At 51.1% G+C, this 71,028-nt stretch overlaps 2 protein-coding genes across 2 annotated transcripts in view; both read left to right on the plus strand.

The window, feature by feature from the left end:
• The first annotated feature begins 24,047 nt into the window (after positions 1–24,047).
• On the plus strand, positions 24,048–57,043 carry TH (tyrosine hydroxylase). Its single transcript, XM_029061522.2, has 13 exons — positions 24,048–24,185; positions 28,313–28,525; positions 36,914–37,088; positions 39,710–39,798; positions 42,300–42,367; positions 43,433–43,486; positions 43,825–43,970; positions 45,838–45,973; positions 47,068–47,137; positions 48,456–48,512; positions 50,969–51,064; positions 53,269–53,402; positions 56,781–57,043. Exons 1-13 carry the CDS (start codon positions 24,093–24,095, stop codon positions 56,938–56,940), a joined length of 1,491 nt encoding a protein of 496 aa, XP_028917355.1. The 5' UTR covers positions 24,048–24,092; the 3' UTR covers positions 56,941–57,043.
• Positions 57,044–69,385: 12,342 nt separating this feature from the next.
• Positions 69,386–71,028, plus strand: part of INS (insulin) — a 3,495-nt gene continuing 1,852 nt past the window's right edge. The window contains exon 1 of the mRNA XM_029059530.2: positions 69,386–69,572. Within this exon, the coding sequence (XP_028915363.1) occupies positions 69,386–69,572 (187 nt within the window). The remainder of the gene's footprint in view (positions 69,573–71,028) is intronic.

Genomic DNA, 71,028 nt, shown 5'->3' on the forward strand with positions numbered 1-71,028 from the left:
TGTGGCAAGAGAACACAATGTCACCAGCTGTGACGAAGAGCCCCCGGGGGTGGGGGGCGGGGGAGCCGAGCACAGGGATCCCAGGGGTCCTGGAAGGGCTCAGGGAGGGGCAGAGCATCAAGATCTGACTCTGAGGCCCGTGCTCTCTCCACTAGGCCAAGCCTACTGTAATAATAATCATAATCATAATCATAATAATGGGATTTGTTAAGCGCTTACTATGTGCCAAGCACTGCTCTAAGCCCTGGGGTAGATACATGCTCATCAGGTCGTCCCACGTGGGGCTCACACTTTTAATCCCCATTTTTGCAGATGAGGTCGCTGAGACACAGAGCAGTTAAGTGACTTGCCCGAGGTCACACAGCAGACAATAATAATATAATAATGTTGGTATTTGTTAAGCGCTTACTATGTGCCAAGCACTCTTCTAAGCCCTGGGGGAGATACAAGGTCATCAGGTTGTCCCACGTAGGGTTCACAGTCTTCATCCCCATTTTACAGATGAGGTAACTGAGGCACAGAGAAGTTAGGTGACTTGCCCAAAGTCACACAGCTGACAGGCAGCAGAGTGGGGATTCGAACCCATGACCTCTGACTCCCAAGCCCAGGCTCTTTCCACTAAGCCATGCTGCTTCTAATAATAATGATGGCATTCGTTAAGCTCTTTCTGTGGGCCAAACACTGTTGGTAGCTCTGGGGTAGATACAAGGTCATCAGATTGTCCCATGTGGGGCTCTCGGTCTTCATCCCCATTTTACAGATGAGGGAACTGAGGCACAGAGAAGTCAAGTGACTTGCCCAGAGTCACACATCTGATCAGCAGCGGAGCCAGGATTAGAACCCACGACCTCTGTCTCCCAAGCCCGCTCTTTCCACTAAGGCACACTGCTTCTCCATGATGTGCAGAACCCAGGACCGAGCATCTACTGTGTGCAGAGCACTGTGCTGGGCATCTGCTGGGTGCAGAGTGCTGTGTAGAGGAAGTGGAATTGGCTTTCCTTTTTTTTTAAAAAAAAAAAAGTATTTAAGTGCTCACTATGTGCCAGACACTGTACTAAGCACTGGGGTGGAGACAAAGCTAATCAGATTGGACACAGTCCCTGTCCCATGTGGGGCTCACAGTCTTAATCCTCATTTTAATAATAATAGTCATAATAATAATTGTGGTTCTTGTTAAGCACTTACTATGTGCCAGTTACTTTACTAAGCACCGGAGTGGTTACAGGCAAATGGGGTTAGACACAGTCCCTGTCCCACAAGAGGCTCACAGTCTCCATCCCCATTTTCCAGATGAGGTCACTGAGGCCCAGAGAAGTGAAGTCTCCTGCCCAAGGCCACACAGCCGACAAGCGGCAGAACCGGGATTAGAACCCTCGACCTTCTGACTTCCAGACCCTGCCTTCTCCACTACGTCATGTGGATGAGGTAGCTGAAGCACAGAGAAGTAAAATGACTTGCCCAAGATCTCAAAGCAGACAAGCGGAGGAGAGGAGATAATAATAATGTTGGTATCTGTTATGCGCTTACTATGTGCAGAGCACTGTTCTAAGCGCTGGGGGAGATACAGGGGAATCAGGTTGTCCCACGTGAGGCTCACAGTCTTCATCCCCATTTGACAGATGAGGTCACTGAGGCCCAGAGAAGTGAAGTGACTTGCCCACAGTCACACCACTGACAAGTGGCAGAGCCAGGATTCAGAACCCAGGCCCTCTGACTCCCAGGCCTGACTTTTTCCACTAGTCCTCCCTGCTTTTCTTACCAGCTTTCCTCTCGCGGATCCCCGTCTTCCCCCCAACCGGTGTCTGGGATGGACACGGACTGGACAGAAGAGCCCGGTGCTGGTCTCCCCGGTGCCGACCGGCGGAAATAATGTCCCATCCCAATCCGGGCCTTCCCCCGTCGGGGGCCCGCATCACCACCCGAGCCTCCGGGTCCCTGCTCGGGACGCTTATCGACGGGTGAAGGGCCGAAGGCCGGCGGGGGGAAGGGAGAAGGCCGATGTGCATTGACCACACGTTGCTGCCCGATAAGTTCCGAGATGGAGCCAGCACCCCCTTCCCCGGTGTCCCCCGCCTCCTCCTGCCCACGTCAGACCAGGCTCTGCGTGCGTGCGAGTGTGTGCCTCTCTGTGTGCCTGGGGTAGTGAAGAACAATAATAATTCACAATCACTGTGGTATTTGTTAAGTGCTTGCTACGTGCCAGGCCCTGAGAAGCAGCGTGGCCCAGTGGAAAGAGCCCGGGCTTGGGAGTCAGAGGTCATGGGTTTGAATCCTGGCTCTGGAACTTAGCTGTGGGACTGGGGGAAGTCACTTCACTTCTCTGGGCCTCAGTTCCCTCATCTGGAAAATGGGGATGAAGACTGTGAGCCTCATGTGGGACAACCTGATGACCCTGTATCTCCCCCAGCGCTTAGAACAGTGCTCTGCACATAGTAAGCACTTAACAAATACCAATATTATTATTATTTCCTGCTGAGTGATCTTGGGCAAGTCACGTCACTTCTCTGGGCCTCCGTTACCTCATCTGGAAAATGGGGAGTGAGTTGGTGAGCCCCATGTGGGATAGGGACTGTATTCATTCATTCATTCATTCATTCATTCATTCATTCAATAGTATTTATTGAGTGCCCACTATGTGCAGAGCACTGTACTAAGCGCTTTGAATGGACAATTCAGCAACAGATAGAGACAATCCCTGCCCAACGAGGGGCTCACAGTCTAATCGGGGGAGACAGACAGCAGAGCAAAACCGAACGAAACAAAAACAAGACATTAACATGATAAATAGAATCAAGGGGATGGATACCTCATTAACAAAATAAATAAGGTAACAAAAAATATAAGCAAACGAGCACAGTGCTGAAGGGAGGGGAAGGGGGTGGAGCAGAGGGAAAGGGGGTTTAGCTGAGGGGGACACATCCTGATTACCTTGTATCTACCCCAGTGCTTAGAACAGGGCTTGACACTCATTCATTCATTCAATCATATTTACTGAGCACTTACTGTGTTCAGAGCACTGTATTAAGTGCTTGGAAAGTCCAATTCAGCAACAGATAGAAACAATTCCTGACGACACCGGGCTCACAGTCTAGAAGGGGAGAGTCAGTCATCAAAACAAGTAAACGGGGTAAGCACTTAAATATCATTATTTTTTTTTAATCTTATTACAAAGTACTGGGATGGACACAAGTAAACCGGGTTGGACATTAACAGCGATAATTATGGTACTTGTTAAGCACTTACTAGGTACCAACCACTGTTCTAAGCGCTGGGGTAGATACGAGGTAATCAGTTTGGGCACAGTCCCCCTCCCATGTGGGACACACAGTCTCCAACCCCATTTTCCAGATGAGGGAACAGAGGCCCAGAGAAGTGAAGTGACTTGCCCAAAGTCACACAGTTGATAAGTGGCAGAGGCAGAATTAGAACCCATGACCTCTGACTCCCAAGCCCATGTTATTTCCATTAAGCCACGCTGTTTCTCATCCACCCCAGCACTTAGTACAGTGCCTAGTACAGAGTAAGTGCTTAACAAATACTGCAATTATTGTTATAATAATTTAAATAATACTGATAGTAGTGGTTAAGCACTTATTATGTGCCAGGCACTGTACTAAGCGCTGGTGTGGATGCAAGCAAATCAGGTTGCGAAGGAGGGAGGGGGAGAAAGGAAAATATGGTAAGCAATGTGGGGGAGAAGGAAACTCTGGGGAAGGAGAGGAAAATGAAGCAAAGGTATAAAATGAACCCTTATTGAGTGCAAAGCACTGTAATAAATACCTAGGGGAGTATAATAGAGTTTGCAGACATGATCCCTGCCCTCGAGAAGCTTACCATCTACTATGTGCACAGCACTGTACGGACCGCTTGGGAGAAGCCAATAGAGTTAGTAGACATGTGCCTTCTAGGAGCTTACAAAAAAGGAAAGAGGGAAGGGAGGAGAGGGGGAAAGGGAATGAAGTCACTTACTTCTCTGTGCCTCAGTTTCCACATCTTTAAATGCGGATTAAACACCTGTTCTCCCCACGAATGTGAGCCTCATGAAGGACAGGGACTGTGTCCAATCTGATTAATTTGTATCTACCTCAGCCTTTAGCACTGTGCTCTACGCAAGTAGTTCGGTTTTAATCCCGACCCCGCCACTTGTCTGCTGTGTGCCCTTGTGTAAGTCATTTCTCTGGGCCTCAGTTCTCTCACCTGTAAAATGGACTGTGTGCCCTATGTGGGACAAAGACTGTATCCAACCTGATTATCTCGTTCATTCATTCTTTCATTCATTCATTCTTTCAATCGTATTTATTGAGCACTTACTGTGTGCAGAGCACTATACTAAGTGCTTGGGAGAGTCCAATAGAACAATAAACGGACACATTCCCTGCCCACAACGAGCTTACAGTCTAGAGATTGTAATTCTTGGGAAGCAGCACGGCGTAGAGGGTAGAGCACATGCCTGGGAGTCGGAAGATTATGGATTCTAATCCCGGCTCTGCTACTTGTCTGCTGTGTGACCTTGGGTGAGTCACTTCACTTCTCTGGGCCTCAGTTACCTCATCTGAAAAAATGGGGATTTAGACTGTGAGCCCCACGTGGGACAGGGGACTGGGTCCATCCAACCTGATTTGCGTGCATCCATCGCAGTGTTTAGTATGGTGCCTGGCACATAGTAAGCGCTTAACAACTACCATCATTATTATTAACATTATTATTATTAGAGGAAGGGAGACAGTCTACCTCATGGCTTAGTACAATGCCTGGCACATAGGAAGCGCTTAACAATACCACTAAAAAAAAGTGCTTAACAAATAACATTAAAAAAAATTGGGAAGGGGGAGTAGGGGAGAGACTGAGGAGTAGAGAGAGCCAGGTTTGGGGGTTCCTCTGACTCCCCCAGTTCTGCCTTGTCCCTTTCCCCAGAGCTCCGGCCCCGGCTCTTGCCAACCCCAGCCTGGCAAGGATTCATTCATGCCATCGTATTTATCGGGTGCTTACCGTGTTCATAGCACTGCATTAAGCGCTTATTGTACAATAGAACAAGAGACACATTCCCTGCCCATAACGATCCTCTCCTCCCCATCTCCCTTCCTACCCCTCCCCTTTTCTTCTCTCCTTCTCTCTCCCTTCTTCTCTCCTCCCCTCTTTCCTCCTTCCCTTCCCTTCTCTCCGCTCCTCTCCTCTCCCTTATTTCCCCTCCCCTTCTCTCCCCTCTTCCCTCTTTCCTCCTTCCTCTCCTCCTTTCCTCTCGGCTTCTCCCCTCTCCCTTTTCCCCTCTTCCCTCTTTCCTCCTTCCTCTCCTCCCCTCCTTCCCTCTCGGCTTCTCCCCTCTCCCTTTTCCCTTCTTCCCCCTTTCCTTCGCTCCTCTCCCCTCCTCCTCTTCTCCCCACCTGTCCTTCTGTCCCTCTTCTTCTCTCCTTTTCCCTCTTTCCTCGTTCCCTTCTCCCTTCCCCTTTCTCCCTTCTCCCCGCCTCTCATCCTTCTTCCCTCCTTCCCTCTTTCCTCCTTCCTGTCTCTCCTTTCCCCTCCTCCCCTCTCTGTTCCTTCTCTGCCCCTTCTTCCCTCCTCTCCTCTTCCCTCTTTCCTTCTCTTCTCCTCCCTTCTTCCTACCTCTCCTCATCCTTCTTCCCGCCTTCCCTCCACCCCTTCTCTCTTCTCTCCTCCTCCCCTCTCTGCTCCTTCTCTCCCCCTTCTTTCCTCCTCTCCTCCTCCCTCTCTCCTCCTTTCCTTCTCTTCCCTCTTTTCTCCTTCCCTCTCTGCTCCTCCCCTGCCTTCTCCCTTCTTTTCCCCCTTTCCTCTCCTCCTCCACCCTTCTCCTCTCTTCTCCCTCCCCTTTCCCCCATCTTTCCCCCCTCTCCCCACCCCTCCACCTCCTCCTCCCATTCTCCCTTGTTCCCTTTTTCACTCCTCCTACCTCCCCTCTTTCCTCCTTCTCCTCTCCTCCACCCCTTCCGCCCCCTCCTTCCCTCCCTCCCCCGCCTCCCAGAAGAAACCCAGGAGCGGATAATCCCGGAGTAAATATCACGGGCCGCAGCTGGGTCAGTGGGAGAGCGCGTTGCAAATGTCAGTGGTCGGTTTAGCGGCTTTCACGGCCTGGAGCGAGGATGCGGTTACCATGAATCACTTAGCCCCCCCTCTTTCTTTCATCATTCACCTCTGCACCCCACGACCCACTCCCCACCCCTAGGGTGGTGACATCCAGCTGTCCACAGCGGCCGGAGAGCCGGGAGGGACAATCAATTGAATTTATTAATAATAAAAATGATAATAATAATTGTGGTGTTTGTTAAGCTCTTACTATGTAGCGGGCAGTGTACTAAACGCTGGGGTGGATACAAGCAAACCGGGTTGGACACAGTCCCCGTCCCACGTGGCGCTCATAGTCTCACGCCCCATTTTGCAGGTTGAGGGAACTGAGGTCCAGAGAAGTGAAGTGACTTGCCCAAGGTCACACAGCAGACAAATTGAGGAGCTGGGATTAGAACCCACGTCCAGGCCCGCGCTCTATCCACTATGCCATACTGCTTCCCCATTAAGCGCATACTGTGTACAGAGTGCTGTACTAAGCGCTTGGGAGAGTACACTATAACAGAGTTGTAATGTCCTGCCCACAAGGATCAACAATAGTATAAATTTATAAATTACTAATATTCAATCAACCATATTTATTGAGCTCTTATTTATTGTGCAGAGCACTGTACTAAGCGCTTATATGAATATATATATATAAGTACTGTGGGACTGAGGTTGGGGTGAAAAAAAGGGAACAATTAAAATGCAAGGGGTGACGCAGAAGGGAGAGGGAGTAGGGAAAATGAGGGCTTAGTTGGGGAAGGCCTCTTGGAGGAGATGGGGTTTTAAAAATTATTATTGCTATTATTATTATTGTCCTCAATAATAGTAATTCTTGTTAAGCACTGGCTATGTTCATTTATTCAATCATATTTATGAGTGTTTATGGTGTACTCACAATGTACTAAACGCTTGGGAGAGTACAATATAGCAATAAGCAGATACATTCCCTGCCCACAATGAGCTTACAGTCTAGAGGGGGAGACAGGAATTAATATATGGAAATAAAGTATGTGCTAAGCACTAGTCTAAGCGCTGGGTAGATCCGAGTTAATCAGGTTGGACCCAATCTCTGTCCCACCATGGGGCTCATTCCCCATTTTACAGATGAGGTCACTGAGGTACAGAAGTTAATTCATTCATTCAAAAGTATTTATTGAGTGCTTACTATGTGCAGAGCACTGTACTAAGCACTTGGACCGTACAATTCGGCAACAGAAAGAGACAATCCCTGCCCAGTGACGGGCTCACAGTCTAAATGGAGTGAAGTGAAGTGACTTTCCCAAGGTCACACAGCAGACAAGTTGAGGAGCTGGGATTAGAACCCATAACCTTCGGACTCCCAGGCCTACTCTCCCTATTGAGCGCTTACTGTGTGCAGAGTGCTCTACTAAGCACTTGGGAGAGTAAATTATAACAGAGTTGTTGACACGTTCCCAAGTAGAAGGTAAAGCAGGTATTGAATCCCCAGTTGACAGATGAGGGAACTGTGACACAGAGAAGTGAAGTGATTTGCCCAAGGTCACACAGCAGATAAGTGGCGGAGCCGAGATTAGAACCCTAACCCTAGAGAAGCAGCGTGGCTCACTGGAAAGAGCACGGGCTTTGGAGTGAGAGGTCATGGGTTCGAACCCTGGCTCTGCCACTTGCCAGCTGTGTGACTTTGGGCAAGTCACTTAACTTCTCGGTGCCTCAGTTCCCTCATCTGTAAAATGGGGATTAAGACTGTGAGCCCCACGTGGGACAACCTGATTCCCCTGTGTCTACCCCAGCGCTTAGAACAGTGCTCGGCACATAGTAAGCGCTTAACAGATACCAACATTATTATTATCATTATTATAACCCAGGTCCTCTGACTCTCAGGCCTGGGCTCTTTCCACAAGACAAACATGGCTTTTAATAAGGCTTTGAAGACCTCTAGACTGTAAGCTCATTGCATGTCTACCATCTCCATTGTATTGTACTCTCCCTAGTGCTTAGTACAGTGCTCTGTTCATGATAAGTGCTCAATAAATACTATTGATTAATGATTAATGATTTGAAGGGGGGAGAGTGTTGGCCTTTCAGATGTGAAAGGTGGGGAAAAGAGAGGGACAAGAGCCTGAAGGAATGACTGGGAGGAGGGGGGCTGGGATCCTCCTCCCCCTCTTCCATGGAAGCTGAGGTAGATCAAGATAATCAGGCTGGATACAGTCTAGGCCCTATGCGGGATCACCGTTTAAATCCCATTTTACAGATGAGGTACCTGAGGCCCAGTGAAGTGAAATGACTCGCCCAAGGTCACACAGCAGACGAGTGATGGAGCCAGGATGAGACAGCCCGATCCTCCTGATTCCAGGTCCAGGTGCTAACCATGAGGCCATGCAGCTTCTCTCCTCTTCTTCAGGGGAGGTGGAGGAAATGGGGTGGGGGGCAATTCTCTGAACCCCCAGTGACCCAAATCAGATCACCCAACACCCCTGACTCTCTCTCTCCTCCTTGACTCTCCCCCATGACCCAAGATGGACCATCCAACACCTCTGTCTCTTCCCTCTCCATTCCGAAGCAGCGTGGCTTTGTGGAAAGAGCCCGGGCTTGGGAGTCAGAGGTCGTGGGTTCATTCATTTAATAGTAATAATAATAATAATAATGTTGGTATTTGTTAAGCGCTTAGTATGTGCAGAGCACTGTTCTAAGCGCTGGGGTAGACACAGGGGAATCAGGTTGTCCCACGTGGGCTCACAGTCTTAATCCCCATTTTATAGATGAGGTAACTGAGGCACAGAGAAGTTAAGTGACGCCCACAGTCACACAGCTGACAAGTGGCAGATCTGGGATTCGAACCCATGCTCTCTGACTCCAAAGCCCGTGCTCTTTCCACTGAGCCATGCTGCTTCTCAAATAGTATTTACTATAGTATAGTATTTATACTATAGTATAGTATTTATAAATAAATTGTGGTATTTGTTAAGCACTTACTATGTGCAAAGCACTGTTCTAAGCGCTGGGAGACACAAGGTGATCAGGTTGTCCCACGTGGGGCTCACAGTTTTAATACCCATTTGACAGATGAGGTAACTGAGGCACAGAGAAGTTAAGTGACTTGCCCAAGGTCACATAGCTGACTAGTGGCGGAGCCGAGATTAGAACCCGTGACCTCTGACTCCCAAGCCCACGCTCTTTCCACTGAGCCAAGCTACTTCTCAAAATGTTGGCATTTGTTAAGCGCTAACTCTGTGCAGAGCACTGTTCTAAGTGCTGGGGAAGATACAGGGTAATCAGGTTGTCCCGTGTGAGGCTCACAGTCTTAATCTCCATTTTACAGGTGAGATAAATAAATAGTATTTATTGAGCGCTTACTAGATGCAGAGCACTGGACTAAGCGCTTGGAATGTACAATTCGGCAACAGATGGAGACCATCCCTGCCCAATGATGGGCTCACAGTCTAATTGGGGGAGACGGACAAAAACAAGGCAACATAATCATGATAAATAGAATCAAGGGGGTGCACACCTCATTAACAAATAAATAGGGTAATAAAAATATAAACAAATGAGCCCAGTGCTGAGGGGAGGGGAAGAGAGGGGGGAGGAGCAGAGGGAAAGGGGGCTTTAGCTGAGGGGAGGTGAAAGGGGGTAAAGGGGGGGGTTCTAATCCCAGCTCCACCACTTGTCAGCTGGGTGACTTTGGGCAAGTCATTCACTTCTCTGGGCCTCAGTTACCTCATCTGTAAAATGGGGATGAAGACCGTGAACCCCACGTGGGACAACCTGAGTACCTCGCATCTACCCCAGAGCTTAGAACAGGTTTGGCACATAGTAAGCGCTTAACAAATGTCATGATCGTTATTATTATCCCTGACTCCCTTTCAGTGACGCAGCATGGACCGTTCAACACCCTTGACTCTACCCCTCCATCCATGACTCTCCCTTCTCCATCCCTGACTCTCCCCCAGTGCCCCAGCACGGACCATCCAACACCCCTGACTCTCCCCGCTCCATCCCTGTTCTCTCCCCCAGGGAGCCAGCACGGAAGACTCAAGAGAGATGGTGGCTTCTCCTTCCCATCTGAGGAAGCCTCGTCTCAGCCCTCGTCAATCCAGGTCATGGAGCAGGAAGTGGCGACTCATCCCAGGCCCTTCCCTCCCACCCCTGGAAGTTGGGAGCGCTGAGGAGAGCAGATGGAAAAGGAGGAAGGATAGAAATGGCCGTGATCACCTCGGCCCTGTCACAACACGGCTGCGGCCAACTCTCTCTTGCTGCTGACTCCCCACTGCCCTTGTAACATTCATTCAATCGTATTTATTGAACGCTTACTGTGTGCAGAGCACTGTACTCAGCGCTTGGGAGAGGACAGTACAACAATAAACGGAAATATTCCCTGCCCACAACGAGCTTGCAATCTAGAGGAGGAGACAGACATTAAAAGAAGTGAATAAACGACAGATGTCTACAATAAGTGGCGGGGGGGTGGGAGGGGTGATAAAGGGAGCAAGTCAGAGCGACGCAGAAGGGAGCGGGAGAAGAGGAAAGGAGGGCGCAGTCAGGGAAGGCCCCTTGGAGGAGATGGGCCTTCGGTGAGGCTTTGAAGAGGGGGAAAGTCACTGTCTGGCAGATTTAAGGAGGGAGGAAGTTTCAGGTCGGAGGCAGAACATGGGTGTGGGGTGTGTAGAAGATGGGCGAGATGAAGGGACGGTGAGAAGGTTGGCATTAGAGGAGGAAAGCGTGCGGGCTGGGTTGTCGTAGGAGAATAGCAAGGTGCGGTAGGAGGGGGCGAGGGGATTAAGTGCTTTGAAGCCAATGGTGACGAGTTTTCATGTGATGCGGAGGTGGATGGGCAACCGCTGGAGTTTCTAGAGGAGCGGGGTGACACGTCCCGAACGTTTTTGTAGAAATATGATCCGGGCAGCAGAGTGAAGTATGGACTGGAGTGCCGGCTGTTCCTCCAGTTTTGGAATGCCCAACCCACTCCCACCAAGGCTCTCCCCATCTTCAAAGCCTGCTGGAATTCCCACCTCCTCCAGGAGGCCTTCCCGGTTAATGTCTGTTTCTCCCTCTAGACTGTAAGCTTGTTGTGGGCAGGGAATGTGTTTGTATATTGTTCTCTCCCAAGCACTTAGGGCAGTGCTCTGCACACGGTAAGCTCAATAAATACGATTGAATGAATGATTGAATAATGAAAACAGTGTAGACGAGTGGAAAGGGCCCGGACTTGGAAGTCCGAGGTTATGGGTTCTAATACCGACTCTGCCACTTGTCAGCTGTGGGACTTTGGGCAAATCACTTAACTTCTCAGTACCTCAGTTACCTCAACTGTAAAATGGGGATTAAGAATGTGAGCCCCACATGGGACAACCTGATTACCTTGTATCTATCCCAGTGCTTAGACCAGTGCTTGGCACATAGTAAACGCTTCACAGATACCATCATTATTATTATTACTATTATTAATAATAATGTTGGTATTTGTTAAGCGCTTACTATGTGCAGAGCACTGTTCTAAGCGCTGGGGTAGACACAAGGGAATCAGATTGGCCCACGTGGGGCTCACAGTCTTAATCCCCATTTTAATAATAATGTTAAATAATGTTGGTATTTGTTAAGCGCTTACTATGTGCCGAGCACTGTTCTAAGCGCTGGGGTAGATACAGGGTAATCAGGTTGTCCCACGTGAGGCTCACAGTTAATCCTCATTTTCAGATGAGGTTACTGAGGCACAGAGAAGTGAAGTGACTCGCCCACAGTCACGCAGCTGACAAGTGGCAGAGCTGGGATTCGAACTCATGACCTCTGACTCCCAAGACCGGGCTCTTTCCACTGAGCCACGCTGCATGAGGTAACTGAGGCACAGAGAAGTTAAGTGACTTGCCCACAGTCCCACAGCTGACAAGTGGCGGAGCCGGGATTCGAACCCCTGACCTTCTGACTCCTAGGCCCGTGCTCCATCCACTGTGCCTTGCTGCTTCTTGATAGAGGAAAGGGGGGCCTGGGCACGATATCGTCTTGGGAAGTCCCCTCCCAGCCAAGTCCAGCATTTCCTCACAGTCCAAACTTTTGTGCTTGTCCTTGCACTTTGAGATAAGGACGACATTCCTGGAGCTGGGCCGTTCTGCCCCTGGTGCAGGGATGAGGTTCTTCTTTATCAGGGGCATTTCTCCTCCCGGGAATATGAATCGAGGGACCCACAGTTCTGGGGTTAGCACCAGGAGATATGTGGGGTGTCCACTGGGAACTCGCCTGCTAGGCTGGTTAAGTACAAGGCCTAATGTTGGTATTTGTTAAGCACTTATTATGTGCAGAGCACTGTTCTAAGCGCTGGGGTAGATACAGTGTAATCAGGTTGTCCCCCGTGGGGCTCATGGTCTTCATCCCCATTTTACAGATGAGGTCACTGAGGCCCAGAGAAGTGAAGTGACTTGCCCACAGTCACACAGCTGACAAGTGGCAGAGCCAGGATTCAAACCCACAACTTCTGACTCCCAAGCGCGTGCTCTTTCCACCGAGCCACGGCCTAGTGTGTAGAGCAGCGGCTTGGAAGTCAGAAGGACCTGGGCTCTAATCCTGACTCCTCCACTCGTCTGCTATGTGACACTGGGCACGTCACTTCACTTCTCTGGGCCTCAGTTTCCTCATCTGGAAAATGGGGATTGAGATTGTAGTCAGTGTGGGAAAGGGACCATATCCAACCCAATTATCTTGTATCTACCCCAGCAGTTAGTACAGTGCCTGGCACATGGCAAGTGCTTAACAAATACCATTATCATTATTATTAGGTGCCATTAAGAGCCCTCCTCATTATTCTTCCGTGGTAACCCCCTTATTCAGCTCTATTTACTGATGCTTACTGTGTGCAGAGCACTGAACTAAGTGTTTGGGAGAGTAAAATATAACACTAAACAGACACATTCCCTGCCCACAGTGCGTTTACAGTCTAGGGGGGACAGACATTAATAGAAATAAATAAATGACTCATAGTTCTAATCCCCGCCATTTGCCTGCTGTCACTTTGCTTCTCTTTGCCTCACTTCCCTCATCTGCAAAATGGGGATTCAATACCTGTTCTCCCTCCTACTCAGACTGTGAGCCCATCTGGGACCCGATTATTTTGATTCTACCCCAGCGCTTAGTACAGTGCTTGGCACAGATTAAGTTCTTTGGAAATACTAGGAATTAGCAATATTATTATCGCCTGTCTTATCTCTAATGGCTCTTCCCTCATGCTGATCCCCCAGCCTTGGATGCCCCTCCCGACTCTAACCGCTGCTCTCCCCATCTTCAAAGCCTGCGGAAATCCCCACCTCTTCCAGGAAGCCTTTCCAGATTGATCCATAATTTTGGGTCTTGTCATCCTATCAGGGCCCTTTATCACCAGTGTCTTTGTCTGCTTATGAACCCAGCGAATTGTTTATCGGTTGCCTTGGGTTCATATCATTTATATCTGCGTGGGTGTAGGTTTTTTTAATCTATTGAACGTTTGATAATTTGTGTCTGCTTGTCTTTCTCGTTAGAATGTGTACTCTTGAGTACAGGAACCTCATCTTTTACTGGATTATATGATTCTGAGTGCCTGGTACAATGCTCTGCACAGAATAGATGATGCTCAGTCTAGTGTTCTGCATAAACTAGGGGCTCTGTCCAATGCTATGCACAGAGTATTAACAATAATAATTATCGTCAGAAGGTCATGGGTTCTAATGCGGCTCTACCACTTGTCTGCTCTGTGATCTTGGGCCATTCACTTTAACTTCTCTATGCCTCAGTTTCCTCACCTGTAAAATGAGGATTAAGACTGTGAGCCCCATGTGGGACAGAGACTGTATCCAACCCGATTATCTGGTATCTAACCCAGTGCTTAGAACAGTGCCTGGCACATAGTAAGTCCTTAACAAATACCATAATTATTATTATTATGATTAAGCATTTACTATGTGGGAGGTGCTGAACTAAGCGCTAGGGTAGATACAAGCAAATTGGGTTGGACGTAGTCCCTGTCCCACATGGGGCTCACAGTCTTAATCCTCATTTTACAGATGAGGTCCTTGAGGCCCAGAGATGTGAGGTGACTCACCCAAGATCACACAGCAGATTTGGGGCAGAGCGGGGATTAGAGCTCACTGTGAGCAGGGGATGTGTCTGTTGCATAACAGTAATAATAATAATGGCATTTATTAAGCATTTACTATGTGCCAAACACTGTTCTAAGCACTGGGGTAGATACAAGGTAATCAGGTGGTCCCACGTGGGGCTCACAGCCTTAATCCCCATTTTTCAGATGAGGTAACTGAGGCACAAAGAAGTTAAATGACTTGTCCAAAGTCACACAGCTGACAAGTGGCAGAGGTGGGATTAGAACCCACAACCTCTGACCCCCAAGCCCTCTTTCCACTGAGCCAAGCTGCTTCTCTCCCAAGCAGTTAGTACAGTGTTTTGCACACAGTAAGCACTCAATAAATAGGATTGAATGAACGCATGAATCCACATCCTCTGACTCCCAGAGACCAGTAATCTTTCCACTAGACCACGCTGGGGTGATGCAGCCGACCTTGTTTTGGGCGGGGGGGGGACAGAAAGACGTCCTCCCCTGCCCCCCAGTCTGGGTTGTGGCTATCTGGATGGAAGAATGGCTCTTTGGAAATCAGAGAAGGGTGGGCTGCAGTGAACAGGGCCCTGTGACCCGGGAGACGGAGGGACCCCCGCCCCCCGATGTCTGCCGGCTCTGCCGCCTGGGTTTCCAAGGACCAAATTACAGTTAAGTACCTCCCCATCGATCGCCAAGGAGGCCGGCATTCGGATTCCACGTCGACCGCCCCCGCGTCAATATTCGTTGCGCGCCATCTCGGCTTCTTCGCGCCTGCCATGCTAAACCCCTCGTTAGTGCTCACGGAGGAGACGGCGTCTCCTCTCCGGCCGGGGGTGGGAGTGGGGGAAGGGGAGGTCATACCCGGACGGGGAGAGGGGCGCAGATTGGATCTGGCCCACTCGGACTGGCTCATGTCTTCCTTCCTTCCTTCCCCGGCCCGAGACCCACAGGCCGCCTCCCTCCACGTGATCCCGAGACTAGCCCCCGTGCTCCCTGCCCCAGGCCCTGAACAAATATCATAATTATTATTATTATCAAGTGCTTACTATGTGTGAGTCGCTGATCTAAGCAGTGGGGTGGATACAAGCAAATTGGGTTGGACACAGTCCCTGTCCCACATGGGCCTCACAGTCTCAATCCCTGTTACAGATGAGGTAGCTGAGGCCCAGAGAAGTGAACTGACTTCTCACAAGCAGGCAAGTGGAGACCGGAGGTGGGACGGGGGGTGAGTGGGAGTGGGACAAGGGTCTCTCGCCTAAGAGGTTGTTGGGGACGGATGGAAGAGCAGAAGAGGGAAAGCAGAGAGGTGGAGGACCTTGGGGGATGGTGATGGGAAAGTGGAGGAGAGAGAATAAAGAGGTGGAGGACTTGTGGGGGCCATGATAGGAGAGCAGAAGAGGGAGAGCAGAGAGGCAGAGGACTTTGGGGGACAGTGATGGGAGAGCAGAGGAGGGAGAGCAGAGAGGTGGGGGACCTTGGGGGTGGTGATGGGAAAGCAGAGATGGAGGACCTTGGGAGACAGTGATGGTCCCAGGATTGCGATGAGAGGGCAGATGGAGAGGCATCCAGGACATTGCCAATATTGTCACCGTCATCACCGTCACCATCATGTTCACCATTGCCCTCATTGGCGCCGTCACCATCTTCACCGTCATCATGGTCATCGTCCCCAGAGCCAACATTATCCTCATTAGCCCATCTTTGCCATATCAGCGACAAGGCTACCTTCAGCGTGGCTTAGTGGAAAGAGCCTGGGCTTGGGAGTCAGAGGTCATGAGTTCGAATCCCAGCTCTGCCACTTGTCAGTTGTGTGACTGTGGGCAAGTCACTTCACTTCTCTGGCCCTCAGTTACTTCATCTGTAAAATGAGGATTAACTGTGAGCCTCACGTGGGACAACCTGATTACCCTGTATCTACCCCAGCACTTAGAACGGCGCTCTGCACATAGTAAGCGCTTAACAAATACCAACATTATTATTATTATTATGGGCAAGCAGAGGAGGGAGAGCAGGGAGGCGGAGGATGTTGGGGGACAGTGGTGGGAGACAGAGGAGGAAGAGCAGGGAGGTGGAGGGTTTTGGGGGACAGCGGTGGGAGAGCAGAGGAGGGAGAGCAGAGAGGCGGGTGACCTTGGGGATCAATGATGGGAGAGCAGGGGAGGGACAGCATGAGGAGGAGGACCTTGGGGAACAGTGATGGTCCCAGGATTGTGATGAGGGGGCAGATAGAGAGGCATCCAGGACATTGCCAATATTGTCACCGTCATCACCGTCACCATCATGTTCACCTTTGCTCTCATTGACGCCATCACCATCTTCACCGTCATCATGGTCATCATCACCAGAGCCAACATTATCCTCATTAACCCACCTTTGCCATATCAGCGACAAGGCTGCCTTCATCATCATCACCCCATCTTGCTCCTCCTCCTCAATCAATCCTATTTATTGAAGGAGAAGCAGCGTGGCCTAGCGGATAGAGCACAGACCTGGGAGTCAGAAGGTCGGGGATTCTAATCCCGGCTCTGCCCCTTGTCTGCTGTGTGACCTCGGGCAAGTCGTTTCACTTCTCTGAGCCTCAGTTGCCTCATCTATAAAATGGGGATGGAGACAGCGAGCCCGACGCGGGACAGGGACTGCGTCCAACTCGATTTGCTTGTATCCACTCCAGTGCTAGTACAGTGCCGGCTACATAGTAAGCGCTTAACAAATACCACAATTATTGTTGTTGTTATTATTATTTTATTCAGCTCAAGGGACCGATAGCCAGCTGATCTTTAGCCCTGGACCTCACCTTCAACGAGCTGCCACTCTATCAGGAGGAGGGAATAGGGCCCTATGTATGGGATCAATGTGGAAATTCCCAGATTCAATGTCCTGGGGACACAGAGGTAGGAATGGGGTGGAGTCCTTTGTCAATCAGGGAAGGCTGTCTGGAGGAAGCATCTTCTGAGCTATATTTTTGGCCAAAGGGGTAGGGGCAGATTATCCCGGGTGAGGAGAGGGTCTTGTCGAAAGGGTGAGAGTGGGGAAAGGGAGGGACAGAGACAGAGGCCAGGGTAGTGGTGGAAAGAGCCTCTAATGATAATAAAATAATAATAGTATTCATAATAACAATAATGATGGTATTTGTTAAGCACTTACAGTGTGCGAGGCACTGTACTAAACTCCACAAAGGATATAAGCAAATTGAGTTGGACACAGTCCCTGTCTCGCGTAGGGCTCACAGTCTCCCTCTCCATTTTCCAGTTGAGGAAACTGAGGCCCGGAGAAGCGAAGTGACTTGCCCAAGGCCACACAGCAGACAAGTGGCGGAGCCAGAATTAGAACCCACGACCTTCAGACTCCCTGGCCTGTGCTTTAGCCACTACACCATGCTGCTTCCCTAAGCACTGTAGTAAGTACTTGGGAAAGCAAGCTCACTGTGGGCAAGGAATGTGTCCGTTTATTGTTATATCGTACTCTCCCAAGTGCTTAGTACAGGGCTCAGCACATAGTAAACGCTCAATAAATACAATCGAAAGACTGACTGAATGAATGAATGAACAGAAACGGTGGATACATACCCATCCCACAATGAAACAGTGCTTGGGGCAGGACTGGGGCCCAGGGGCAAATGTGGGGTGCAGGTAGGTGCATGGGGGCCGGGGGAGGGGGTCCCCTGGAAGAAAAGCCACCGGGAGTCCCGAGAAGCAGAGTGGAGAGGCGGATTTTAACGCTATTTTCCTGTTGCGGCCCTGCAGTGATGGGGGCTGATGCCGAGCTGGGTGCTGGCGCTTATTATGGGTTATTAAGTTCTTTTGTGGCTCTGAGCGATGCCGAAAAGGTCCAGGAAGAGAGGAAAGAACACTCCGGAGAGAGTCGGCTCAACGCGCCTCTAATTGCTGTGACTTGGAAGGGATAATTATTCCGGATTGAGGAGGGGACGGGAGGCGGGTGGGTGGGGGGGTGGGAGAGGGAAGAGGAGACAAAGAGACACTTTCAAGAGAAGCAGCATGGCTCAGTGGAAAGAGCCCGGGCTTGGAAGTCAGAGGTCATGGGTTCTAATCCTGGCTCCGCCGCTTGCCAGCTGTGTGACTTTGGGCAAATCACTTAACTTCTCCGTGCCTCAGTTACCTCATCTGTAAAATGGGGATTAAAACTGTGAGCCCCACATGGCACGGCCTGATCACCTCGCATCCCCCAGTGCTTAGAACAGTGCTTTGCACATAGTAAGCGCTTAACACATACCACCACCTCCCATGTAAAGAGACATGAGGAGGCGCACGAGGAGACAGGCCCACAGGATGAGCCAGAGAAATACACATTCATTCATTCAATCATTCGATCGTATTTATTGAGCGCTGTGTGCAGAGCACTGTACTAAGTCCTTGGAAAGTACGATTCGGCAACAGATAGAGACAATCCCTACCCACCACCTGGTTCAGCGTCTAGAAGGGGGAGATAGACAACAAAACAAAACAAAACAAGTTGACAGGCAGAAGGAAGAGACATGGTAGGCTTCAGAATATACTGATGATGGTGGGGAAGATCCCGGAGGTGAAGATAAGGATGAGGATGACATCGGTGAGGATGTCGGGGGTGAGGAATCCACCCTTTTCTTTCCATCCAAACTACTACTATGTTGATCCAATCATTTGTCATCTCCCGCCTGGATTACTGCATCAGCCTCCTCGCTGATCCCCCAGCCTCCTGTCTCTCCCCACTTCCGTCCATACTTCACTCTCCGGCCCGGCTCATTTTTCTACAAAAATATTCAGTCCACGCTTTCCCATTCCCCGAGAACTTGCAGGGCTTGCCCATCCACTTTTGTATCAAACAGAAATCCCTCGCCATCGGTTTTAAGGCCCTCAATCACTTTACCTACCTTGGAGAAGCAGGATGGCCTAGTGGCAAGAGCACTGGCTTGGGAGTCAGAGGTCGTGGGTTCTAATCCTGCCTCCGCCCCTTATCTGCTGTGTGACCTTGGGCAAGTCACAACTTCTCTGTACCTCAGGTACCTCATCTGAACAATGGGGATTGAGACCGTGAGCCCTACCTGGGACAACCTGATTACCTTGTATTCACTCTAGCTCTTACAACAGTGCTTGGCACATAGTAAATGCTTAATAAATGCCATTATTATTATTATTATTACCTCACCTCATGGATTTCCTACTCCAGCCCAGCCCACACACTTTGATCCTCTAACGCCAATCTACTCACTGTCCCTCGATCTTGGCTATCTCACTAAATTCCTTATTTATGGACAGGGATCTTGTCTACCAGCTTTTGTCTTGTCTTATGCCGTCGAATCGTTTCCAACCCATAGCGATACCATGGACACATCTCTCCCAGAACGTCCCGCTCTCCATCCGCAATCATTCTGGTAGTGGATCCATAGAGTTTCCTTGGTAAAAATATGGAATACTTGATAAAAAGACTGCTTTCCGTGCAGTAAACTCGAGTCTCCGCCCTCGACTCTCTTCCGTGCCTCTGCTGCCCAGCTTGGGTGAGTTTTAATGTGTAGCAGATGGTCTGCCACTCGCTAGTCACTGGCCAAGCTAGGAATGGACTGGACAGGCCTCTGCTTCACTCTCCCTCCCATAGCCAAGACTGGGAGAGGACTGGAAACTCTCCAGGTGCCACCCTGAGAGGGGACTACCAACTTTACTGTATTGTATTTTTCCAAGCGCTCAGCACAGTGCTGTGCACATGGGAAGTGTTCTGTAAATACCATCTATTGATAGATTGATGGTGGTGAGGGCGACGTGGGTGAGGATGCCGATGGTGAGGATGATGGTGGTGAGGGTGATGATGGTGAGGGTGAAGATGGTAATCCAGGGTTTAGAACAGTGTCTGGCACAAAGTAAGCACTTAATGAATACCATAATTACAATAATTAGAAGCGTGGTGTGAAGGTGATGATGGTGAAGAGGATGTTGGTGAGGCTGATGAGGGGGAGGATGATAGTGGAGAGCGGGATGATTCCCCCCTTCTAGACTGTGAGGCCGTTGTTGGGCAGGAATTGTCTCTATTTGTTGCTGAGTTGTACTTTCCAAGTGCTTAGTCCAGTGCTCTGCACACAGTAACCCCTCAATATATACGAATGAATGAATGAACGATGATGGATGTTGGTGAGGGGGATGGTGGTGAGAAGGATGATGGTGAGGGGGATGATGGTGAGAAGGATGATGGTGAGGGGGATGATGGTGAGAGGAATGATGGTGAGGGGGATGGCGTTATGACTGAGAATGCTCTTGATGAGGAAGATGGTGGCGAGTGTGAGAATGATGATGAGGAAGGTGATGAGGATGATAATGGTGAGAAGGATGATGGCGGGGGGGATGATGGCGAGAGGGATGATGGTACGACTGAGAATGAGGATGATAAGGAGGAGAATGGTGGTGAGGGTGAGGATGATGAGGAGGGGGGTGACGAGGATGATGATGATGGTGAGGGGGATGATGGTATGAGTGAAAATGTGGATGATGAGGAAGATGGTGGCGAGGGTGAGGATGATGAGGAGGAGGTTGGTGTGGATGATGATGGTGAGGGTGAAGGCTGATGGCCCTTCCCTCTCCTCCTGCTCTAACAGACCCTGTTCCCTTCCCCTGCCTGGGGCCCGGCCTCCGGCCCTCCGGCTCCGGGGGGCTTCTCCCTGGCCCACCCCTCAGCAGAGCAGCCCTCCTCGCCGCCCCCCGCCCCCCGAGCACGTGGGCGCCCCGCAGCATCCGCCTCACGGAGGGAAATGAAGCCAGGGAAAATATTTGTGCCCAGGGAAGCGTGGAAGGCCTTTGGCAAAGGTTAAACGGCCCCCAGCGGAGCCGCGGCGCTCGGCTTTCCGAGCTGCTATTTAGGAGACGTCATTGGAAGGAGAGGCGGCCGTGGATGATGGAACCATCTCCCCCCACCCCCGGCCCGACCCCCCTGCCTTTCCAGACCCCAGAGCAGCCCCCCAAAACCTCCAATCCTCCCCGCTCCCTACCCCACTATGCCCGACCAGGGTTTGATGGGCCCAGCCCCAGGAAGATCACTGTACTAGGCACCTGCTGTGTGCAGAGCGCTGCGCTGGATGCCTACTGTGTGCAAAGCGCTTGGGAGAGGATGACACGACAGCATAACAGACAACACTCTGTGTCCACGAGTTTAGTGAGATTGTCTCTCTAGGATTTTTGAGGGCAGGGATTATGTTTTCGTCCTCTACTGTCCTCTCCCCAGCGCTCAGTCTAGTGCTTTGCACTCAGTAGACTGTCAGCTCCCGGAGGGGTCCTGACTACTAACTCTGTGGTCTCCTCCTAAGTGGTCAGTACAGTGCTCAGTACAGTGCTGTGCACCCAGTAGATTGTAAACTCCTGGAGAGCAAGGACTGGGTCTACTAACTCCCAAGCGCTCAGTACAGTGCTCTGCATACAGTAGACTGGAAGCTCCTTGAGGGCAGGATCCTGTCTGCTAACTCTATTGTAGCGGCTAGAGCCCGGGCTTGGGAGTCAAAAAGTCGTGGGTTCTAATCCCGAAGTGCTTAATACAGTGCTCTGCACACAGTAAGCGCTCAGTAAATACGATTGAATGAATGCTGGGTGACACTTCACTTCTCTGTGCTTCAGTTACCTCATTTGTAAAATGGGGATTGAAACTGTGAGCCCTCTGTGGTACAGGGACTGTGTCCAACCCGATTTGCTTGTACCCACCCCAGTGCGTAGTACAGTGCCTGCCACATAGTAAGCGCTTAACAAATATCATAGTTATTATTATTATAATCCTGGCTCTGCCACTTGCTTGCTTGCTGTGTGGCCTTGGGCTACTCACTTCACTTCTCTGGATCCCAGCTGTAAAATAGGGATTGAGCCTGGGAGCCCATGTGGGACAGGGACTGTGTTCAATTCGATTTGCTTGTATCGACCTCAGCGCTTAGTACAGTGCCTGGCACCCAGGAAGTGCTTAACGAATACCACAATTATTATTAATAATATTATTATCGTCCTCACCCAAGCGCCGTATAATGTTCTACACAGAGTAAGGCCTCAATAAATACCAACGACTGATTAATTGAGACACCCCCCAGCACACCCACACCCCCGAGACCCACCCCGACATACACGCCCACAAGCATCGTGGCTTAGTTCATTCGTTCAGTCGTATTTATTGAGCACTTAAAGTGTGCAGAGCACTGGACTAAGCGCTTGAAGAGTTCAATTCAGCAACAGAGACAATCCCTGCCCAACGACGGGCTCACAGCCTAGAAGGGGGGAAACAGACAGCACATAATTGATAAATAGAATAATAAATATATACATATATACACATGCTCTTAGTGGAAAGAGCACGGGCTTGGGAATCAGAGGGCGTGGGTTCTAATCCCAGTTCCGCCACTTATCAGCTGTGTGACTGTGGGTAAGTCGCTTCATTTCTCTGTGCCTCAGTTCCCTCATCTGCAAAATGGGGATGAAGAGTGTGAGCCAAACGTGGGACAACCTGATTATCTTGTATTCATTCATTCATTCGCTCATTCAGTCGTATTTATTGAGCCCTTACTGTGTGCTGAACCTTGTACTAAGCACTTGGAGAATACAATTCGGCAACAGATAGAAACAATCGCTATCCAACAACCAGCTCTCCATCGAGAAGACCTATCCCAGCGGTTAGAAAATGCTTAGCACCTACTAAGCTCTTAACAAATACTATCATCATTATTATGGTTATTATACACACAGCACACAGTGGCCCACCCCCACACCCAAGCAACATGGCTTAGCGGAAAGAGCCTGGGTTTGGGACCCAGAGGTCGTGGGTTCCAATCCCGCTTCTGTCACTTGTCAGCTGTGTGACTTTGGGTAAGTCACTTAATAATAATAATAATAATAATGATGTTGGTATTTGTTTAGCACTTACTATGTGCAGACCACTGTTCTAAGCGCTGGGGTAGATATAAGGTAATCACGTTGTCCCACATGAGGCTCACAGTCTTAATCCCCATTTTACAGATGAGGTAACTGAGGCACAGAGAAGTTAAGTGACTTGACAGGTGGCGGATCTGGGATTCGAACCCATGACCTCTGACTCCCAAGCCCGTGCTCTTTCCACTGAGCCATGCTGCTTCTCTTCACCTCAGTTCCCTCATCTATAAAATGGGGATGAAGTCTGTGAGCCCTACGTGGGACAGCCCTGCTGGTCTTGTAGTTCTTAGAACAGTGCTTGGCACATAGTAAGGGCTTAACAAATGCCATCATCATTATTATTATTACCCAGATCCACACAAACTCAAGGCCTCCCCCTCTACGTCCACTTCGGTCCCCACCAACACATGTCCACAGTCATCCACAGTTATGGGAAGCAGCGTGGCTCAGTGGAAGGAGCCCGGGCTTGGGAGTCAGAGGTCACGGGTTTGAATCCCAGCTCTGCCGCTTCTCAGCCGGGTGACTGGGGGCAAGTCACTTTACCTCTCTGTGCCTCAGTTCCCTCATCTGGCAAATGGGGATGAAGACTGTGAGCCTCGCGTGGGACAGCCTCATTACCTGTGTCTACCCCAGCTCTTAGAACAGTGGTCTGCATGTAGTAAGCGCTTAACAAATACCAACATTATTATTATTGTTATATTATCCCCCCGATCTTGCATCCCCTCGTGCCCACGGACCCCTGAGACCCCTCCTCACCCCTACCCCCCCCCCCCCCACCCACACAAACACACGTCCACACACTCCCTCTCTCAGCCGGGGGCGGGTTGGAGAGGCAGAGACGAGAGGCCCGGACAATAATCGGTCGCTGCCCGGTTTTCTCCAGGCCAGGTTGTCTGTAATCTCGGCGAGCAATTAGATTTAATAGGACAGAAGCACTTTCGCCCCCCTACCCCCGCTTCGCCCCCGCCCCGGGCCCTGGGGGGAGGGAGGAGGAGGGGGGATCTGGGATGGGGGCGGCTTTGACGTCACCCCGGGCCTATAAGAGGATCCCGGCCGGAGAGGAGGAGGAGGAGGACTGAGCTGACACCGTCTACATGATGCCCACCTCGAAGACCCCCTCCTCTTCCTCCAAAGGGTTCCGCCGGGCCGTGTCCGAACTCGACTCCAAACAAGCCGAGGCCGTCATGGTAAGGGGGACCCCCCACCCAGAGCCCCCCAACCCGAACTTCTCAACTCACAGGCTGTGTTCTTCAGCCCCCCGAGAGCTCAGCAGAGAGCTCTCACCCCCCCCAAAAAACCTCGACCTTGGGACCCCCAGAGGCCTGGGTGTCAAACGCGAGCACCTGCCCTGGGACGCTGGGGAGGTTTTCCCGAGCGCTCAGTACAGCGCTCTGCACACAGTAAGCGCTCAGTAAATACGATTGAATGAATAATGAATCCGGGTGTGTGTGTGCTTTTGCTGGGGTGGAGCCCTCGGTGTGTTGTGAGTGTGTTGGGCGTGGCTGAATGTGCGCAGTGCTGGGGCGGGGGGGACGGACTGTACTGGATGGTTGGGCTCTGTATTGTACGCTTGTGAGCTGGGGCAGGTCTCTAGAGTGTATGGGGGGGGCACTCTCGCTCTGGGGTGTGACACATTGAAGGATCGAGCTTGGGTTGGTTTGGAGCTGGGCGTCTGAATGTGTGTGTGTAGTGCCTCACACTGTGCGTGTTGTGTGTCTGCAAGTGTGTCGCAGGTTGGCTGGGTGGGGTTGGTCAGGGTGTGTGGGTTTTCTGGGTGACTGTGTGTGCGCACTTTGGGGTGTGGGGAGTGTGTGTGATTGTTGTGTGTTTTCTGTATATTCATTCATTCATTCAATAGTATTTATTGAGCGCTTACTATGTGCAGAGCACCGTACTAAGCGCTTGGAAATCGGTGACAGATACAGTCCCTGCCCTTGGACGGGCTTACAGTCTAATCGGGGGAGACGGACAGACGAGAACAGTATATGTGTGTGTGTGTGTGTGTGTGATTTTGTGTCGGGATGTGTGGGGGGGTCTAGGTCGGGCAGGGCCCAGAGTGGAGCGGGGTTGAGTCACGGCTACAACACCTTCAGCAGCCCCCCGCCCACTCACCTACCCACCCACTCACCCACCCACCCTCTCCGGCCTCGAACGGCCCGGGGAGGGGGCGAGGGGCGAGGGGCGAGGGGCAAGGGGAGCGACTGGCCCTGCGAGGGAAGCCACCTGTGGCCCCTCAGCCCACCCAGCCCCGGGCGGCCGGCCGAGGCCCCTCCCTTGCCCTTCCCTCCCTTACCCCCCACCCCGGGGTCCCCGGGGTCCCCGGGTAGGGAGGGACGGGGTTCAGGGGCGACTGGTCCTGGGACGTGGAAGGCTCCTGGAGGCGCACATGGGCGAGGGTGGGGGGGCCTCCAAGGGCTGGGTAGAGCCCCATCACCCCATCACCCCATCCCTGTCAGCCCCCGAGGGCCTCTTGACCGCACAGGCTCCCTCAGGGAAAAGTGGAGGCGCCCAGCACAGCGCTCTGCACATAGAGGGTGCCCAGCACAACGCCCTGCGTATAGTGGGACAGAGCTCCCTGCGCATAGGGAGCATCCAACATAACGCCCTCCCCATAGCGGGCTCCCAGCGCAGCTCCCTGCACACAGGGGCGCCCATCACAGTTCCCTGCACCCAGCGGGCTCCCATCACAGCTCCCTGCACCCAGCGGGCGTCCATCACAGCTCCCTGCACCCAACGGGCGCCCACCACAACGCCCTGCCCACAGCGGACGCCCGGTACAGCGCTCTGCACCCTTTCGAATCTCCTGTCTCCCCGAATTGAACTTTCTGCAATTAATGATAATAACAATAATACTAATGGTATTTGTTAAAGGCTTACTATGTTCCAGGAACTGAACTGAGCGCTGGGGTAGATGCAAGCAAATCAGGTTGGTCACAGTCCCTGTCTCACGTGGAGCCCTCAGTCATTCATTCATTCAATCGAATTTGTTGAGCGCTTACTGGGTGCAGAGCACCGTACTAAGCGCTTGGGAAAGTACAGTAGAGCAATAAAGAGAGACAATCCCTGTCCGCAACGAGCTCACAGCCTGTGAAACCCAGACTGTGAAACCCAGGTGGAACAAACCTGATGACATTTGCATCCACCCCAGCGCTTAGAACAACAGCGCTTGACACATTGTAAGCGCTTAATAAATACCACAATAATCATAAAGTCTACAGCCTCGATTCCCATTGTGCAGATGAGGTAACTGAGGCCCCGAGGGGTGAAGTGACTCACGCAGCAGACAAGTGGCGGAGCCGGGATTAGAACCCACAGCCTTCTGACTCCCAGGACCAAACTCTAGCCATTAGGCCATGCTGCTTCTCACAGGGTTGTCCACCCCGTGTCCTCCCCCTCCGCCCGCTGTAGCCGAAGGCCTGAGGTTGTTTTTGGAGGGCTGGGGGGAGGAGAGGGAGGGCGGGGGGTGGGGGAGACGGGTCCCTTTCTGAGCGCCCCCTCCCCTCCCGGCCCCGACCCTTCCCGGCTGTAGGATCGTTAGTCTGGAAGCCTCGGGGCTACGAGCCGGACAGCCAAGACTCCGCGTTTCGGTGCAGCAGAGATAGTCGCTTTATTAGATCTCGTCCCTCCCGGAGGGCACCGTTTCTCCTAATTCTGCTCGTTTGTCCGCTGCTTCCCTCCTGCCCAGCTCCTCTGGGCATAAGCGGGGTGGGGGGGAATGGGCAGGGAGGAGGAGGGAGGAAATAAGAAGAGACGAGAAAAGGAAGGGAGACGAAAAGGGCAGAGGAGGGGAGGGGGTGAAGAAGAAAGGGCAGAGAGGGAGACAGGGGAGAAGGGCAGAAAAAAGAAGGGAAGAGAAAAGGGAGACGAAAAGGGGAGAGAAGGGGAGAGAGGGAGAGGGGGGAGAAGGGCGGAAAAAAGAAAGGAAGAGAAGAGGGAGGGAGACGAAAAGGGGAGCGAAGGGAAGGGGTGAAGAAGAAGGGGGAAAGACGGAGACGGAGGGGAAGGGCGGAAAAAAGAAGGGAAGAGAAAACGGAGGAAGAGGAAAAGGGGAGAGAAAGGGAGAGGAGAGAAAAGGATAGGGATGAAGAAGAGAGAAGGAGACGGGGGAGAAGGACGGAAATATGAAGGGAAGAGAAAAGGTAGGGAGACGAAAAGGCGAGAGAAGGGGAGGGGGTGAAGAAGAAGGGGGAGAGACGGGGGAGAAGGACGGAAAAAGAAGGGAAGAGAAAAGGGAGGGAGGGGAAAGGGGGAGAGAAGGGGAGAAAGGGAGAGGGGAGAAAAGGCTGAAGGGTGAAGAAGAGGGAGAGGGGAGAGAAGGGTGAGGGATGAAGAAGGGGGAGAGAGAGACGGGGAAGAAGGGCGGAAATAAGAAAGGAAGAGAAAAGGGAGGGAGACGAGAAGGGGAGAGAGGGAGAGGGGAGAGAAGGGTGAAGGGGTGAAAAAGAATGGGAGAGAAGAAGAGGGGAGAGAAGGGTCAGAAAGGTGGAGAGGTGAGGAATAAGTGGGGAGGGAAGGGGGAAAAGGGTGAGGGGGTGAAGAAGACGGGGAGGGAAGGGAGAGAGAAAGAGGGGGAACAGAGGGTGAAAAGAGTGGAGGGGCGAGGAAGAAGGGGAGGGGGAAGGGGCGGGAATGGAGGTGGATGAAGAAGGGGAGAGAAGGGTGGAAGGATGAAGAACAGAGGGGAGAAGGGGAGAGAAAGGTGGTGGGGTGAAGAAGAGGAGGGGAGAAGGGGAGAAAAGAGTGGAAGGGTGAAGAAGGGGAAAGAAAAGGAGGGAAAAGAGGGAGAAAAGGGTGGAAGGGTGAAGAAGAAGGGGAGGGGAAAGGGGAGAGAAGGGAGGTGGATGAAGGGTGGGTTCGAATCCCAGCTCTGCCACTTGTCAGCTGTGTGACTGTGGGCAAGTCACTTAACTTCTCTATGCCTCAGTTACTTCATCTGTATAATGGGCATTAAGACTGTGAGCCCCTCGTGGGACAACCTGATTCCCCTGTGTCTACCCCAGCGCTTAGAACAGTGCTCTGCACATAGTAAGCGCTTAACAAAAATACCAACAATTCGGCAACAGATAGAGGCAATCCCTATCCAACAACAGGCTCACAGTCTGCTTTGTGACCTTGGGTGAGTCATTTCTCTTCACTGGTCCTCAATTCCTTCCTCTGTAAAGAGGGATGGAGACTGAGTCCCATGTGAGCCAGGGACTGTGTCCAACCTGATGAGCTTGGATCTACCCCAGTGTTTAGAACAGTGCCAGGCACACAATAAGCACTTAACAGATGCCACAGTTATTATTATTATTACTATTATCGTTACTAACAGTCTCCACGGTTCATCGGACGTCGCCGGAGCCTGATCGAAGATGCGAGGAAGGAGAGGGAGGCGGCAGAGGCTGCGGCGGCGGCATCGGAGGCCGGAGATGGGTCGGAGACAATCGTCTTCGAGGAGAGGGATGGCAAGGCCGTGGCCAACCTCTTCTTCTCGCTCAAGGGGACCAAGACGGCATCTTTGTCCCGTGTCATGAAGGTGTTCGAGGTGGGGGCTCATGCTGCAATGTCTGTGTGTGTTCCTGGGGACTGTGGTTGTGTATGCCCAAGTCTCTGTGGACGAGTGGATGCTCATGGGTATTCGTGTGTGTGCATATAATAATAATGGCATCGATAATAATAAGAATAATAATGGTATTTATTAAGCGCTTACTATATGCCAAACACTGTTCAAAGCTCTGGGGTAGATACAGGGTGATCAGGTTGTCCCCAGTGGGGCCCACAGTCTTCATCCCCATTTTCCAGATGAGGTAACTGAGGCACAGAGACGTTAAGAGACTTGCCCAAGGTCACTCAGCAGTCAAGTGGCAGGGCTGGGATTAGAAGCCATGACCTTCTGACTCCCAGGCCCAGGCTCTAGCCACTACACCGTGCTGCTGCTTTTGTTTGTTTTGTTCAATTTGTTAAGGGCTTACTATTTTCCAGACACTGTACTAAACGCTGGGGGGGCTCCAAGCAAATCGAGTTGGACACAGTCCCTGCCCCACGTGGGGCTCACAGTCCCAATCCCCATTTGACAGATGAGGGAACTGAGGCCCGGAGAAGTGAAGTGACTTGCTCAAGGTCACACGGCAGACAAGTGGTGGGGAGGGGACTAGAACCCGTGTCCTTCTGACTCCCAGGCCCGGGCTCGGTCCACTACGCCCTACCGCTTCTGCCTGGGTGGGTGTGCCCAAGGGATGGTGGACAGATGGGTGATCATGGGTATGCTATTGATACCTGTTTAATTGTTTTGATGTCTGTCTCCCCCCTTCTAGACTATGAGCCCGTTGTGGGCAGGGATTGTCTCTATTGCTGAATTGTACTTTCCAAGCGCTTAGTACAGTGCTCTGCACACAGTAAGCGCTCAATAAATACAATTAAATGGATGAATGAATGAATTTGGGTGTGTGTGCATATGTGCTTGTGTGCAGGAGTATGAATGCATGTATACATCGGTGTTGGGGGTGGGGGGAGGCTGATGAGTGTGAGTACGTGTGCCAAAGTGTCTGCGGACAGGTGGAAGCTTGTGGGTATTCGTGTGTGTGCATTCATTCAATTCAATAGTATTTATTGAGCGCTTACTATGTGCAGAACACTGGACTAAGCGCTTGGAATGTACAAATCGGTAACAGATAGAGACAGTCCCTGCCCTTTGACGGGCTTACAGTCTAATCGGGGGAGACGGGCAGACAAGAACAATGGCAATAAATAGAATCGAGGGGAAGAACATCTCATTAAAACAATAGCAAATAAATAGAATCGAGGTGATGTACATCTCATTAACAAAATAAATAGGGTAATGAAGATATATATAGTTGAGCGGACGAGTACAGTGCTGAGGGGATGGGATGGGAGAGGGGGAGGAGCAGAGGGAAAGTGTGCATATGTGCCTGTGAATGTTTGTATACATCAGGGTTCGTGTATGTGCATGTGTGTGCTCAGGGGGTGTGAGTGTGTTCCTTAGGGTCTGTGATCGGGTGGGTGCTCATGGATATGAGTGGGTGCATGTGGGTGTCATTGCGTAGTGGGTAGAGCCCCGACCTGGGAATCAGAAGGTCATGGATTCTAATCCCGACCCTGTCACTTGTCTGCTGTGTGACCTTGGCCGAGTCACTTCACTTCTCGGTGCCTCAGTTCCCTCATCTGTCAAGTGAGGATGAAGCCTGTGAGCCCCACATTCGACAGGGACGGCGACCAACTCGATTTGCTTGTATCCACCCCCAGGCCTAGTACAGTGCCTAGCACCTGGTAGGTGATTAACAAATACCATTATCATTATTATTATTCAGAGCCTCATACCGGTCACCGGCTGGGCGCAGAGAGTTGTTCTGGGAGCATAACTGTGTGCAGAGCGCTGTGGGAGGTCCTTGGGAACAAACAGAAGCAGCAGATGCAGAACCTGCCTGAGGGGAACTAGAGACGAATGAGGCCAGACGTCAATTAGCAAAACAGAAGCTTCCAGAGATTGCACACTCACCGTGTTAATCACCGTCTGATCTGGACAGGATGAGGAGTCAGAGCAGACCAGCTTCTCTTCCAACACTTTTTCACTTTAATAATATTTTTGAAATGCTTCCTAAATGTCCAAGGCAGCTGTAAGCGCTAGGGTAGGGTCAAGTTAAACAGGTCGCATACAGTCCCTGTCCCACGTGGGCCTCGCAGTCTAAGTAGGAGGGAGAGCGGGTGTCCCCGTTTTACAGTTGAGGAAACTGAGGCATAGAGCAGTGAAGTGACTCTCCCAAGGTCACGCAGCGTGCCATCGGCAGAGTCGGGATTAGAACCCAGGTCCGAGAAGCAGCATGGTGTAGTGGATAGAGCACGGGCCTGGGGGTCAGAAGGTCAGGGGTTCTAATCCCGGCTCCACCAGTTGTCTGCTCTGTGACCTTGGGCAAGTCATTTCCCTTTTTTGTGCCTCATCTGGAAAATGGGGATTGAGACGGTGAACCCCACATGGGACAGGGACTGTGTCCAACCTGATTTGTTTGTATCCACCCCAGCGCCTAATACAGTGCCTGGCACATAGTAAGCGCTTAACAACTATTATATTTTGACTCCCAGGCCCAGGCTCTCTCAACTAATCAGGCAGTCAATCGTATTTATTGAGCACTTACTGTGTGCAGAACACTGTACTAAGCGCTTGGGAGAGTAGGATAGAACACTATAACAGACACAGTCCCGACCACAACGACTTTACAGTCTAAAGGGGGAGACAGAAATGAATCGAAATAAATAAATGACAACATGGATGTAAGTGGTGTGGGACTGGGAGGAGGGAGATGAATAAAGGGAGCGAGCCAGGGCGACGTAGAAGGGAATGGGAGAAGAGGAATTCGTGGGCAGGAAATGTGTCTGTTTATTGTTATACTGTAGTCTCCCAAGCGCTTAGTAAAAGGGAGCGAGCCAGGGCGACGTAGAAGGGAATGGGAGAAGAGGAATTCGTGGGCAGGAAATGTGTCTGTTTATTGTTATACTGTAGTCTCCCAAGCGCTTAGTACAGGGCTTTGTACATAGTAAGCGCTCAATTAATACGGATGAATGAACGAATGTAAGGCCACGGAGCTTCTCCAGCTCAATCAGTAAAATGGGGGTCTCAGCTAGCAAGGGGCCCTCTGCTCCCGTTCACGGTCCCGACGACGCCTGGGATGCTGAGCGCCCCGAATAATTAATTATCATTATATTTGAGCTATTTGTTAAGCACTTACTGTGTCCAAGCACTATACTAAGCGCTGAGGTAGCTTTGTATGGTATTTGTTGAGTTTACTAAGTGCCGGGCACTGTGCTAAGAGCTGCGTTTACCTTCATTCATTTATTCAATCGTATTTATTGAGCGCTTACTGTGTGCAGAGCACTGTTCTAAGCGCTTGGGAGAGTACGATATAGCAATCACAGACACGTTCTCTGCCCACAACGAGCTCATAGTCTAGTCGAGTTTACAGTTTACTTCACCTGCAAAATGAGGATTCAAACTGTGAAGCCCCCCCCTTGGGACAAAACTGATTAGCTTGTATCTACCCCAGATAACAAAATAATAATTATTACTATAATAACTAATCAGGTTGGACACAGTCCTAGTCCCATATGGAGCTCACAGTCTTAATTCCCATTTTACAGATGAGGGAACTGAAGCACAGAGAAGTGAAGTGACTTGCCCAAGGTAATAATAATATCAATAATAACAATAATGATAGTGGCATTTGCCAAGCACTTACTATGTGCCAGGCACTGTACTAAGCGCTGGGGTAGATACAAGGTAATTGGGTTGGACACAATCCCTGTCCTACATAGGGCTCACAGTATTAATTCCCATTTTACAGATGAGGGATTTGAGGCACAGAAAAGTAAAATATTTTGTCCAAGGTAATAATAATAACTGTAATTATAGTGGTATGTGTTAAGCGCTTACTGTGTGCCAGGCACTGTACTAAGCACTGGGGTAGATACAAGGTAATGGGGTTGGACACAGTCCCTGTCACCCACGGGGCTCACAGTCTAAGCAGCGTGGCTCAGTGGAAAGAGCCCGGGCTTGGGAGTCAGAGATCATGGGTTCGAATCCCGGCACTGCCACTTGTCAGCTGCGTGACTGTGGGTAAGTCACTTAACTCTCTGTGCCTCAGTTCCCTCATCTGTAAAATGGGGATTAAGATGTGAGCCTCACGTGGGACGAACTGATGACCCTGTATCTACCCCAGCGCTTAGAACAGTGCTCTGCACATAGTAAGCGCTTAACAAATACCAACATTATTATTATTATTATTAATCCCCTTTTTCCGGATGAGCAAACTGAGGCTCAGAGAAGTGACGTGATTTGCCCAAGGTCACACAGCAGACAAGTGGAGGAGTCGACATTAGATCCCAGGTCCTTCTGACTCCCAGGCCCGGACTCTATCCACTAGGCCGCGTTACTTTCACAGTTATGAAATAATCAGAAAACTAGTTATAGTAGAGATAAAATAATCAGGTTGGACACAGTCCCTGTCCCACATGGGACTCACAGCCCAAATCGGGGGGGGCTGCCTGTTCCCACCAGCCCACACTGATAGGCCCCCCAAATCCTCATCCCTCCCTTTCCCCGGGGACAACAGGGCCCCTTCCCCCAGAGCCCCGAACATAGGCGACAAGAAAGCGAAAGCGGGCGGCGGGAGGTGATGTCTTCAGGCAGGACAGATGGAGAAGCCACCGATTTACTCCTGACAGGAGCCGGGCTGGAGAGAGCCGGTTTCCCTCGGCTCGGTCCGGGTGTTCGCTTGCAGCCGTAGTAATAATAATAATAATAATAATAATAATGATAATGGCATTTGTTAAGCTCTTACCATGTGCCAGGCACTGTACTAGGCGCTGGGGTGGATGCAAGCAAATCGGGTTGGACACAGTCCCTATCCCACGTGGGGCTCACAGTTTCAATCCCCATTTTACAGATGAGGTAATAGTAAGAATCATAGTAATAATAATTGTGGTAATTATTAAGCATTTACTAAGTACCAGGCACTGTACTAAGAGCTGGGGTGGATACAAGCAAATCGGAAAGGACACAGTTCCTGTCCCACGTGGGGCGCTCAGTCTTAATCCCCATTTTACAGATGAGGGAACTGAGGAATGGAGAAGTTAAGTGACTTGCCCAGGGTCACACAGCAGACAAGCGGCGGAGTCGGGATTAGAACCCATGACCTTCTGACACCCAGGCTCTTGCTCTAGCCACTAGGCCATGCTGCGTGGTGTGTGTGTGTGTTTTGGGGGGAGAACCTGAAACCGACATGGGGGCGATTCAGGTCTCCTGTTTTGAGGCGGGGCTGGAGTCTGAGGGGGTAGAGTAGTCTTAGGCCCCAGTCTCTTCCTGGGCTTGGGTTCGAATCCCACCGCTGCCAATAGAGTTTTCTTGGAGAAGCAACACAGCTCAGTGGAAAGAGCGTGGGTTTGGGACTCAGAGGACGTGGGTTCTAATCCCGGCTCCACCACTTGTCTGCTGTGTGATCTTGGGCAAATCACTTCTCCGTGCCTCAGTTACCTCACCTGTAAAATGGAGATGAAGACTGTGAGTCCCCCGTGGGACAATCTGATAGCTGAGTGGAAAGAGCAACGGCCTGATAGCTGAGTGGAAAGAGCTCGGGCTTGGGAGCCCGAGGTCGAGGGTTCTAATCCTGACTCCACCACTTCTCAGCTGTGTGACTTTGGGCGAGTCACTTCACTACTCTGTGTCTCAGTTCCCTCATCTGTAAAATGGGGATGAAGACTGTGAGCCCCACATGGGACAACCTGATTACCTCGTATCTCCCCAAGTGCTTAGAACAGTGCTTGGCACATAGTAAGCGCTTAGCAAATACCACTATTATTATTATTCTCTGTGCCCCACTGACCTCATCTGTAAAATGAGGCTAAGAATGTGAGCCCCAAGTGGAACCGGGGCTGCGTCCAACCTGATTCACTCGCATCTACCCCAGTGCTTGGCACAAAGAAAGCGCTCAACAGTAATAATAATAATGTTGGTATTTGTTAAGCGCTTACTATGTGCAGAGCACTGTTCTAACAGTACCACAATTATCATCATCATCATCATCATTCTCACGGGCTGCGTGGACTCTTTAACCCCGAAGCTCCCGAGGATGAGCGTTTTTCAGCACTGCAACAAGAGACAGATCTGGGTCCCGCTCCGATCGAACGGGAGGGGCCATTCATTCATTCGATTCGATCGTATTTATTGAGCGCCTACTATGTACAGAAGACTGGACTAAGCGCTTGGAAAGTACAATTCAGCAATAAAGAGAGACAATCCCTGCTCACAACGGACTCAGAGTCTAGAAGGGGGAAGACAGGCATCAAAACAAGTAGACAAGGGATCGATTTGGGAAGGGGGGAGCCTCAGGGATGGGGGTGAGAGGGGAAGGGGTCCCGCTCCCAGACCAAGAGGCGTCAGGGAGAGGAGGACGAGGGGGAGGTAAAAGAGGAGAAGGGAAAGGAGGGAAGAAAAGGAAAAATAGGAGGAGAAAGAGAAGTAGGAGAAAATAAATGTTCTTGTTTAGCTCTTTTTTTCCCCTTTAATGGTATGCGTTTAGCGCTTACTATGTGCCAGGCGCTGTACTAAGCGCTCGAGTACATCCAAGATAATCAGGTTGGACACAGTCCATGTCCCACTTTGGGTTCTCAGTCTTAATCCCCATTTTACTGATGAGCGAACTGAGGCAGAGAAAATAATAATAATGATGGTATTTGTTAAGTGCTTACTTGGGCCAAGCACTGTTCTAAGCCCTGAGCACTGTTCAAAGTGAAGTGAAGTGATTCGCCCAAGGTCCTGCAGAAGACAGATGAGAACCCGTGCTCTATCCACTAGATTATGCTGCTTATTGTGGGACAATCACTGTATAAAGTGCTGGGGGTAGATACAAGATAATCAGGTTGGATACGATCCCTGGGTTTACAGTCTTAAGTACTTTATTATTATTACTACACTATTATTATTATTAGTAGCAGTATTATATTGTTAAGCACTTACTATGTGCCAAGCACTGTTCCAAGCACTGGGATAGTTACAAAATAATCAGCTTGGACACAGTCCCTGTCCAACATGAGGCTACACGAGTTTAAGTAGGAGGGAGTAGTATTTAATCCCCATTTTACAGACGAGGTAACTGAGGCACATGGAAGTTAAGTTACTTGGCCAAGGTGACTCAGTGGACAAGTGGCAGAGCAAGGATTAAAACTCAGGTCTTCTGACTCCCACGCCCAGGGTCTTTCCACTAGGCCACACTGCTTTCTCAGGAGGAGGAGGAGAAAGAGGAAAATGGGGAGGAAGAGAAGAATGAGAGAAGGAAAAGAAAATGAGAAAGAGGAGGCCAAGGTAGAGGAGAAGGAAGAGGAAAGGGAGGTAGAGGAAGGGGAGGATGAAAGGAGAGGGAAGAAGAGGGGAAGGAGAAACGAGTAGGAGGAGACAGGAAAAGGAGGAGGAATAATAATAACGGTGCCATTTGTTAAGCGCTTACTATTTCCAGATGTTGTACTAAGCGCTGGGGTGGCTACAAGCAAAATCGGGTTGGCCACAGTCCCTGTCCCATTTGTGGCTCACGATCTCAATCCCCATTTTTACAGATGAAGTAACTGAGGCACTGAGAAGTGAAGTGACTTGTCCATGGTCACATAGCAGACGTGGCGGAGCCAAGATTGCGAACCCACAATCTTAAATAGTAATAATTGTTGGTATTTGTTAAGCGCTTACTATGTGCCGAGCACTGTTCTAAGCACTGGGGTAGACACAGGGGAATCAGGTTGTCCCACGAGGGGCTCACAGTCTTAATCCCCATTTTACAGATGAGGGAACTGAGGCACAGAGAAGTTAAGTGACTTGCCCACAGTCACACAGCCGACAAGTGGCAGAGCTGGGATGTGACTTGCCCACAGTCACACAGCCGACAAGTGGCAGAGCTGGGATTCGAACTCATGAGCCCTGACTCCAAAGCCCGTGCTCTTTCCACTGAGCCACGCTGCTTCTCTGACTTCTTCTAACTCCCAGGCCTGGGCTCTATTCACTCCACCACACTGCTTCTAATAATGACAATAATAATGATAATTATGGTATTGGTTAAGCGCTTACTATGTGCCAGGCACTGTACTAAGCGCTGGGGTGGATACAAGCAAATTGGGTTGGACACCGACCCCGTCCCATTTGGGGCTCACGGTCTCAATCCCCATTTTACAGATGAGGGAACTGAGGCCCAGAGAAGTGAAGTGACTTGTCCACGGTCACATAGCAGACGTGGCGGAGCCAAGATTAGAACCCACAGTCTGCTAACTCCCAGGCCTGTGCTCTATCCACTCTGCCACGTTGCTTCTCTCGGCGCTTGATACATAGCAAGTGCTTAATAAAAGCATCCTCGTCCTCCTCATCCTTCTCTTCTTCTTCCTTAAGACCTTCGAAGCCAAAATCCATCACTTGGAGACGAGGACCAACAGAAAGGCTCGGGATGGGCCGTCGGGCCTGGAGTTCTTCATCCGCTGTGAGGTCCACAGCGCTGACCTCGGCACTCTGGTCAGCTCCATCCGGAGGGTCACGGACGACGTCAGGAGCCCGAAAGAAGACAAGTGTGAGACCCCCAGGGCAGCGGGACCCTCGGGGATACGGTGGGAGCCTACTGGCTAGAGCCCGGGCCTGGGGTCAGAAGGTCATAATAATAACGTTGGTATTTGTTAAGCGCTTACTATGTGCAGAGCACTGTTCTAAGTGCTGGGGTAGATCAGAGTAATCAGATTGTCCCACATGAGGCTCACAGTTAATCCCCATTTTACAGATGAGGTCACTGGGGTACAGAGAAGTGAAGTGACTTGCCCACAGTCACACAGCTGACAAGTGGCAGAGCCGGAATTCGAACCAATGACCTCTGACTCCCAAGCCCGGGCTCTTTCCACTGAGCCACACTGTCATAGGTTCTAATCCCGGCTCTGCCTCTTGTCTGTTGTGTGACCCTGGGCCAGTCACTTCACTTCCCTGGGCCTCAGTTGCCTCATCTGGAATATGGGGATTGAGACGGGGAGCCCCACGTGCGACAGGGACTGTATCTAACCAGATTGGCTTGTATCCACCCCAGCGCTTAGTACAGTGCCTGGCTTACATTGTAAGCACTTAACCAATCATCAATCAATTAGATTTATTGAGCATTTACTGCGTGCAGAGCACTACACGAAGCGCTTGGGAGAGGACAGTAATAATAATGCAGTGCCCTCTAGACTGCAAGCTCGAGTTGGGCAGGGAATGTTCTTATTGTCGTACTCTCCCCAGTGCTTAGTACAGTGCTCCACACACTGTAAGTGCCCAATAAATATTACTGAATGAATGAATAATAATAATGACCCTTGTTAAGCATTTACTATGTACAAAGCACTGTTCTAACTGCTGGGGTAGATACAAGTTAATCAGGTTGGACACAGTCCCTGTCCTACAGGGGGCTCACAGTCTTCATCCCCATTTTACAGATGAGGTAACTGAGCCCCAGAGAAGTTTAGTGACTGGCCGGAGGTCACAAAGCAGACGTGTGGCAGCGTCAGGATTAGAACCCAGGCCTGTGCTCTATCCACTAAGCCATGCTGCTTCTTGCTAGACCTGCTCCTTGGCTTCAGTGAGTTTTCCATCTTCAGTCAATCATTGGTTTTCAGTGAGCGCTTACTGTGTGCAGAGCACTGTACTAAGCGCTTAGGAGAGTACAATATAACAATAAACACGCACATTCCCTGCCCACAATGAGCCAGGATTCTTCAGCCAATCCGTGGTATTTATTGAACACTTTACTATGTGCAGAGCACTGGACTAAGCGCTTGGGAGAGTACAATTCAACAGAGTTGATAGACGTATTCCCTGCCCACAAAAAGCTTACAATGTAGAATCCAGCCAGCCAATCAATCAATAGGATTGATTGAACACCGACTGGAATAGCAATAAGACGATCTATTAAGAGTCTGCTATGTGTAGAGTACTGTAGTAAGCCCTGGGGGAAAAAAATACCTGAAAAAATTAGAAATTGACCATGGCTCCCACTGGGTGTGGAGCACTGTGCTAAGCAGTTGGGAAAGTTCAATAAAGTTAGAAGGCATGACCTTTGCTCTCAAGGAACTTACAGTGCAGATCACTGTGTTTTGTTTGGCAGAGTGCAATAGAGTTTGTGGACACAATTCCTGTCCTCAAGGAGTTTCCAGTCCACTGTGTGCAGAGCACTGTACTGAGCACTTGGGAGAGTACAACGGAGTTAGAAGAAATGACTCTATTAATGTCTGCCTTCCCTTCTAGACTGTAATCTCATTGAAGGCAGAGAATGTATCTATTTATTGTTGTATTATACTCTCCCAAGTGCTCAGTTAGAGTGTAAGCTCCTTTCATTCACTCATTCAATCATATTTATTGAGCACTTATCACGTGCAGAGCACTGTACTAAGTGCTTGGAAGAGCACAACATAGCAATATAACAGACACATCCCCTGCCCACAGTGATCTAACAGTCTAGTGGGGGAGACCGACATTAATATAAATAAATACATTATGGATATCGTGGCTTAGTGAAAAGAACAAAGGCTTGGGAGTCAGAGGACATGGGTTCTAATCCCGGCTCCGCTATTTGTCTATTGTGTGATCTTGGGAAAGCTGTTTAACTTCTCTGTGCCTCAGTTACCTCATCTGTAAAATAGAGATTAAAACTGTGAGGCCCCCCATGGGACAAACCTGATTACCTTGTATCTACCCCTGCATTTAGAACAGTGCTCCGCACGCGATAAGCGCTTAACAAATATAATTATTATTATAAGTTCTGAGGACTTGAGGGAGGGGTGAGTAAAGGAAGGAAATCAGGGTGATGCAGAAGGGTGTGGGAGAAGGGGAAATGAGGGTTTAGTCAGGGAAGGCCTCTTGGAGGAGATGGGTCTTCAATTAGGCTTTGAAAGGGAGGGAGAACAATTGCCTGTCAGATATGAGGAGGGAGGGCGTTCCAGGCCAGAGGCAGGACGTGGGCAAGAGGTTGGCAGCAAGACAGACGAGATCGAGGTACAACAGGGAGGTTGGCATTAGAGGAGCGAAGTGTGTGGGCCGGGCTGGAGTAGGAGACCAGCGAGGTGAGATAGGAGCGGGCAAGGTGATGGAGCGGGATGTAGAACTGGGGCTCAGCCTAAACTGGGCAACAAGGGCGTGGTCACAATATCCTATTTTTTCTCCTTCTTCGGTCAGTCCACTGGTTTCCAAGAAAGATCTCCGAACTGGACCGATGCCATCACCTTGTCACCAAGTTCGATCCTGACCTGGATCTGGACCACCCGGTGAGCAGAACCCATGTCCCCCCGGCCACGGGGCCTCAAGAGCATGAAGGTGCTCTGCCGTTGGGGGAAAAGTGCTCTCCCCAGGCAGGGAGAGTTGCTCCAGAGCACTACAGAGAGGAAGGTCATTTATTCATTCATTCATTCAATCGTATTTATTGAGTGCTTACTGAGTGCAGAGCACTATACTAAGCACTTGGAAAGTACAGTTTGGCAACAAATACAGACAATCTCTACCCAACAATGGGCTCACGGTCTAGAAGAGGGGAGACAGACGAAAAAACAAAGCAAAACAAAACAGGTACGAGTAAACAGGTTTCAATAACATCAATATAAATAAATAGAATTGCAGATATATATATATACATCATTAATAAAATAAATAGAATAATAAATAGGTACATATATACACAAGTGCTGTGGGGTGGGGAGTGGGGTAGAGCGGAGGGAGGGAGGAGGAGCAGAGGGAAAGGGGGGCCTAGACTGGGATAATGGGAAGGAACATACCTAAGAGGGAAAATCTTTCAGAAGGGACTTTCCAGGACAGCCATCTGAGAACCGTGGGGGCTCTTAATAATTGTGGTATTGAGCGCTTACTATGTACCGAGCTCTGGGAGAGATTACAAGATAATAAGGTTCCACACGGGGTCCCAATCTAAGTAGGAAGGAGAACAGGTATTGAATCCCCATTTTATAGATGAGGGAACGGAGCCAACGGAGTGACTTAGTGGATAGAATTTGGGGCTGGGAGTCAGAAGGACCTTTGGTTCTAATCCCGGCTCTGCCACTTGTTTGCTGTGTGACCTTGGGCAAGTCACTTAACTCCTCTTTGCCTCATTTGCCTCCTCTATAAAATGGAGGTGAATAATAATAATAATGATGGTATTTGTTAAGCTCTTGCTATGTGCCAAACACTGTTCTAAACGCTGGGATAGATACAAGGTAATCAGGTTGTCCCACGTATGGCCCACAGTCTTAATCCCCATTTTACGGATGAGGTAACTGAGGCACAGAGAAGTAAAGTGACGTGAGCCCCATGTGGAACAGGGACTGTGTCCAACCTGATAACCTTGTGATTACCCCAGCGCTTAGAACAGTGCTTAGTATATAGTAAGGGCTTAACAAATGTCATCAGCATCTCTCGTTCCAAGCTAAAGAGCAGATAAGTGGCAGAGCTGGGATAAGAACCCAGGTTCTCGGACTCCCAGACCTAGGCTCTTTCCACTAGGCCACACTGCTTTTCTGGTGCTCCTGAGCCTGGTGGGCTTCCAGCCCCAGCCCGAAACACAACAAGCCGACAAGCCGTGGCGCTTCAGTTCTACTTCCTGGAGGGAGGGGCCTGGGGGGGTGGTGTCTCCAAATGAGGGTGGGGTGGAGTTTGGAGAGGCTTGGTGTAATGGCTAGAGTCTGGGCCTGGAAGTCAGAAGGTTATTGGTTCTAATCCCAGATCTGCCATTTGTCTGCTGTGTGAATTTGGGCAAATCACTTAAATTCTCCCCACCTCAGTTCCCTAATCTCTAAAATGAGGGTTGAGACTGTGAGCCCCATGTGGGATAGGGACTGCATCCAAACCGATTTGCTTGTATCCACCCCAGCGCTTACTACAGTGCCTGGCCCACAGTAAGTGCTTAACAAATACCACAATTATTATTATTATTAGGACCACCCCCTGGGCTCTGTGGTAGTAAAGGGGCTACCTTACTAGTGGCCCTTTATCAATGCCCCGGCATTCCACCCTCCCCGAAGCAGGGCCAAGGGAGAGGCAGACAGATGGAGAGAGAGAGAAAGGCTGACAGAGATAGAGAGACAGGGGCAGTCAGAGAGATAGAGAGGGATACAAAGAGTGACAGCGTTAAGGGGACAGGATCAGACAGAGACAGAAAGAGATTGGGTTAGACAGAGACATCGAGAGGCGCTGAGAGAGACAGGGACAGAGATAGAGAGATGAGGCAGAGTTAGAGAGACAAAGAGGGAGAGAGCCAGAGCCTCAGAGAGACACAGAGCGACAGGAACAGATTGAAAGGGAGCGAGGGAAGGGAGAAAGGGAAAAGCGAGATGAGGAGGGGGCAAAAGGAAGGAGGAGGCAAGGTGTGGGGAAGAAGAGAAGCAGCACGGTCTAGGGTTCTAATCCTGGCTCCGCCACTTGTCTCCTGGGTGACCTTGGACAAGTCACTTAACTTCTCCAGGCCTCTGTTCCCTCATCTGTAAAATGGGATTAAGACTGCGAGCCCTATGTGGGACGGGGACTGTGCCCAAGCTGATTACCTCGTATCTACCCCCACGCTTAGAATAGTGCTCGGTACATAGTAGCGCTTAAATAAATACCGCACTTATAATTATTATTATTACAAGAGGAAGGTGAGATGGGAATTGTGGGATTGAGGAGGAAGGAGGGACAGAATGGGGAGGGATGGAGAAGGTGAAAGGGGGATGGGGATGGAAAGGTGAGAAGGGGGGTGGGAGGATGGGGAGGGGCTCAGACGGTCTCTTCTTTTGTGGTCCAGGGCTTTTCAGACCAGGCCTACCGGCAGCGGAGAAAGATGGTGGCCGAGATCGCCTTCCAGTACAAACAGTAAAAGCCGTTCGGATTCCTCCAGGGGGAGGGGGTGGGGGTCGGGGAGACCTTCCCTTTCCCCGGGGAGCAAGTCGGAAGATGCATGTGGGACCCCTCCCCCTCATCTTCCCCTTCCTGTCCTCCTCTGCTCCTTCCCTGGGGGTGGGAGGGAAGGAGGGGAAGGAAGGAAGGGGAAAAGAAAGAGGAGAAGGGATGGAAGGGAAGGAGGGGAAAGGAAGAGGGGAGGGAGGGAAGAAGAGGGAGAGAAGACGAGAGGGGAAGGGAGGGAGGGGAGGAGAGAGAGGGAAAGGAAGGGAAGGGAGAAGAAGGAGGAGAAGGGAGGGAAGGGAGAAGAGGAAAAGGGAGAGGAGGAAGGGGGAAGGGAGGAAGGGAGGGGAAGATAAGGGAGTGGAGAAGAGGGAGAGGAGAGAGGAGGAAGGAGGGAAGAGAGAGAAAGGGAGGGGTGGAAGGGAGAGAGGGAGAAGAGGAACGGGAGGGGAGGGAAAGGGAAGAAGGGGAAGATAACGGAGGGGAGAAGAGGGAGAGGAGAGAGGTAGGGGAGGACAGAGAGGGAAAGGGAGGGAAAAGGGAGAAGGAGGAGAAAGGAGGGAGGGGAGGGGAAGAGAGAAAGGGGAGGGTAAAGGAGGGAGAGGAGAAGAAGGTAGGGAGGGAGGAGAGGAGAGAGGGAAAGGGAGGGAAGGAATGGAGAAGGAAGAGGAGAAGGGAGGGAGGGGAAAGGAGGAAGAGGAGAGGAGGGAGGGGAGGGGAAGGAAAAAAGGGGAGGGGAAGGAAGGAGAGGAGAAGATAAAAGGGAGGGAGGAGAGAAGAGAGGGAAAGGGAGGGAAGGGAGGGAAGGAGAAGGAGGAGGAGAAGGGAGGGAAGGAAGGGAGGGAGAAGGAGGAGGAGGAGGGAGAAGGAGGAGGAGAAGGGGAGGGAGGGGAGAGAAGGGATGGAAGAGAGGGAAGGGAGGGGGGAGAAGTTCTCAGCGCCTTGGGGGCGGTTGTATTCCTGGGAGGCCAACGGGGGGGACAGTACCCGGCCCTCCGGGCCCACTGCCCCCCCGCGGGGTGGACTGTCTTCCAGCGGCGACCCCATCCGCGCGTGGACTACACGGCCGACGGAGAATCTGCCACAGTGGTGAGGTGCCGGGGTGGGGGGCGGGCGGGCGGGCGGAGGGCGGGGAGGGGGGCACCCCAGCCTTTCCCAGCCAAGGAAGGAGGGCTCCCCTCGCTTCCCGAGATCCAACCCATCCATCAATCAGTCCTATTGAGGGCTTACTATGTTGCAGAGCACTGTGCCTTAAAGCGCTTGGGGGAGTTGTGACAATGGACTGGTGTCCAACCCCGATTTGCTTGTATCCCCCTAGTGTTTAGTACAGTGCCTGGCACATAGTAAGCGCTTAACAAATACCATTCGTTATTATTATTATTGAATGAGCGAAATGAATGAATGAAAGTGTCGGGTTCGGGTTGCAGGAGGGAGGTGTACACGACGCTGAAGAGCTTGTACCCCACCCACGCCTGCTCTGAGCACCTGGAGGCTCTGGACCTGCTGGAGAAGTTCAGCGGCTACAGCGAGAACAACATCCCGCAGCTCGAAGACGTGTCCCGCTTCCTCAAAGGTCAGGCCAAGTCTGGGGGTCGGGGAGATGGGAGTGGGGGTCGAGGGGTGGGGTGGGGGAGAAGGCTGACTTGTTTCCTGGAAGGGGGGAAACAAAGAGACCCGTTTTGGGGTCACAGTGAGGAGAGCCGACCCCCAAGTCAGGGCTGATGAACTTGAGAGGGGCTTGGAGGGACCGGTGAGTGGAGCGATTCATTCATTTTTTCATTCAATCGTATTTATTGAACACTTCCTGTGTGCAGAGGACTATACTAAGCGTTTGGGAGAGTCCAATACAACAATAAACAGACACATTCCCTCCCCACAGCCAAGTTTACGGTCTAGAGGCGTAAACTGGCGAGGGGGATTTCGAGGGAGGAGACTGTGAGCCCCATCATGGGCAAGTATTGTCTCTCTTACTGGGGTATCGTACTTTCCAAGCGTTTAATACAATGCTCCGCACACAGTAAGTGCTCAATAAATATGATTGAATGAATGAATAAATGAGAGGGGAGAGGCTGACATAGAGAGAGGCAAAGAGGCATGAGACAGTTAGAGAAACAAAGGCCGCAAGATTGAGGGTCTGCCAACTTGCTGCTGTGTGACCTTGGATGAGTCACTTCACTTCTCAGTGCCTGCAAGTTCCCTCATCTGTAAAACGGGGATAAAGGCTGTGAGCGCTTACATGGGTCAACCTGATTACCTTATATCTACCACAGCCCTTAGAACAGTGCTTGGCACATAGTAAGCACTTAACAAATACCATTAATTATTATTATATACAAATGTGCTATGGGGCGGGGGGAGAGCAAAGGGAGCGAGTTGAGGTGACACCGAAGGGAGGGGAGCAGAGAAAAAGAGATAGAAGGAGAGACAGCAGCAGGGATTCAGAGACAGAGGGAGAGAGAGCAGACTGTGATTCGTTGTGGGCAGGGATTGTTCCTCTTTATTGCTGTATTGTACTTTCTCAAGCGCTTAGTACAGTGCTCTGCACACAGTAAGCGCTCAATTAGTACGAATGAATGAAGGAGAGACAGTAGCAGGGATTCAGAGACAGAGGGAGAGAGAGCGCAAAGATTGCAGAGACATAGACAGAGGGAGAGCTTCAAAGCGCATCGCTCCCGGGCTGTGGCTCTGACCATGGGCCCGACGGCAGGGGGCTGGGGGCTTTGGGAAGCGGAGATGGCCCCCGGCGCCTCAGTCGTCCAGTCAGGGCTGCCGCTCTTCTCCCTCCTCCCTCTTCCCTCAACCCTCTTCCCTTTTCCCTCTCTCGCTCCTCGCCCCTACCTCCTGCTCCTCTCCTCTTCCTCCTTCTTCCAACCTCCTCCTCCTCCTCTCCTCCCTCTCCCTCCTCCCTCTCTTCTCTCCCCTCCCTCGCCTCCTCCCTCCATCCTTCTCCCTCTGTCCTCCTCCTCTTCCCTTCTCTCTCCGCCCTCTTCCCTTCTCCCTCTCACCTCTTCCTTCTCCCTTCCTCCCTCAATCTTTCTCCCTCTCCCCTCCTCCCTACTCCTTCTCTTCCTCCACTTTCCTCCTCCTTCTCCTCTTCCCTCCGCCCTCCTCCCTCTTTCCTCCCCATCCTCCCTCTCCCCTCCTCCCTTTTCCCTCTCTCCTCTTCGCTCCCTCCTCCCTCCACCTTCCTCCTCCTTTTCCCATCCTCCTTCCTCCCTCTCTCCTCTTCCCTCCTCCCTCCTCCTTCTACTATCCTCCTTCCTCCCTCTCCCCTCCTCCCTCCTCCCTTTCCCTTTTCCCTCCACCTTCCTCCTCCCTTTCTCCCTTCTCTCTCCTTCTCCTCTTCTCCCTCTTCCCTCTTCCTCCTCTCTCCACCCTCCTCTTCCCTCCCTCCTCCTCCTCCCCTCGCCCCACCACCTCCCCGCGATGTGTCCCTGCAGACAGAACTGGGTTCCAGCTGCGGCCGGTGGCCGGCCTGCTGTCCGCACGGGACTTCCTGTCCAGCCTGGCCTTCAGAGTTTTCCAGTGCACTCAATACATTCGCCACTCCTCTTCGCCCATGCACTCCCCGGAACCGTGAGTGACCCCAGCCGCCACCCCCGGGACCCCCGCCCTGCACCCCCAGAACCGGCCCTTCTCCCAGTCCGACCAGTCAATCAATAGTATCTATTAGGCGCTTCCTGATGAGTGATGGTGTTTAAGTGCTTACTATGTGCCAAACACTGTTCTTGTTCCAAGCACTGTGCAGAGCACTGTACTAACGCTTGGGAGAAGCCAATACACAATGTCTGTAGACACGTTCCCTGTCCACCACCGAGCTTCCAGTCTAGAGACCAACTTACTGTAGAGAAACAATGTGGCTTAGTGGATTAAGCAGGAACCTGGAACTCAGAAGGACCTGGGTTCTAATCCCGGCTCTGCTGGCTGGTCTGCTGTGGGACCTTGGGCAAGTTACTTCTCTTTTCTGGGCCTCGGTTACCTCCTCTGTAAAATGGGGATAAAGATTGTGAACCCCACGTGGGACAGGGACTGTGTCCAACCTGATTAACTTGCATCTACCCCAGCACTTAGAACAGTGCTTCACACAAAGTAAGCGGCTTATCAAGTGCCAAAATTATTATTATTGGCATAGTGGATAGACCCCAGGCCTAGAATCAGATTATGGGTTTTAATCCCAGTTCTACCACCTGTCTACTGTGTGATCTCGGGCAAGTCACTTCACTTCTCTGTTCCTCAGTTACCTCATCTATAAAATGGGGAATGAGACTGTGAGCCCTACGTAGGACAGGGACTGTGTCCAGTCCGATTTGCTTGTATCCACCCCAGCGCTTAGTACAGTGCCTGACACATAGTAAGTATTCAACAATACGCAGACATGTTATTATTAGTTAGTAATAGTAATAAGAGCCTAAATCTGCAGGCCCCCCCTCAAGGGAGAGGGGGCAGGCCTGGGGGATGAAAGAGGGGCAGGGCTAGAGGGGGTGGGGGGAGGGTTGGTGGGGGCTGGGAGAGGGGCGAAGAGCCACCTTAGGCCTGAGTTGGGGGAAGGACAAATGTTGGAGCTGGAGCTCTTGGGGGGATGCAAGTTAGATCTAAGGGGGGACTTCTGGCCCACCTTCCACTGACCACCCCCTCTCCTGTGTCCCCGCTCCCCCCCCATCCTTCCCCAGAGACTGCTGCCACGAGCTGCTGGGTCACGTGCCTATGCTGGCCGACTGGACATTTGCTCAGTTCTCCCAGGTGAGAGGGGGGAAGGAGGGGGTCCGGGGCCAGGGCAGACCCCCGGAGACCCCACCAGGGGACCGAGGCTGCGGGGTTGCAACATGGGGGCTGGGAGCCGGGAGACATGAGTTCTGGTCCTGGCTCTGCCCCTGGTCCTCTGCTGTGTGACCTCGGGCTACTCGCTCAACCTCTCTGATCCTCTGCGTTTCCATCTGTGTAATGGGGAAGAGGGCCCAGCTGTCCCTCTCGGACTATTATTCATTCATACAATTGTAAGAGCCCGGGCTTGAGAGTCAGAGAAGCGGCGTGGCTCAGTGGAAAAAGCACGGGCTTGGGAGTCAGAGGTAATGGGTTCGAATTCCGACTTCTGCCCCTTGTCAGCTGTGTGACTGTGGACAAGTCACTTCACTTCTCTGTGGCCTCAGTTACCTCATCTGTAAAATGGGGATTAAAACTGTGAGCCCCCCACGTGGGACATACTTGATTACCCTGTATCTGCCCCAGCGTTTAGAACAGTGCTCTGCACATAGTAACGCTTAACAAATACCAAACATTAATAGGTTCTAATCCTGGCTCCGCCAATTGCCTGCTGTGCAACCTTGGGGCATCTGTTTAACTTTTCTGTGCCTCAGTTACCTCATATGTAAAATGGGGATTAAAACTGTGAGCCCCCCATAGGACAACCTGATTAACCTTGTATCTTATCCCAGCGGCTTAGAAGAGTGCTCATCGCATAGTAAGAGGCTTACGGATACCATTCCTTCTCTTCTTATTATTACTATCAAGCACTTACTGTGTGCAGAGCAGCTGTACTAAAGCATTTGGGAAAGGACAATACAACAATAAAAAGTAAATATTCCCTGCCCAAAACGAGCTGACAGCCCCAGAGCAGGGGAGACAGATGTCAATACAAATAGATAAAATTACAGATATATTCCTAAATGCTGTGAGGATGGGAGGGTGGGGAAGAGTCCGACCTGATTCTCCTGTAACTCCCCAGCGTTCAGAACAGGGCATGGCACAGAGAGGGCTCAATGAACAGGGGAATTGCTGTTTATAGACACTGGGGGTGTGTAGGGGCGGTGGGTTGGGGGTTGTGAAGAAGGGACATGGGTGGGGCTCGAGGCCTGCCTGGTGGGAGCCAGGAATTGGGGGTGGTCCAGGGAGGAAGGAAGAATTGGGGGGTGGTTCTGGGCAGGGGGTGGAGGGCAGGCCGGGAAGAGCTGAGCAGGGCTGGGTCACCCCACCCCTCGGAGCCCAGACCCAACACCCCTTAAGCTGAACTGCAAGAGACCCCGGGGATCTCTGCTTAGCCCCCTCCCACCCTTCTTGGCAGGACATCGGACTCGCTTCCCTTGGGGCCACGGATGAAGAGATAGAGAAATTGTCCACGGTAAGAAGCGTGACCTCATCCTCGTGTCCGAGCTCTCCCCTCCTCCCCTTCCCCCTCCTTCCCCTTCTTCATCCCCTCCTCCTTTCCTCCTTCTTTTCATCTTCTTCCTTCTCTTTGTCTTCATCTTCATCTTTGTCATCCTCCTCCTTCTCCTCTTCCTCCTTCTCCTGTTCCTCCTCTTTCTCTTCTTCCTACTCTTTGTTCTCTTCTTCTCCTTTCCTCCTCCTCCTCCTTCTCCTCTTCTTCCTCCTCCTCTCCTCCTCTTTGTCCTTCTCCTCCTCTTCCTCCTTCTTCTATTTGTCCTCCTCCTCTCCTCTTCATTGTCCTCCCCCTTTCCTCCTCTTCATTCTCCTCTTTCTCCTCTTCCTCCTCTTAATAAATAATAATAATTATGATATTTGTTAAGCACTTACTATGTGCCAAGCACTGTTCTAAGCGCTGGGGTAGATACAAGCTAATCAGGTTGTCCTACGTAGGGCTCACAGCCTCAATCCCCATTATACAGATGAGGGAACTGAGGCACAGAGAAGTTAAGTGGCTTCTCTTCTTCCTCCTCCTCTCCTCTTCATTGACCTCCTCCTCTTCCTCCTTTCCTCCTCTTCATTCTTCTTCATCCTGCTTCTCCTCTTCCTCCTCCTCTTCCACCTCCTTTTCTCCTCTTGATTGTCCTCCTCTTTCTCCTTTATACTTCTTCTCCTCTTCTTCCTCCTCCTTTTCTCCTCTTGGTTCTCCTCTTCTTTCTCCTTCACCCTTCTCCTCTTCCTCCTTCTCTTTTTCCTCCTCCTCTCCTCTTCATCCTCCTCCTCCTTTCCTCTTTTTGGTTCTCCTCTTCTTTCTCCTTCATCCTTCTCCTCCTCTTCCTTCTGTCCCTCACTGTTATTCCTCCACCCCCCCTCCTCCCTATCCTTGTCCCTGATTGGTGGTTTGTTCACCATGCCTTACTTTCACCCTCATTTTTTGCAGGCTAACTTTCTTCTTTGCCTCCCCTCCCAGCCCCACAGCACTTATATTCATATCCCTAATTTATTTATTTTTATCTTAATGTCTGTCCACTGCTCATCCCTGACAGACTGTGAGCTCCTCATGGGCATGTCTACCAATTCTATTGTATTGTACTCTCCCAAGCACTTAGTACAGTGATCTGCACATAGTAAGTGCTCAATAAATATAATTGATTAAGTGATTCTCCTGCTTCCTCAGATAATAAAGGTTTAATCCTGGGAGGAGGAAGGGTAAGAAGAAAGTATATGGACACCCTCTTTTGCCCAAATCTCTGGATTTTTGGGTGGTATTTTTTAAGCACTTACGATGTGTCAAACACTGTTCTAAGCTCTGGGGTTTTGGGCTTGGCTTAGCCGTTTCCGACCCATAGCAATTCCATGGACACATCTTTCTCAGAATGCCCCACTCTCCATCTGCAATTGTAGGTACAAGTTAATTAGTTCAGCAACAGTTCCTATCCTACGTGGGGCTCAGAGTCTAAATAGGAGGGAGAACACATGAGGAACAGATTTTACAGATGAGAAACTGAGGAACAGTGATTTACACTGAAGTGATTTGTCCAAGATCACACAGCAAGCAATTGGCAGAGCTGGGATTAGAACTCAGGACCTCTGGCTCCCAGGCCTGTGCTCTTATCGACTAGGCCATGATGTGTCCCATCCCTCACTAAACCCTGAGGCCTCCCTGGGACTCACGTGTCTGTCAGCTGTGCCCCCGGGCAAATCGGGAAGGTGGGATCTCAGCCATGCCCCTGGGCAAATCGGGAAGGTGGGACATTGGCCGTGCTCCTGGGCGAATCAGAAAGGCAGGGGGCCAGGAGTCCTGGGTGAGGCTCAAGAACTATAAATCCCTCCATCTGACAGATCCGTACTGGACTGAGGTGGCAGAGCTGGACCAGTATGGAGGGGCCAGCCTGAGGTAGAGGATCCGGGCTGGGGGATGCCATGGTCAAGGCTGTGCAGGACAGAGGGAGGAGGGGGTGAGAGAAGGGACGGAAGTGGCGATGGCAGACGATGGAGAAGCAACTTGGCATAGTGGATAAGGGTCATTGGTTCTAATCCCAGCTCTGCCATTGGACTGCTGTGTGACCTTGGGCAAACCACTTCACTTCTCTGGGCCTCACTTTTCTCATCAGAAAAATGTCACTTGAGTCTGTGGGACTCAAGCCCCCAGTGGGACAGAGACTGTGTCCCACCAGATCTGCTTGTATCCACCCTAGTGCTTAGTACAGTGCCTGGCATATAGAAAGCGCTTAACTAACACGACAATTATTATTGTTACTATGGAGATCCACCTAATCATCCCTCCACTCTGCCCCTCCTATCCTTACCCCCTACCCCTCCACCTCTCTTCTCTTGTCCCCCCTGACCTGTTCCTCTTCCTCCCACTCCCTCCACCTCTCTCCCCTGTCCCCTTCCCTTCTGCACCCCTTTTCCCTCGGCTCCTTCCGGCAGCTCTACTGGTTCACGGTGGAATTTGGGCTCTGCAAACAGAATGGCGTCATCAAAGCCTACGGGGCTGGGCTTCTGTCATCCTATGGAGAGCTTCTGGTGAGTGAGAACTTGATTGGGCCAGGGCTGTCTCCTCAATCCGTCCAACCACCGGGTTCTCCAACCAGCCCTCCATCTCTCCCAGTATTCCTTCAATTGGCCCTCCATCCTTCCCACCATCTAGTCTTCAATTCAGCCCTCCGTCCTTCCCACCATCCATCTGCATTCATTCAATCGTATTTATTGAGCGCTTACTGTGTGCCGATCACTGTACTAAGCACTTGGTAATAATAATAATAATAATAATGTTGGTATTTGTTAAGCGCTTACTATGTGCCGAGCACTGTTCTAAGCGCTGGGGTAGACATAGGGGAATCAGGTTCTCCCACGTGGGGCTCACAGTCTTAATCCCCATTTTACAGATGAGGGAACTGAGGCACGGAGAAGTTAAGTGACTTGCCCACAGTCACACAGCCGACAAGTGGCAGAGCTGGGATTCGAACTCATGAGCCCTGACTCCAAAGCCCGTGCTCTTTCCACTGAGCCACGCTGCTTCTCCTACAGTACAGTACTAGAGTACAGTACTACAATAAACAGACTCATTCCCTGCCCACAGTGAACTTACAGTCTAGAGGTGGAGGGGCGACAGACATAAAAACAAATAAATAAATGACAGATGTAGATATAAGTGCTATGGGGCTGGGAGCTGGGATGAATAAAGGGAGCACGTCAGGGCAACGCAGAAGGGAATAGGGGTAGGGGAAGAGGAAAGGGGGTGCCTAGTCTGGGAAGGCCTCTTGGAGGAGATGTGTCAAGGATAAGGCCTTGGAACGGGGAGAGTAATTATCTGTTGGGTTTAAGGAGGGAGGGCATTTCATCCAACCCTCTATCCTTCCCATCATCTGTCCTTCCAACCAATCCTCCATTTTTTTATGGCATTTGTTAAGTGCTTACTATGTGCCAGGCCCACAGCACTTATGTACATATCTGTAATTTATTTATTTATATTAATGTCTGTCTCTCCCCCTCTAGACTATAAGCTCATTGTGGGCAGAGAATGTATCTGTTTATTGTTATATTGTACTCTCCTAAGTGCTTAGTAAAATGTTCTGCACACAGTAAGTGCTCAATAAATATAATTGAATAAATGAATGAACCATTGCCAGGCACTGTACACACTCCATCCATCCATTCATCCGGCCCTCCATTCTTCCCAACATCCATCCATCCTTTCTTCCCACCATCCATCAACCCATCTATCCCTGCATCCTTCCCAACATCCAGCCAGCCAGCCAGCCAGCCATTCCTCCATCCTTCCCACCATCCTTTCATCCATCCATCCGGCCCTCCATCCTTCCCAACTTCCATCCGTCCATCTGACCCTCCCTCCATCTGTCCATCCGTTCCTCCATCATTCAATCAATCTAATTCACTGAACACTCACTGTGTTCAGATCGCTGTACTAAGCACTTGAGAGAGTACAATACACAATATAACAGGTGCATTCCCTGCCCGCAATCTAGTTCATCCTTCCCACCACCCATCCCTCCATCCCTCCATCCTTCTCACCATCCACCTTTCCTTCCTTCCCATCCTTCCCACCATCCATTCACCCATTCGGCCCTACCTCCCTACATCTGGCCCACCGTCGCGCCAACCATCTCACCATCCTTTCCTGCGTCTTCCTGTCCCTCCAATCCATCCCGCTGTCCATCCACCTATTTATCGAACGATGTTAACTAAGCCCCACTGTAGGCAGACTGGTCATCTGGAGAAGGATGGGGACAGGAAGGGATAAGGTCCTTGCCATCCACAAGCTGCCAGTCTGATGTGGGGGAGGGAGAACACACACAAACACACACCACACATGCGCTGCTGGGGGAGGAAGAAAGGGAGGAGGAGAACCTGTCCCAAGACTTGTACCCCTGAGCGGCAGAGGAGCAATGCCAGAGACTGTAAGCTCGTTGAGGCCAGGGAAGGTGTCTATTGTTCCGTCGTCCTCTCCCAAGTACTTAGTACAGTGCTTTGCCCACAGTAAGCCCTCAATAAATACGATCGAACGAATGAATGCACAAAAGACGAAGCCAATGTGAACAGGTGGCTCTGGTGGATGGAACCTCCTGACTTGTAGCCCAAAGCAGGCTGGGGGCCGGGGAGGGACAAACAACTGCTCCCCAAGGCTCCCCTCTCCCTAGCCCCTCGCCCCTGGCCTTCTCCCTGCCCCTGGGGACACTGACTCTTTCCCGGCTGGGTCGGTGGCCCAGCACGCTCTGTCCGACGAGCCAGAGATCAGGGAATTCGATCCCGAGACCGTGTCCGTCCAGCCGTACCAGGACCAGACGTACCAGCCCGTGTACTTCGTGTCTGAGAGCTTCAGCGACGCCAAAGACAAGCTCAGGTACTCACCTTGGGGCCTCCTCCTGGCAATAACCCGGTCTTGCAGCTAAGTACCAGCCCGCCTCCTGCCTGGCCCTTCTCCGGTCAACCTGGCCCTCACCCTGTGAAAGTCATGGGTCCCTCCACTGGGGCTAGGTGGTGGGGGTGGGGCTCCGATCTTGGGGCATGGGTGGTTCACCCTATCATCTTCATTATCATCACCAACCTCCTCCTCCTCCCCCTCTCCCTCCTTCTCCTCCTCATCCTCCCCCTTTTTCTTCTCCTCCTTCTCCTCCTCCTTTTCTTCCTTTTCCTCCCCTTCCTCCTCCTCTTCCTACCCTTCCTTCTCCTCCTCCCTCCTCCTCCTACCTCTTCTTCTCCTCCTCCCCCTCCTCCCCATCCTTCTCTTCCTACCTCTCCTTCTTCCTCCTCCTTCTCCTACCCCTCCTCCTCTTCCTATCCTTCCTTCTCCTCCTCCCTTCTCTTCCTACCTCTCCTTCTCCTCATCCTCCCCCCTTCTCCTCCTCCTCCTCCTCATCATTTTATTCTCATCCTCATCACTGTCGTCTTCACCCTCCCTTGCTTTTACTGAATACTGCTGTTTTCAGGGTCCTTTACTGAGATCTATGTGTGGACCACTATAATGGACACCTGCTGTGTGTAGAGCACTGTACTGGGTGCCTACCATGTGCAGAGCACTGTGGGTGTCTACTGTTATGCATAACACTATACTGGGCACTCTACTGAGTGTAGATGCTGTTCTCTTCTCACTTCTCATGCCCCACTGTGACCCTGGGGATGGGCTGAGGGTAATGGGGGAGGCTGATGGGATTTATTATTAATAGTATTTATTGAACACTTACTATGTGCAAAGTACTGTACTAAGCGCTTGGGAGAATACAATATAACATCAGACACAATCCCCGACCATAACAAGCTCACAGTCTAGAGGGGGAGACAGACATTAATATAAATAGTTTAACTAAATAAATAAATTACAGATATATACATATGTGCTGTGGGGAAGGGAGGGAGGATGAATGAAGGAATAAGTAAGAGCGGCACAGAAGGGAGTGGGAGAAGAGGAGAGGAGGGCTCAGTCAGGGAAGGCTTCCTGGAGGAGATGTGCCTTCAATAAGGCTTTGAAATGGGGATTTGAGCCGCATGGAAATACAGGCTTGAGTCTGGCTTCCTGGAGACAGAGGGATGGACTGGATGACTCCCTGCCCCTTCCTCCAGATCGATCACAGCCCCCCTTGTCAGAGCCAGCCCCTCCAGAGGCCGGGGGTCGCTGGAGGTTGGGGTCCAGGACCCGGAGCAGGCACTTGGGAGCAGAAGTCTAGACATTATGCATTCATTCATTCATTCAATCTTACTTATTGAGCACTTAGTGTGTGCAGAGCACTGTACCTTCCCTCCCCACAATAAGCTTACAGGCTAGACAGACATGACTAGAAATAAATGAATGACAGATAGGGATATAAGTGGCTGTGGGGCTGGGAGGGGGGAAGAGCAAAGGGAACAAGTCGGGGTGACAGAAGGGAGTGGAAGAAAAAGAAAGGGGGGCTCAGTCTGGGAAGGCCTCTTGGAGGAGATGGGCCTTCAGTAAGGCTTTGAAGCGGGGGAGAGTCACTGTCTGTCGAATTTGAGGAAGGAGGGCATTCCAGGCCAGAGGCACGAGGTGGGCGACAATAAAAGAAACACATTCCCAGCCCACAGTGAGCTTACAGTCTAGAGGGCAGATTCTGGCCACCCAGGGGACCAAGTGGGGGTGGCCCATGTGGGGTGGTTCCCGATCCTAACAAAGACAGCCCACCCTGCCCGTCTCACTGACCGGCCAGCGTACCTCCATCTCGTCTATCTCTCTGCGGACCCCTCGCCCAAGTCCTGCCTCTGATCTGAAATGCCCTCCCTCCTCATATCTGACAGACAATGACTCTTCTCCCATTCAAAGGCCTTAAGGAAGGCCCATCTCCTCCAAGAGGTCTTCCCTGACCAATCCCACCTTTCCTCTTTTCCTACTCCCTTCCACGTCGCCCTGACTTGCTCCCTTTATTCATCCCTCTTCCCAGCCCCACACCACTTACGTCCATGGCATTCATTTATTTATTTATTAATGCCTGTGTCACCCTCTAGACCGTGAGCTCGTTGTGGGCAGAGACTGTTTTTGTTTATTGTTGTATTATCCTCTCTGAAGAGCTTAGTACAGTGCTCTGCACACAGTAAGTGTTCAATAAATAGAATTGACTGACTGACTCTAAGAATGCAGAGATGGGCAGTGGACCATGGATCATCTCAAAGTCCTGCTTCCCAGCTGGATACGCTTGGGCCCTGTACCCCATCTTTCCGAGGACCAGGCCCAGGGAGCAAGAGAAGACCCCTACCCAAAATAACAGAGTCAGGAACCCATCCCCCAACAGGGTACTGGGGCAGGGGAGACCCTTGTTTGGATCAGAATAATAATAATAATAATGGTATTTATTTAGTGCTTACTACGTTCTGAGCACTGTTTTAAACGCTGGGGTAGATATGAGGTGATCTAGTGGATAGAGGGGAACCTGAATTCTACTCCCACTCCGCCGCTTGTCTGCTGGGTGACCTTGGTCTCGTCACTTCACTTCTCTATGCCTCAGTTACCTCATCTGTAAAATGGGGACTAAGACTGTGAGTCCCATGTGGCACAGGGACTGTGTCCAACCAAACTGTCAAATAATAATAATAATGGTGGTATTTGTTAAGCGCTTACTATGTGCCGAGCACTGTTCTAAGCGCTGGGATAGATACAGGGTAATCAGGTTGTCCCACGTGAAGCTCACAGTTAATCCCCATTTTACAGATGAGGTAACTGAGGCACAGAGAAGTTAAGTGACTTGCCCACGGTCACACAGCTGACAAGTGGCAGAGCCGGGATTCGAACTCATGACCTCTGACTCCCAAGCCCGTGCTCTTTTCACTGAGCCACGCTGCTTCTCTACCCCCATTAGAGAAGCTACTCTACTGTAGCTACCCCAGTGTTTAGTACAATGCCTGGTATATTATAAACACTGCCCAATTCCACTTAATAAAGTGCTGTGGGGCAGAAGGTGGAGTGAATATCAATAGGGAAGCAGCATGGCGTAGTGGATAGAGCACAGACCTGGGAGTCAGAAGGTCATGGGTTCTAATGCTGGATCCTCCACAAGTCTGCTGTGTGACCTTGAGCAAGTCACGTCACTTCTCTGTGCTTCAGTTACCTCATCTGCAAAATGGGGATTGAGATTGTGAGTCCCACGCAGGACAAGGATTGTGTCCAACCCAATTTGTCCACCCCAGCGCTTAGTACAGTGCTTGACACATTAAGCACTTAAATTCCATAATTATTATTATCCGGGCGGGCGGCTCCTCTCTCCCTCTTGCACAGGAACTACGCATCCGGGATCCGGCGGCCATTCTCCGTGAAATATGACCCCCACACACAGGCCGTGGAGGTGCTCGACAGCCCGCAGAAGATCCGCCTCTTCCTGGATGGCCTCCGAGAGGAGCTGCACAGCCTGGCCCAGGCCCTGAATGCCTTCAGTTAGAGCCCACGCCACCGCCTGGCTCCACTCTTATCCCGCCTCCGCCGCCCCTTGCACCCTCCTCCTCCCCCTTCCCCTCTTCCTCCTCCTTCTCCACCTGCTAATCCCCCTCCACTTCTTCCACCTCATTCTCCTCCTCAACCTCCTCATCTTCCTCTTCACCGGCCTCCTCTTCCTCTTTATCTGTCTCCTCCTTTCTTCTCCTCCTCCTTCACTTGCTCATCCCCCTCCACTTCTTCTGCCTTGTTCTCCTCCATTTCCTCTTTCTCCTACCTCCTCACCTTCTTCATCTACCTCCTCTTCCTCTTCATCCACCTCTTCCTCCTGCTCTTTCTTCTACTCCTCCACCTTCTCCTCTTCTTCCTCCCCCACCTCTTCTTCTGTCCCTTCTCCTCTACTTCCTCCTTCTCCACCTCCTCATCCTCTTTCTCCTCCTCCACCTCCTCATAGTCTTTCCCCACTTCTTCTTCCTCCTTCTCCTCCTCATCTTCGTCTCCCTCCTCTTTCATCATCTACTCCTTCTCCACTTCTTCCTTTCCCACTTCCTCCTCTTTCCCCCTACTCCTTCTCTTCCTTCCTCCCACCCTGCTTCCTCCTCCCTCTTTCCCTGTCTCCTCCTCCCCCATCTTGCCCCCTGTCCTCCTCTTCCCACAGGGCCAGCGAGTTGTCCCGTGCAGGCCCTGATCCCGAGAGAGGAGGTCTCCCTGCTGGAGCAGGCACTGATCTGCCATGAATGAGAGGCTCCATCTTGAGACCGCCATGCAAAGGGACATTTGGGCCTGAGACCTCTCCCTCCCTTTGCCCCTATGAGCCAGGGCTCTGTTCCTCCTAGGTGTGGCCCGTGCCCATGTGGGCCCTGCCCCTCCCCAAGCCCATTCTTGTGTGGGCACTGTCCAGCGGGCACAGGAGACCCCAACGCAGGGAAGAATGAAGCTGTGAGTTCCCTAGGGTTCACCCTCTCTTGCCCTGCCTTCAGCTCTGTCCTTGGCCCCCTTCACCAGCCCAACTGGACAATCAGTCCAGGCCCTGAGCAGCTTGGGGATTGGCCCCTTTGACCTTTGCCCCCAAAGATTGGCTTGGGCCATTCCCGGATAGCTCCATCCTTCCTCCTCCCACTACTCCTCCCCTCAGGCACCTGTGTTCCTCTCCCCATACCCACTGTGCAGCCCCCAATCTATAAAGCTTTGACTACCATCCTGTTCTGGCTCCCACCACGGGGTCTGAAGCATCACTCGACAATGGTCTATCCCCATCAGAGTCCACTGCTCATGCCCGACTCCCCATCCACCATTTCCCTGTCCCCCTCAGCCTCCCACCCACCTCTAGGGGTTATTCTCCGGGAGGGTCAGAGGTCAGTTCAGCCTAGAGGACCATTCTCCAGCCCCTGGGGAGGAATAGGAAGAGACATGGGGAGAGGGCATGGCCTCTGCTTGTCCCTGCCCACCCTACCTGGGGTGGGGGCTAGGCCCTCTTTGTCCCCGCCCATCACCCCTCCCTGTGAGGGAGTGGTGGGGCGTGGCTTCCACTCGCTCCACACATAGTAATACTACTAATTATTATTATGGTATTTGTTAAGCACTTACTATGTGCCAGGCACTGTACCAAGCGCTGGGGTGGATACAAGCAAATCGGGTTGGACACAGTCCCTGTGCCATGTTGGGTTCACAGTCTCAATCCCCATTTTCCAGATGAGGTAACTGAGGCCCAGAGAAGGAAAGCGACTTGTCCAAGGTCACACGGCAGACAAGTGGCGGGGGCGCGATTAGAACCCATGACCTTCTGACTCCCAAGTCCGTGCTCTATCCACTAGGCCTTGCTGATGCCCACACCCATGCCCATCCTTCTTACCCTTGGGTGGGTGTAGCCGGGGGTGTGGTCTCTGCTTACCCCCACGCTCCCTGTGGCCCTGCGTGGATGGGGCGTCGCTGCCTGCTCTCACTGCCATGGCTATCGTGTCGCCGTCCAGGGTCTTCTCGTCGTCTTGCCCGCGCTGGGCTCTTGGGGTCTGGCTCAGGTCGCTCCCCGCCCCCACCGCCGCTGCCACCGCGCTCCTGTCTCCACAATAAAGGATCTTTATCTCTGGACTGGCAAGAGAGAACAGACTCTGTGTCTTCCACTCTCCCCGGGGACCCAAGCCACGTGGCTTTGGGCAAACCGAGGCGGTGCGAACGATCCCTCGAGGGTCACCGTCAAAGCCACATGGCCTGGTCCTGCTGCCCCTCACCCTGGCCCAGGCCCAGGCCTCGCCTCAGGTCATTTCCATCTCCTCCTCCTCATCCTCCTGATCCTTCTGGTCCTCGTCCTCCTCCTCCTGGTCCTCTTCTTCCTCATCCTCATCTTCCTTCTCCTCCCTTCTGCTCCTCACATCCTTCTCTATCTTCTCTTTTCCTCCTCATCCTCCTCCTCATCCTTCTCCTCATCCTCATCCTAGTCGTCGTCCTCCTCCCCTCTGCTCTCCCCGACTACCTCCTCCTCTTTCTCCTCTTTCTCCTCTTCCTCCTCTTCCTCCTTCTTCTTTTTCTCCTCCTCCTCCTCCTCTTTCTCCTTGCTCTCCTTCTCCTCCTCCTCTCCTCTGCTCCCCCATCCTCCTCCTCCTCCATCTACTCCTCCTCCACTTTGCTCCCCCATCCTCCCCCTTCTCCATCTTCTCCTCTTCCTCCCCATCCTCCTCCTCCTTCATCTCCTCATCCTCGATCTCCTTTCATTCTTTCAATCAATCATATTCATTGAGCGCTTACTGTGTGCAGAGCACTGTACTAAGCGCTTGGAAAGTACAATTCAGCAACAAATAGAATCCCTACCCAACAACAGGCTCAGAGTTTAGAAAAGGGGAGATAGACAATAAAACAAAACAAAACAGGTTGACAGGCATCAATAGCATCAATATAAATAAATGGAACTATATATACACATCATTAATAAAATAAATAGAATAATAAATATGTACATGTATACTCAGTGCTGTGGGGCAGGACGGGGTAGAGCAGAGGGAGGGAGTGGGGCAATGGGCTTTCCACCTCCTCCTCTCCTTGCTCTTCATTCTCATTCTCCTCCTCCTCCTCCTTTTCCTTCTCCTCCCCATCCTCCTTCTCCCCTTCCATCTTCTCCTCCTCCTCTTCCTCCTCCTTTTAATAATGTTGGTATTTGTTAAGCGCTTACTATGTGCCGAGCACTGTTCTAAGTGCTGGGGTAGACATAGGGGAATCAGGTTGTCCCACGTGGGGCTCACAGTCTTAATCCCCATTTTACAGTTGAGGGAACTGAGGCACAGAGAAGTTAAGTGACTTGCCCACAGTCACACAGCCGACAAGTGGCAGAGCTGGGATTCGAACTCATGAGCCCTGACTCCAAAGCCCGTGCTCTTTCCACTGAGCCACGCTGCTTCTCCTTTTCTTTACTCTCTTCCTCTCCCTCTTCCTTCTCTTTGTCCTTCTCCTCCCCTGTCCTCCCCTTTGCTCCCCCATCCTCCTCCTTCCCCTCCATCTCCTCCTCATCCTCCTTCTCTTCTTCCCTTTCCTCATTTTCCTCCTCCTCCTCTTCTCTCCCTCTTCCTCCTCTTCGCCCTCCTCCTCCTCCTCGTTGTCATCTTCCTCATCCTCTTCTTCGCCTCCGCTCTTCCCCCTTCTCCCCCTACATCTTCTCCTCTTTGCAGTGCACTGTACTGGCCGCCTGCTGTGTACACAGCACTGTACCGGGGTCTAGGGTACACTACATGTAGGAGACCAAGTCTCTGTACCATAATGGAGGAGCCGGGCGCCGAAGATTCCATTTGAACATTGGACACACCAGGCAAACCACAGAAAGATGGGTAGGAACCTGAGCAGGAGGCCATCACCTCATGGTGCAGCAAGAGAAAACATGGTTAAGGCCAAAGAAGAATTTCCTGATGGCTGTGGGGATAGTTGTCTCTCTGTCTTGGGTGGGGGGAAGGGAGTTTATGGTCACTTTGGCTCTCTGATCCATCCCTTTTCTCCCAGGTTGGAAGCAGGAGCCCAAGTCTGACCCAAACTGCTGCCCACTGATGAAAATGTTTATAATAATAATTATTATTACTCTTATGGTATTTGTTAAGTGCTTACTATGTGTCAGGCACTGTGTTAAGCGCTGGGCTGGATACAAGCAAATCAGGCTGGACCCAGTCCCGGCCCCATGTGGGGCTCCCAGTCTCAATCCCCATTTTACAGATGAGGTAACTGAGGTGCAGAGAAATGAAGTGACTTGCCCAAGGTCACACCGCAGACAAGTGGGGGAGCTGGGATTAAAAGCCATGACCTTCTGACTCGCAGGCCCGTGCTCTAACCACTACACTATGCTTGAGTGCTTACTGTGTATGGAGCACTGTACTAAGCACTTTGGAAAGTACACTATAATAATAAACAGATACAATACAGTTTGAAATACAATTGAATAAATTCCGGCCCACAAGGAGTTTACAGTCTAGAGGGGGAGACGCACATTACTATATATAAATATATTACAGATATGTACTTAAGTTCTGAGGGGCTAGTGGGGGAAGGTGAATAAAGGAAATAAATCAGGGCAACACAGAAGGGAGTGGGAGTAGAGGAAAGGAGGGCTCAATCAGGGAAGGCCTTTTGGAGAAGATGGGCCTTGAGTAGGCTTTGAAGTAGAGGTTGAGAAATTGCCTGCCAAATATGAGGAGGGAGGATGTTCCAGGCCAGAGGTAGGATTCATTCATTCAGTAGTATTTATTGAGCGCTTATTATGTGCAGAGCACTGTACTAAGTGCTTGGAATGTACAATTCGGCAACAGATAGAGACAATCCCTGCCCACTGACGGGCTTACAGTCTGTGGGCGAGAGGTCTGCGGCAAGTTAGATGAGGTCGAGGTACAGGGAGAAGGTTGGCATTAGAGGAGCAAAGTGTGTGGGCTGAGTTGTAGTTGACTTGTTTAGAGAAGGAGCATGGCCTAGTGGATAGAGCATGGGTCTGGGAGGCAGAAGGACCTGGGTTCTAATCCCAGCTCCACCATATGTCTGCTGTGTGACTTGGGGCAAGTCATTTCACTTCTCTGGACCTCAGTTCCCTCATCTATAAAATAGAGATTAAGAGCGTGAGCCCCATGTGGGACAGGGACTGTATCCAACCTGATTAACTTGTATCTATCCCAGCACTTAGAACAGTGCTTAGCTTATAGTAAGTGCTTAACAAGTACCATAATTATTATTAGTAGTAGTAGGAGAGTAGTGAGGTGAGGTTCGAAGGGGCAAGGTGATTGAGCGCTTTAAAGCTAACGATGAGGAGTTTTTGTTTGATGCGGAAGTGGAATCGGCAACCACTGGAGTTTTTTGAGGAGTGGGGAAACATGGCTTGAATGTTTTTGTAGAAAAATGATCCAGACAGCAGAGTGAAGTATGGACTGGAGTGGGGAGAGACAGGAGATAAGGGGGAAACCATCCACCAGAGGATGCTAAATCCTGAGTGGTTTCAAATCTATCAACTCTGTTGTATTTTATCCACCAATGAATCAGTCAGTGGTATTTATTGATCACTTTCTCTGAACAGAGCACTGAACTATGCCCTTGGGAGAGTACAATACAACAGAATTATCAGACACATTCCCTGCCCATAACCAGTTTACAGACTAGAGGGGGTTTTTGAGAAGTGCCGGAAACATGGACTGAAAGTTTTTGCAGAAAAATGACACGGGCAGCGGAGCGAAGTGTGGACTGGAGTGGGGGAGAGCCAGGAAGCAAGGAGTAACTGCATTTTCAAGCTCTGAGAATAATCCTGTGCATAGTATATGCTAAATGAATAAATCAGATTGATTCCTGGTTGACTGGGTATTAAGTGGGATTGGGGGTGGTGCTTTGCACAGAGTAAGCGCTCAATAAATACGATTGAATGAATGAATGAATGAATGAATGAATGAATGAATGATGGCTTCCCAAGTGAAGATAATGAATAACCTGCAGTTCCAGAAATAGGCCAGCAGAGGGAGACGTTTCGTTGTGGTTCCGGTTGCTCGGTTACGCCAAGCGCCCCGCCTCAATCAACCAATCAATCTTATTTATTGAGCGCTTACCGTGTGCAGAGCACTGTACTAAACACTTCAGAGAGCACTATATAAAAGAGTAGATAATAAATAATAATAATGGTATTTGTTAAGCACTTACTACTACTAATAATAATGTTGGTATTTGTTAAGCGCTTACTATGTGCAGAGATACAGGGTCATCAGGTTGTCCCACGGGAGGCTCACAGTCTTCATCCCCATTTTACAGATGAGGTCACTGAGGCACAGAGAAGTGAAGTGACTTGCCCACAGTCACGCAGTTGACAAGTGGCAGAGCCGGGATTCGAATCCATGACCTCTGACTCCCAAGCCCGGGCTCTTTCTTCTGAGCAATGCTGTCTAGTATGTGCCAGGGACCCTACTAAGCGCCGGCGTGGATATGAGGAGCAGCATGGCTTAGCAGAAAGAGCACGGGCTTGGGAGTCAGTAGTCATGAGTTCAAATACCGCTCCAGCCACATGTCAGCTGTGTGACTTTGGGCAAGCCATGTCACTTCTCTTAATTTCTCAGTGACCTCATCTGTAAAATGGGGATTAAGACTGTGAGCCCCACGTGGGACAACCTGATCACCTTGTATCCTCCCCAGTACTTAGAACAGTGCTTTGCACATAGTAAGTGCTTAACAAATGCCATCATCTTCATTATTATCATTATTATATAAGCTAATTAAGTTGGGTACCGTCCCTGTCTCAATCCCCATTTTAAAGATGAGGGAACTGAGGCCCAGAGAAGTGAAGTGACTTGTCCAAGATCACACAGCACACAAGTGGCAGAGCTGGGATTAGAACCCATGACCTTCTGACTCCCAGGCCCAAGGTCTAGTCACTGCGCCGGTGCTGTTTCTCTAAGATAAACACCTTCCCTGTTTCTTCCTTAACGATTCCCCTGGAGCTTTTAAAAAAATGATACTTGTTACTACTACTAACAATAATAGTGGTATTTGTCAAGTGCTCATTAGGTGCCAGGCACTGTACTAAGCACTGGGGTAGATACAAGCTAACCAGGTTGGACTCAGTAACTGTCCCACATAGGGCTCACAGTTTTAATCTCCATTTTACAGATGAAGTAACTGAGGCACAGAGAAGTTGTGACATTTCCCAAGGGTCATGCAGTAGACAAGTGGCAGAGGTGGGATTAGAACCCAGGTCCTTCTGACTTCCAGGCCCTCACACTCTCCACTAAGCCACACTGCCTCTTCCGCAGTGTCCCCAGCCCCCCGCCTGGGCGATCCCAAATTTATCCCTCCCCACTCCTGCTCTGTGAGCTTGGGGAGATTGTTCTGAAGGATTGGGGGGAGAGGGGATGATGGGAGTGGGGCTGGTGGGATAGGGGCTGGGGGAGGAGGTCTTTGCGGAGACGGGGGGGGGAGTCTTTGAGAAGTAGAGAAGCTGAGAAGCAGTGTGCCTAGTGGCTAGAGCCCGACCCTGGGAGTCTGAAGGACCTGGGTTCTAATCCCGCCTCCACTACATGTCTGCTGGGTGACATTGGAAAATTCACTCACCTTCTCTGTGCCTCAGTTCCCTCATCTGTAAAATGGGGATTAAGAGTATGAGCTCCAGGTGGGAGAGGGACTGTGTCCAACCTGACTAGCTTGAATCTACCCCATTGCTTAGTACAGTGCTTGGCAAATCCTAAGCACTTAAGAAATATAAAAAACAAGGGTCAAATCGAGGGGTATGGGGTTCTTCTCCCATCCCAGCCCCAGAGCCCTCTTGTCTATATCTGTAATTTATTTCTTTATATTAAAATCCATCTTCCCTCCCCCAGACTGACTGTAAGCTCATTGTGGACAGGGACTGAGTCTATTTATTGTTCTATTGTCCTCTCCCAAGCACTTAGTCCAGTGCTTTGCACACAGAAACATTCAAGAAATATAATTGAATGATTGTATGAATCTACCCCAGTGTTTAGCACGGTGCCTGACACCTAAATAATAATTGTATTTGTTAAGTGGTTTCGATGTGTCAAGCACTGTTCTAAGTGCTGATAAAAAATAGTAATTATTAAGTGCTTACTATTTGTCAAGCACTGTTCTAGGGGCTGGGGGAAATACAAGGTAATCAAGTTGTCCCACGTGGGGCTCACACTCTTCATCCCCATTTGACAGATGAGGGAACTGAGGCACAGAGAAGTGAAGTGACTTGCCCAAAGTCACCCAGCTGACAAGTGGCGGAGGCAGGATATGAACCCATGACCTCTGACTCCCAAGCCCAGGCTCTTTCCACTGAACCTCCTCCTCCTCCCCCACCCAGCAGCACTGTACTCATCCACTCAACTGTATATGTCTTCATCACCCTATTTATTTTGTTTAATGAGATGTACATCGCCCTGATTCTATTTATTTGCTATTGTTTTAATGAGATGTTCTTCCCCTCGACTCTATTTATTGCCATTGTTCTTGTCTGTCCGTCTCCCCCGATTAGGCTGTAAGCTCGTCAAAGGGCAGGGATTGTCTCTATCTGTTACCGATTTGTCCATTCCAAGCGCTTAGTCCAGTGCTCTGCACATAGTAAGCGCTCAATAAATACTATTGAATGAATGAATGAACCACACTGCTTCTCTGTAGTGAGCACATAACAGATATATAAAAAAGCAAGGGTCAGACAGGTCGGGGTCGGGGGGAGTTACAAACACTTGCCTGGGGGAGGTCTTTCTTCCTGGGGCTTTCAGATCTGGTTGGCGAGAAGGGGCTGAGCTAGGCCTGGAGACGGATCCGAGTGAAGAGAGCGGGAGGGAAAACAACAGCTGGAAGCCCCAGAGCCCCCCCCGACCCCCCAGTCCCAACTCTCCACTTTGGATCCCGTGTGCCTCCCTCCCACGCTATCCAGACCCTCACGCCCGGGCCACGCAAAGGGTGCGTGACCCGGGAGGGGATGGGAGTGGGAAGGGGGGCGGGGGGGGGGGGGGCCTCATCCATCTCCCTCTGCTGAGGTGGCTAATTAGGAAGGTGGCACACGTGTTCCTTAATCAGGCAGTCGCTCGTAATGAAGCAGCTTGGCTTAATGGAAAGAGCCCGGGTTTGGGAGTCAGAGGTAGTGGGTTCTAATCCCGACCCTGCCACTGTCAGCGGTGTGATTTGGGGCAAGTCACTTCTCTGGGCCTCAGTGACCTCATCTATAAAGTGGGGATAAAGACTGTGAGCCCCAAGTGGGTCAGCCTGATGACCTTGTATCTATCCCAGGTCTTAGAACAGTGCTCGGCACATAGTAAGTGCTTAGCAAATACCATCGTTATTATTTAGGGAGTGGTTACTGTGCGCAGAGTGCTATACTAAGCACTTGGGATTCGTGGGAGAAGCAAAGCGTTCCCCAAAGAGAGCTGTGTTTGCCCCCAACCCCCAGGGACAGCCTCTCTAACAATAATAATAATAATAATGATAGTATTTGTTAACAGCTTACTAAGTGCCAAGCACTATTCTAAGCACTGGGGTAGATACAAGGTAATCAGGTTGTCCCATGGGGGCTCACAGTCTTAATCCCCATTTTTCAGATGGGGTAACTGAGGCCCAGAGAAGTGAAGTAACTTGCCCAAGGTCAGGCAGCACACGAGTGCGGAGTTGGAATTAGAACCCGAGTTCTCTGACTCCCAAGCCCGTGCTCTTGCCACGAGGCCAAAATAATTGGATATTTGTTAAGCGCTTACTATGTACCAGGCACTGTTCTAAACGCTGGGCTGGATTCAAGCGAATCGGGTTGCACGTAGTCCCTTTCCAACCTGGGGCTCACAATCTTAATCCCCATTTTACAGATGAGGGAACTGAGGCCAAGAGAAGTTAAATGAGTTGCCATACTTGCGCAGCAGGGGTCCATTTAAGGAGCTGGGAATGAAGAGGAGGGGGCCTCGACCTTAACGATGCCTTCTAAAGGGGCACAGCTCAGTGCAAATGATGGAGACCGGGTCCCCCGGTCCCCTGGTCCCCGATAATACCCCACCCCTGTCTAGTTCCTAGTTGCAGGGAAAAGCAGGGTGTCTGATGGCCCGGGCTAGATCAGTCAGGGGTGTGGGATGGTCCGTGCTGGGTCACAGGGGAAGAGTCAGGGATGGAGAGGGGAGAGTCAGGCGTGGGATGGTAATAATAATAATAACCATAATAATAATAATATTTGTTAAATATTTACTATGTGCCAAGCACTGTTCTAAGCACTGGGGTAAATACAAGATAATCAGGTTGTCCCACGTGGGGCTCGCCATCTTAATCCCCACTTTACAGATGAGGTAACTGAGGCCCAGAGAAGTGAAGTGACTTGCTCAAGGTCATCCAGCAGACAAGTGGCAGAGCTGGGATTAGAACTCACATTCTCTGTGCTGGATCCCTAGGGGAAAGTCAGGGATGGAGAGGGGAGAGTCAGGGCTGTGGGATGATCCGTGCTGGGACAGTGGGGGAGAGACAGGGGTGAAGAGGGGAGAGTCAGAGATGTTGGATGGTCCATGCTGGGTCACTGGGGGAGAGTCAGGGATGGAGAGGGGAGAGTCAGGGGTGTTAGGACGGTCTGTGTTGTTCTGTTGAGGATGGTGGGGGGAGGGCAGAGGGGGAATGCCACCGGGGTGACCAAACCCCAACCTCAGAGCAAAAGTTTACACGACCGGAGCGAAAGCCTGCCATTAAGCCAACCTCAAGCCTCCACCCAGGCCCCGCTCATCCAACTCGCATTAACTCCAGGCGGGTGACGCAGGCAGGCCCAAGGCCCGGCACACAGCCTGACGCACGAGGACCTGTTTTTGCCCCTCACTTAAACCGTCAAAAGTAGCCTGGCACCCCCCACCCCCACCTCCCAGCAAGGAGAACACCGTTGTGGGGAGGGGAGGAAGGGGAGAAGGAGGGGGGCCAGGCCAGGTTGTTTCTCCCCCTCTCCTTTGTGCCTCTGTCCCCCATCTCTCCCCCTCCCCATCTCTGAGTCGCCCCTCCCTTTATGCGCCTCCATCCTCCACAACAGATGTTGGAGGAAGAGGTCCCGGGGGGGTAAGGGGGTTTCTTTTTCCGCGCCCTTGGGCCCTTGTTAGAACGCCCAGGGCTTCTTGTTCCCGAGCCCAGCCCCCCGCAGAGCAAACAGCGGCGGGACCAAGGGGAAATTATCCGGAAACTGAAAGTGCCGACGTGCCCCCTTCTCCAACACCTTACCATCTGCTGAGCGAAGCCCCCAGTGCGCTCAGACAGCAGAAATTTGGGTTGGGATAAGGCTTGGGGGGCAGAGGGGAGGGGCAAGTAGCCCCTCATGGACAGTGATCTAGGAGCATATAAATGAGGCTGGAGAGAGAGCTCTCCACGTCAGGACTGCCTCATTCTCCTCCAACTCCTCTTCTTCTTCCTCCTCTATCCTCCTGGTACAGCAGGTGAGGTCTCCCTGCCCATAGGGAGAGTGAGAGATAGAGAGGGAAGAGTTAGGGATTTTGGATGGTCTGTGCTGGGTCACTAGGGGAGAGTCAGGATGGAGAGGGGAGAGTCAGGGGTGTTGGATGGTCCATTCTAGGACACCGGGAGAGAGTCAGAATGGAGAGGGGAGAGTCAGGGGGGTTGGATGGTCTGTGGTGGGTCACTGGGGGAGAATCAGGATGGAGAGGGGAGAGTCAGGGGTGTTGGGTGGTCTGTGCTGGGTCACTGGCATGAGGGTGAAGGAAGGAGAGGGGAGAGGCAGGGGTATTTGAGGGTCCATGCTGGGTCATTGGGAGAGAGTCAGGGTGGAGATGGGAGAGGCAGGAGTGTGGGATGGTCATTGCTGGGTCACTGGAGAAAGTCAGGGATAATAATAATAATAGTAATAATAATGGTATTTGTTAAGTGCTTACTACGTGCCAGGCACTATACTAGGTGCTGGGGTGGATACAAGCAAACGGGATGGATACAGTCTCAATCCCCATTTTACAGATGAGATAACTGAGGCAAGAGAAATTCAGTGACTTACCCAAAGGGACCCGGCAGATAAGCGGTAGAGCCGGTATTAGAACCCATGACCTTCTGACTCCCAGGCCCGTACTCTATCCACTACATTACGGATGCAGAGGGAAGAGTCAGGGGGGTTGGAGAGTCAGGGGTGGAGAGGGGAAAGTCAGGGGAGTGGGATGGTCCATGCTGGGTCACTGGGGAGAGTCAAGGTGGAGAGGGGAGAGGGGAGAGGGGTGTGGTCTGTCATCCAGGAGGCCCTAACCCTGTATCCTGGGGCCCCTGGGAGTCAGAGGTCATGGGTTTGAATCCTAGCTCTGCCACTTGTCAGCTGTGTGACTGTGGGCAAGTCGCTTAACTTCTCTGGGCCTCAGTTACCTCATCTGTAAAATGGGGATTAAGAGACGGACTCCTGCGGGGCTGACCAGAGCCTCGCTCGGGGGATGGGGGGTCTGGGCTGGAGTGGGGTTCTTGGGGTCACCTCCCTTCCACACTCACCCTCCCTCCCTCCCCCCGCAGCCCCCGCTCTGGCCATGGCTCTCTGGGTCACGGTCCTGCCCTTGCTGGCCCTCCTGGCACTCTCGATGCCCGCTCCCGGTGGGGCCTTCCCTAACCAGCACCTGTGTGGCTCTCACCTGGTGGAGGCTCTCTACCTGGTGTGCGGAGAAAAAGGCTTCTACTACATCCCCCGGGGCCGCAGGGATGCCGAGGAGCCTGTCGGTGAGTATTCATTCATTCAATCGTATTTAGTGAGCTCTTACTTTGTGAAAAGCACTGCACTAGGCGCTTGACAGAGTACAGTATCATCATCATCATCGTGATATTTGTTAAGCGTTTACTATGTGCCGGGCAAAGCATTAAGTGCCGGGGTGAATACGAGCAAATCAGGTTCGTTGCAGTCTCTGTCCCACATGGGGCTCCCAGTCTCAGTCCCCATTTTACAGATGAGGGAACTGAGGCTCAGAGAAGTGAAGTGACTTGACCAAGGTCACACAGCAAACGAGTGGCGGAGCCAGGATTAGAACCCATGACCTTCTGACTGCCAGGCCTGTGCTCTATCCACTTCGCCGTGTTCCATCTCAGTATAACGAGAAACAGACATATTCCCTACCCACAACGAGGTCGCAGTCTAGAGGATCCTCTTCCTCTCCCCGCTCCCCACAAAGGATCAGACCTTATCTCTCCCCTGGACCACCCTCTGTGGTTCAGTGGAAAGAGCCCGGGCTTGGGAGTCAGAGGTCATGGGTTCGAATCCCTACTCTGCCACTTGTCAGCTATGTGACTGTGGACAAGTCACTTAACTTCTCTGTGCCTCAGTTACCTCATCTGTAACATGGGGATTAAGTCTGTGAGCCTCACGTGGGACAACCTGATTACCTTGTATTTACCCCAGCGCTTTGAACAGTGCTCTGCACATAGTAAGCGCTCAACAAATAATAATAATGTCATAGTAATACTGATGATGATGATGGTATTTGTTAAGTGCTTACTATGTGCCAAGCTCTGATCTAAGTGCTGGGGTAGTTACAAGGTAAATCAGTTTGTCTCTCCTGGGGCTCACAGTCTTCATCCCCATTTTACAGATGAGGTAACTGAGGCACAGAGAAGTGAAGTGATTTGCCCAAGGTCACACAGCAGACAAGTGGTGGAGCAGGGATTAGAACCCATGACATTGATCCAGCTATCAATCAATCATATTTACTGAACACCTACTGTGAGCAGAGCAGTCCCCTTTTCCTCATCTCCCACTCCTTCCTGCATCAACCTGACTCGCTCCCTTTGCTCTTCCCCCCGCTCCCCGCCACGCAGCACTTATATATATATCTGCAATTTTATTTATTTATATTGATGTCTTTTTCCTTGATTTGATGTCTGCCTCCCCCACTTCTAGACGGTGAGCTCATTATGGGCAGAGATTGTCTCTATTGCTGTATTGTACTTTCCCAAGTGCTTAGTACAGTGTTCTGCTCACAGTAAGCGCTCAATAAATATGATCGAATGAATGCATGAATGAACTAAACACTTGGGAGAGACCAATATAACAGAGTTGGTAGAAATGTTTTCTGCCCACATAGACCTTACAGTCTAGAGGGGGAGACAGACATTAGAATATATTATGGCTATCAATCAATGGTACTTATTGAGCGCTTACTACATTCAGAGCACTTTACTAAGC

Source organism: Ornithorhynchus anatinus, chromosome 3, assembly GCF_004115215.2.
Source record: "Ornithorhynchus anatinus isolate Pmale09 chromosome 3, mOrnAna1.pri.v4, whole genome shotgun sequence".
NCBI classification, from domain to species: domain Eukaryota; kingdom Metazoa; phylum Chordata; class Mammalia; order Monotremata; family Ornithorhynchidae; genus Ornithorhynchus; species Ornithorhynchus anatinus.

Bases quoted from the DNA above. Each gene is read 5' to 3' on its own strand.
- TH (XM_029061522.2), top strand. From the start codon at position 24,093: ATGATGCCCACCTCGAAGACCCCCTCCTCTTCCTCCAAAGGGTTCCGC. The intron at 42,368-43,432 runs GTAAAAGCCGTT...ACTGTCTTCCAG, and splicing joins ATCGCCTTCCAGTACAAACA to CGGCGACCCCATCCGCGCGT. The intron at 43,971-45,837 runs GTCAGGCCAAGT...GTGTCCCTGCAG, and splicing joins CGTGTCCCGCTTCCTCAAAG to ACAGAACTGGGTTCCAGCTG.